At 29.7% G+C, this 72,089-nt stretch overlaps 5 protein-coding genes and 1 long non-coding RNA gene across 8 annotated transcripts in view; 3 read left to right on the top strand and 3 right to left on the bottom strand.

Moving 5' to 3' along the window:
* The window catches only part of LOC111034922 (calcitonin gene-related peptide type 1 receptor-like), a 62,586-nt gene extending 49,182 nt beyond the window's left edge, over positions 1-13,404 (bottom strand). The window contains exon 1 of the mRNA XM_022316365.1: positions 13,307-13,404. The gene's annotated coding sequence lies outside the window, so the exon portion shown is untranslated. The remainder of the gene's footprint in view (positions 1-13,306) is intronic.
* Positions 13,405-20,326: 6,922 nt separating this feature from the next.
* On the top strand, positions 20,327-21,042 carry LOC111034921 (nuclear cap-binding protein subunit 2-like). Its single transcript, XM_022316364.1, has one exon. The coding sequence runs from the start codon at positions 20,380-20,382 to the stop codon at positions 20,905-20,907; it is 528 nt and encodes a 175-aa protein (XP_022172056.1). The 5' UTR covers positions 20,327-20,379; the 3' UTR covers positions 20,908-21,042.
* Positions 21,043-27,866: 6,824 nt separating this feature from the next.
* On the top strand, positions 27,867-32,931 carry LOC111034919 (exosome complex component RRP4). 3 transcript variants are annotated; one of them, XM_022316362.1, is made up of 7 exons: positions 27,867-27,929; positions 28,074-28,240; positions 28,607-28,844; positions 28,940-29,074; positions 29,139-29,312; positions 29,374-29,502; positions 30,904-31,163. In XM_022316362.1, exons 2-7 carry the CDS (start codon positions 28,119-28,121, stop codon positions 30,982-30,984), a joined length of 879 nt encoding a protein of 292 aa, XP_022172054.1. In that variant the 5' UTR covers positions 27,867-27,929; positions 28,074-28,118; the 3' UTR covers positions 30,985-31,163. The 3 variants fall into 3 exon arrangements, with proteins under 3 accessions (XP_022172054.1, XP_022172053.1, XP_022172052.1); XM_022316361.1 differs by adding an exon at positions 32,834-32,931 and having other exon boundaries at positions 27,922-28,240; positions 30,904-31,028; XM_022316360.1 differs by having other exon boundaries at positions 27,922-28,240.
* On the bottom strand, positions 32,270-47,979 carry LOC111034920 (GTP-binding protein Di-Ras2). The gene is made up of 3 exons (XM_022316363.1): positions 46,973-47,979; positions 41,087-41,453; positions 32,270-33,065 (listed from the first exon to the last, which is right to left on the bottom strand). Exons 2-3 carry the CDS (start codon positions 41,390-41,392, stop codon positions 32,778-32,780), a joined length of 594 nt encoding a protein of 197 aa, XP_022172055.1. The 5' UTR covers positions 41,393-41,453; positions 46,973-47,979; the 3' UTR covers positions 32,270-32,777.
* Positions 47,980-56,522: 8,543 nt separating this feature from the next.
* Positions 56,523-60,459, bottom strand: LOC111034926 (doublesex- and mab-3-related transcription factor A2-like). The gene is made up of 5 exons (XM_022316369.1): positions 60,179-60,459; positions 59,386-59,524; positions 59,080-59,325; positions 57,677-57,839; positions 56,523-56,739 (listed from the first exon to the last, which is right to left on the bottom strand). Exons 1-5 carry the CDS (start codon positions 60,335-60,337, stop codon positions 56,613-56,615), a joined length of 834 nt encoding a protein of 277 aa, XP_022172061.1. The 5' UTR covers positions 60,338-60,459; the 3' UTR covers positions 56,523-56,612.
* A 5,780-nt stretch (positions 60,460-66,239) lies between these two features.
* LOC111034925 lies at positions 66,240-67,572 on the top strand. The gene is made up of 2 exons (XR_002604597.1): positions 66,240-66,485; positions 67,392-67,572. It is a non-coding gene; the product is annotated as an uncharacterized LOC111034925 (long non-coding RNA).
* The last annotated feature ends 4,517 nt before the right edge of the window (positions 67,573-72,089 follow it).

Genomic DNA, 72,089 nt, shown 5'->3' with positions numbered 1-72,089 from the left:
GATTTATATACAATTTATTTCACCCTCAAAATAATCAAATATTGAAATGTCACAATAAAAAAAAAATTACATTTTTGAATGATTTTATTTTAAAATGTTCACATTGTTTGCTTACGACTATAAAAATTATTTTGTGGAAAATATCAAATAAAAATACAATTTAATGATTTATTAATAAATATACTTAAATCAAAATTAAATTATCTAATATTACTTTTGAATACTTATTATAATGGTATATGAGTTATTTATTCCAAAAATTGTTTTGTGTGATACCACTGAACTATACTAACTTGTTATATTACTTAGGTAGGCACCTACCTATATAAAAACTTAAAGGTTAAAATGCGATAATCGGCTAAAATGTACAACACAACCATGATCAGATTAAACGTATTTTGACAACAGCTATAACTAAATAGTTATAGGTAAATACTCATATTTGAAAAAAGCAATCTATCAGATAAACATTAACAACCTGCCTACCCTATTAGTTCTCAATTGATATATTGCTTCCTTTATTTAATATGTATAAAAGCCATTTCGAATTCTTAATATGATTTTTGGATTTAAATGAGCAGTATTTTTTACTTAACATTTTACACCCATTAACCAGCTAAATGATCAGATAATTTTTACCTGTCTATTTTATGCCAATGCAAGTTACATAAAAATTAATTTTCTTTTCCCCGTGGTTATTTTTAGAAAACAATATATTTCCTGTCGGTCATACACTACCACGGCAGGTCATTTTTTTACTGACTTTTTGTTTATTAATTAATGTGGTATCGATTTAATTTAATATATTTAAAGACTTCGTCATAATTAAATCACCTATAGTTTACGATACTTTTTATATTTTAAACATTTTTATTTTATTTTACACCAATTAAAATAGTTTCAATACGATATTTATGTACAAACATGGTTTAGTAATATTTAACTTAGTTAGATAAGTAAACAAGTTTAAACACATGCCTACCTTAAAGTTCTCATATACATCACAAAACGCATTTTTCGTTGAATTTCGACGTTATTTTATGTCTAGATAGAAACACAATCATTTTCCATAAATAAAAAAAACTGAACGTCCACTACACCTTATAAGTTAAATTATACTTTTTTTCTATACAACAGTTTGATACAAGTAAAAGTTTTTGTTTTTGTTTTTTATTATTCATAAAGTAAATTTTTCAATATTACATATACCAAAATTATGTACTTTTTATCCATTATATATTTATATATTATTAATAATTCAAAAAACTGAAAAACTTATCGTACAAAGTATTCCATTGATATAAGTACCTACTTTTCTTATATCTTTTCATCATTTTGCAACAACTTTTGCAGTATAATTGTTGACCTTAATTTGTCTCATTCAGTATTATTGTAGTGTTTTATTAACTTCCCAGCATGTTCCGCAGTACCATTAACAACTTTTAAACTATTCATTATTTTTCAACCGTTATTTAATAATCAAATTAACTTTTCACGAATAAGATGGTCATTTTCAAGACAACTTTTATGATTGATATTATATATTGTGCATAGACACTCCGTTTTCCTAGACACAAAATGTTCGATCATATTCTTTCTTATACACACGGCTCTGTCAAAACAATTACGTAATGAACAATATTAACAGTTTATGTTATGATATATTTACAATACAGTTTGAAGATTATAATATATATCTTAAAATTAAATAATTAAATAAATCTAAAAAAATTCATATTATTTAATATTTATATAACCCCATTGTTTTCACTTGAACACTAACTTTAAAAGTACGAGAATATATAGTACTTCATAATGGCTTAATAACTAATCGCCCTACTTGATTATTAAACTAATTTGCAAATTATAGTATTTACTTAGATAAAAATTAAACTGAACAATTAATTAAAAAATCGGTCAAAAACTAACCTTAAATTACTGTAAAAGTGAACGACTTTAATATAATTTTTTTAATTTACATTCATATCTTTTATATAATACCTTACTAATCTACAATATTTACTCACAGTTATAAAATTATGAAAATAACGCTTTCAACAGCCAATTGTGTTTATCAGTATATTCTGTCAACAATCGTTTGTTGACAACCACCGATTTATCCCTATCGAGTAATCAAAAGTTTTTTTCATATAAAATGACCCGTGAACGATGTTTAATGAGATTTTTCTATAGAAATATCATAAATCCGAGAATAGTGTTATAGGATGGGTCGGTGAATTTATTAATGATATGAACCGATTTGTCAAAGCTGACATAAAAAAAAACTTCTTCGCCAGCATTAAAGACATTATGAACGAATAATTATTACTTTAAGGTCATAGAGTGATAAATTACTAGTATAGCATTGAAAATACTGTTTTATCATCTATCTCTGTGCCTGAAATATAACGATATTTTACAACACGTGTACTAGTTTGTCTTACAATCAGTGTACGGTAGCACATGCCAACAGTAGTTTATTTACTTTTACAACATTAACGACCAAACCAAATACAAAAGCTTGACATTCCAAATTGTAATTTGTAACAGACGATAGTTACAATAAATTCAAGTTTCAACCAATTTTATATGAAAACAGATAAAAGTCAATCATAAATCAATCAATTTTTTCCTAAATTTCACGAAACAAGCACAAAAACCGACTAGTCTATCTATAAATAGGTATATTATAATATATGTAATTAAAGTCACTTTGGAGGTGAATAATAAATTATAATGATCCATAGGTTTTCAATTTCAAAAATATATAGACAAAATTGTAGTTGTGGTTGTTAATCAAAGAGAAGGAATTGATAAACAAATTGATAAACTATTTGATGAACAAAATATAAAATAATGATAATTTGTATTATACGAGTAACAATTATTAACAAATTGAAATAATGAAAGAGTTCATTATAACTCACTTCTACGATGTACAACCGAGATGACATTTTTATTAAAATTGGATAGCGAAATAAGAAGATAATAATAATATACATTCGTTCTGTAAAAACCAAATAGTTAATAGTAAGTTGAGAAAGACAAATTATTCAAGTGGACGTTCAATAGTGATAAACTAACTTGGTGCGTGTATTGAAAACAATGACAAATGTAACCGTTTTACCATCGAAAACTGAATATTTTATTGAGCTGTAGATCTAAATTTGTATTAATGATACTAAGATAGCATGATTTATTAAAAACCCAATTTAAAATTATATAATTTCCTATTGACATATAGGTCAACTCTGTAAGTTGACTACCTACTTAACATTCTAAAGTAAAATTATCAGCTAAATTAAAAAAAAAAATACACTTCCTAGATATTATTTTGACAGTTATGTATTATTAGAATTTAGACATAGTTTAAATGGAGACGTGTGAAACCTTTTTAAACTCACTATAACGACAACTTAAAAATCTTGGGATAAAATTTCCCTTTTATATATTTAAAACATTACTTTGAAATGTCTTATATACCTGTAACATTATACCCGATAACGGTATTATAATAGGTACCTAGGCTATATCGGCTATCGCTTATCAGTAATTTATAATATTAAATAAGCATTATAATTTGTAAATTTTAAAAGCAATAGTTTTATATCTATTAAATTCTAAAGAATTTCAAAAATTCATAAAGCTTAAAGTTAGGCCCTTTACTATAAAAACCAAAAATATCACGGTTATCCCATGATATTATGTTAGGTCGTACGATATCTGCGAAAGTTTTCAAATATGATATATCCAATATATTATTGAAGAAAAAAATTTCTGAAAAGTTCATTGGCGAAAATATTAACATTGAATGACCGCAACATTTTAAACTTAAAATTCGTCAAAAATGTGTATACCGAGTACCTACATTTAAAAATTATATATTATTTATTATAATCAAACTACCTACTTATTATGATACCATATTATTGATATTATTATCCTATTGTATAAGCATTGGCAAATACAATCATATATAATATATCGTATACAATGTATATACATGGTGATTCATCAAGCATACTCGCCCCCATTTTTTCCTTTAATAATGAATTTTTAAATGTACTCAAAGACCATATTTTAAAATTCTTGAATTTTTAGTACTTCTTAAGGAGTGTCTTGTGTTGATATAAACTTCTGTTTTTCAAATTAGAACACCCCTCTTTTACTGTAAATTAATTAGTAGATAAGTTTTTTGAAAACTTTGATATATCACATTCAAAATTCAAATGAGTAGTTTCTTAGTTATTAAAATGTTTATATTAAGGATAATAGTCCTTAAAACTGACTTTACATAAATATACAATGGGCATAAAATTAGATCTAGTATTTATTATACTTGAGCTATTTTTACAAATTATTAATATCGGTAGATTAATATTAATGACAACAATTTTTAAATCACGATAGCCATATTTTATAAACACATTACTTTAGACATTTTATCATTATTAGAACTCAAAGTTAAAGAACTCAAAAACTACACGTACGAATTTTGATTTTGATACGTAAAAAATTTGAAGAAAATTGCTAACTGTATAATTTATAGTTGAGTTGTTGAAAAACAGAAGTTTGTATCTCCACAGGACACTCTTTAAGCAGTACCAAAAATCTCAAGAATTTGAAAATATGGCCTCAAAGTAAATTAAAAATTTAAAAAATCAAATTTTGAATAACTGCATTATTGAATAAAAAAAGGGGATGAGCATGCTTCGTAAATCAACTGTACATATAAATCTATAAATATTAGACTGTCTAGCAACACTTTTAATCATACTTGGGTAATCCTTCTATTCTATACAGTCTTAAATTTGAGTAAAATGGGAAGGTTTTGCAAGGAAAATTGTTGTTGGTTAAATAAATCATAATAATTTCAAGAGTTAATTTAGTTTAGATGGTTGTATTGTTATTATGAAAGCTCATCTGATCCAATTTGTATGTTACCTGCAGATAACCCGAGATCCACTCATAGTGGCCCGTAGGTAACATAGAAAATAGTGCCGTATAGCTTGAATAATTTAGGCCCACAGTACAGTCTATAAAAACCATGGGTACCTATATTCATCTAAAGTTTAAGAAGAAGTTTAAAGATCCTAGCTATATATTATATATTACATGAATTATTGTGAAGAAATCAATAAAATGATTGTTTTTTCTTTTGTAAAATTATAGTGAAATGAAAAAATAAAATGGTGTATAAATGATTTTTCTCTCTTATCAATCTCATTATATCTCTACCACTTCCCTTGGTTAGTCAAATCATATCTTAGATTAATCTAGCCGTAAAAAAAATGTTGTAGACAACTAAACTAAACCATATTGGCTCACAAAATTGTCTTTATTTAAGTACTTAATTTAGGTGATGTGATTTATTTATTATAGGGACCTTCTTTATTGACTTTGTGCATGAGGGCCTGGAGTGATGGACGGACACACCGCAAATTTTACGGCACTGAATTTTATTAGATTAATAAAATAATTATGTTAACAGTTAACTCAAATGTAAGCAAAAAATAATAATCTTTTCAATTCAAAATTACAAGTATTTTTATCTGTTATAAATTTTTTAAGTTTATAATACATGTGGTTCTTAACTTTAATTTTTAATAATATCATTCAGTATATTATTATATTAGGTATGTTACTTCTACGATATAAACAAAAACTATGATAGTTATAAGTTATTAAAAATTAAATTAATATTATTAATAACTAAACATATATCTATTTAAGAAAATTGTTTTGTTGATTTACTTGCAAAGTATATGAACTAGTTTGTGTAGGTATTAAATATTATGTTATAAACAGGGCTTGACAGGTAGAAGCAGTGTAAAGTAGTAGATCATTTCAAACTGTATTATTAGTTATTACATATTATTTCATTATTATAAAACTGTGTAAAATCATGCAATTCTTAGATGTTAATTTATAATAATTATTCGGACCTTATATTAAGATCATTGGCAAAAATATATTTTAGACTTTTAGAGCCTTAGGTTTATATTTTTATGTTTACTTATAGTATCTAATAATTATCATTATAATAGGCTCATTTCCATTGAGTAAAAATTCAATTTTAATACTTTCAAAAAATTTTATTTTATATTTAAGAGAAAGGTTCAAAGAATTAGAAAATCTCTAGAAATACAAAGAAAGAAAAATTCAATTAATACCTATAAACTTTACAACTTTATTAAAAATAAAAATAATATTTTACTATTGCTAAAAAACAATAAAATACATTTACTAATATTATATATTATATTAAATAGATAACCTAAGAACCTATAGTATAGGTAATAATATAATATTACAATAACTAAACAATAAATTAATATATTAAAATTGTTAAAGCCCATTAACGCTTCATTAAGTTTCAAGTTTAGCAAATATTTTATTACAAATTCTATTATATTTGTATTTCTACATACAAATTTTCATTTAAAATGTAATTAATTTCTTAGAAAATTATATATTAAAATAAATTACAAGTGGTATACGTTTCAGTTTAACACATCACATAGTAATTCTATAAAATAAATCAAAGGTTAAATTAAATAACTCAGAAAAAGTAATTGTGATAAGAAGAACTACTGCTTTTGCAGGAAAAATTATAATTATTTTATCTAGTGAAAAAACGAATTTGTAGTGAGATTCATAATCATTATTATAAATATTTCATAGTCATCTGAAGTTGTGAAACACTCATATTTTAGACTGTTGGTAATATTTTATACTGATTATTTATCATGTTTGTGGAAAACTAATAGATAAACCGTAGTGAGGTTCACTCTTAAAATAAAAGCAATAGTATCACTCAACACATACAACTTTGCTAAGACAACTATACTACTCAAAAATAACATATAGGTTATTTACATAAATTGTGTCATGCTCGAATAACCTATTTTGCATACGAAGTATACCCAACTTCACAATATAAAATCACGTACCAGAATTATGACATTTATTATAAAATGTAATTTGCGTCTCACATCTAAAAAAAAATGAGAAAGCTATTCTGCTGTATAGTAGGTGTCGAATGTCTTCGTCATTGAGTAAGGTACTGTAATTTGAAGTGTTAAATTTGAATTAAATGGTAAATAATAGTACCTATACGAAAAACGATTCTGAGCGAAGACGTGCCGTCATATTTTCCTAAGGAATATTTAATTGTATACTTATATTATAATTGGTAATTTATTTTTGTATTATTAATATGATAGACTGAAATAAAAAGCTTACAATGAATCTAAATACATTAAACATGTCATTGTACATAGTAAAAAATAATATACGTCTCTGATGGCGAAAACTTTCAAACCATTACGAACCATAGTTTGTATAACATCAAAGTAACTAAAATTATTCATTATAAATCTCTGAAAAATATTTTCACTGTGTCACTTCAATAGTTTTTACTATGCTGTGTTATACATGCAAAAGTTTTATAAAGAAATATTATACTCTAGTCTTGATAAAAGGTACCAAATAATTATTTAGGGCATTTAGTATTTTGCGTTAGTGCACTATATCAAAAATGTTGTATGTTATGTTTACAGAATGGTAGTATGCAAAAAAAAATTACAATGGACATAAGATAAAAGATAATTTATTGGCTAAATACTTGACTGAATGATATGCTGATCAACAATTTTATGACATACAAATTACAATGAGGTTAAACAAAGTACACCCTTCCATTTAGTTTCATTCAGTACAGACTTTTGGTAAACTGTCACAATATTAGCTAGAGTGGTGAAAACAATTTACAGGAATCGACCATACAAACGATTTTTTACTGTATAATTTTATCAATAGACATTTTAAACGATTTAGGGTTGAAAAATAAAAATGTCAACATGGTAATGCTATAATAACTCCGAGATACTTAGTTGAATTTTTTTTTTAATCCGTAATTTTTCCACATAACATAAAGTTGTTCAGATGTTACAGATAACATACTGATATGACCATTTATAATGCATTTTTTGTTCTTAAACAATATATGTGTCTAAGTTTGACTCAAAGGAAGGCTTGTATAGTTGCAAAATTAAAATTATGAATAATTTAAAAATATTTTTGTGTATATTTTTTGTTGGATTTATATTTTATAAATGATTTAATAAGCTAATATTGCATTTTACGTGTTTTTTTCAGAATACATTTTGATATAAAATATTTTACAATATTATATAATATAGCAGGTATATAGGTACACCAGTTTAAGGAATATGCTAAGACATAAACTAACTAAAAATTATAAATTTGAATTGATTGAAATTAAAATCTATGAAATTAATTTATTTTTGTTTTTCATATTATCTATGTATTAATATTACGTAAGTAAATTCAGATTTTACAATGTACATAATATTATCATCTGCATGTACCTACCATCTTTTTTTATACGGTTATATGACTCCCGTTGAATATTTCAATAAATGAATGTATATTTTTATGCACATAATCTCATTCTATCTACCTAGGTACATATTATTTATATTTCAAGAAAACGGGCCTGGCTACACATGTTCATGTGGGGGCTCATAAATGCAAGTTGTAACATATGTATGTGTGACAGTGTAGTACTACGTCTCCTTCCATGTATATGTTGTTTTTCCCCGCGTTTTATAGCAACCATAGCAGTACAATACTACGCTTCTGATCAACGATTGACCAAAGTTTTAACAAGGTTTTAAATTTTAACAATTCTCTACAACATTTTTGAATTTGAAATGGTATGTTTGAAGATTTATAAAGTTTGTGGGTCGAATCTCAAATTATATTAATAAGTACTAACAATATTTACTGTTTTTCAACAAAAGCTGTTGATTACTTTAAGAAAATAATAGTGCAATAGAATAAAGATATAAGTAAAAACACCGTAATATTATAAGGTATATTACTTAACAGAGTATGAAGCATTGTCGCACAACTAATTTTAAAATATGTTTCTCAAAAAATAAATATCTGTTGCAAAATACAATTACATAATATGTAACTATGTTGCTCAACAATAAGTTCTGTAGATATGCAATCATATTTTATAAAAACTTAGAAACGATTAAATAATTAGAGAAACAATTAATGGGAATTGTCGAACTGATAGACCTAGTGTTAACTTCAGAAAAACAATACTTGGTACTCAAAAGAGAATTCCATACTCAAACAGAAGATTTATTGAAAGAATCATTAATTAATGAAATGATTCAAATAGATAAAAATGTTTAAATGGCAACAATGCTTATCCAAACAATTATCTCTAAGCTTCGGCTTTGTGTTTGACTATTGAAAGAAAATGAAGAATTCAAATTAAAAATGTGGTTTGGATTCGAAGTTCTAATCTCTATAAAAATATAATTTAATAATTTAAAAAAAAATTCAAAATATTTAGTATTTTCTAGGATTATTTCTCCTTATAATTTTCCATCAAATATTTTGCCGTACCAAATGTGATTCAAAAGATCTGAGTTTCAGTTATTTAGTCACCCCTTGTATTGCTCGTTTATACCCTCAACTGAATGTGATTTATCAAAATGACTGGAAAAAGAGTGACATTTTAAGAGCTTTTCCGATAAATCATGATGGGTTAAAGGTGAATCAACCTTACAACAAATAAAAATAGAAAAAATTATGGGACGAATAACAACTTGTAAATGGCAGAATAATTTAAATTTCATCGGGACAAAAGAATTTCTCTTATAATGTCAATTAGTTTGTTGGATCTCATTACATTATTTAATCTAAATGAAAAACGTCAAAAAAATAAAATTGTTTTCTGACAGTTCTCTTTTTTTGGTAGGATCATAACATTATTAAATGACAAATAAAAAAACTCCAAAATCCGTGTTATACATTTGTAGTTAATAGGTAATATGTTGATAAAAAGCAAATAAAATAAAAAGATATAACAATTATTTTTATGATCATTGATTTTAGTTAGAACTTATAAGTAAAATATACAAAATATACAGTCATATACAGGATATTAAAATATGACGAACCTAACTAAGCACTATTGTACTAATAATACATTTATTAAATATAATTTATGTAAATCCAAATATCAAAATAATTATTTTAAATCTAAATTTAGAATGAAGTACAATTTTTAGCGCAGATATAAACATCACAAGCCTTTACTAAATTTACATTTCAGAATAATTTTGTATAGAATGCCACCTGATATAGTCAAAGGCATTTATTAGACATTTATAATTTGGTTCTGTAATTAAGAAAGGGTCAAGGTGTTTTTAATGTTTGAATTAAAATTTCTTATTATCATAATAATTTTCTTAATACAAAAAGTACCAACAAAAAACAAAACTATTACTTAAATTAAAATAATTTTTCGTATGTTAGAGTATTAGATAGACATAAAAACAACAGATTGAATTAAATGTAAATTTGTATTCTTTATAAATTTCGAAAATAAACTTCCAATATTTTAGCTTCTATTTTTAAGTTTATGTAAACACTTTTGCTTTGATTTTTATAATAAGATTAATTTAAACAATTTCACTAATTTGGCTCATAAATTGAAAATATTTATATTTTCAAATAATACCACTGTTTAGTGTCTAATTAGTAAACAAATATAAAATACAAATACTGAGTAATGTCTAATTAGTAAATAAATAATTAATAAATAATAGTAATTTTGAAGCACTTATGTGTATTATTTCATTAAAGATAAATTAGTATAATACATAACGTACCTATAGTATATAACGCACCTATACAGATGTTTAATTTCAATGTAAAACGATAATTATTATTACTAAACATAATATTAATTTTAAGTTTTTTATCTCGTTAAATACCAAACATATTACATATTATACCAAATGATTATAACATGTGATGAAATTAAAAATAATATATTATTTTAGATGGAATATCAAGATTTATATCAAAACAATATTTTTTGTTTTTATTTAAACGAAATCATACTATGCTATAAGAATCGATAAATTACATTATTTATCATCACTTTCAGATTAATATATGTGTAAAACAATGCTACAACTCTAATTATTTCCAAAAATCTCTTTGTATTCTGTCCACATCTATTCTCCCAGTCGTATCGTATCGTTTTCAATAAACTCAGTTAATGCAATTTATAAAATACACTATATAGATAGTTATATGACTTGACATTATACGCTAACAAAAACCAAAAATTATTAAATAAATAAATATGACTCACGTATTTTAAGCAATATGACGATAGTACCATAAGTACTATAGCTATTTCCCCCGTTCATTGGAGTATATTTTTTAATTTAATTTACATCTATATATATTATACAAGCCTTTATTGTCAAATGAAATAATATCATTATATTTATCTTCTATTTCAACATTTTTTTCAAAAACTATTTTCTCTTTTTCTTTAAGTTCTTTAAACTATAGACTACCTTCTAAACAATAGATTCTCGGTTCACCTTATGGCAGTGAATTCAATTCTAGCCGACGTGAACCTGTACTATATACTACTGTATAGTTTTATATTACATTCTCTATAAGAATACTCAGCAAATCACCTTAATTTCATTAAACAAAAATCGTATTTCCTACACTTTTACATTGTTTTTTTTTTTATATTAATGGAAGACATATTTCATCACAAACCATACTTTTTTGATGCTTTAACAAAAAATAATATTGTCTTTTCATCAAACTAAATAAACTATTATCAATTTATGTATTTTCTGGGAGCAACATTTTTAATTCACAAACTTACTTAAGGTTGTTATTGTTAACAATATAAACCACACATTTTAAATATTCAGTTTATCGAGTATTAATAAGATGTAAATTGTACATTTTACATACTTTAACTTTTAAATATTTATCGTATTACAGTATGTTTAGACTATAGCCTATAGGTATATAAATATATAATAAATACCAAGATAAAAACCCAAAAATATATGTTGGGATAGATTGCATATTTCTTATGCACATCTCTTTGAAAATAAAAACTTCCATTATATCTATAGCTACGATTATTGATAATATTACTATTTTGGCCATACGCATAATCTTGTATATAAATATTAAATATATTTTAAACAGCTGCAGAAATGATTATAAGATCAACTTTATATTTTAAAGATCATATCTAACATACTAACCGAGTATATTATATGCAGTTACACAAATCAGAATAATTCAAATATAATTACAAATGTTTGTTAATAATTATTATACTTTGAATAACCAATGTTCAATGTCAAATTCTGGGAAAATATAAAAGATTATAGGAACTTATACCTATATAATATTCTTCGTGTAAAATACAATACAAATTATAAATTAATAATTACTTCATATTTTACACTTAAATGCAAACAATACCCACAGATAACTAATGTTCTCTAATGCTAACTAAGAAAAATATTAAATAATTTTACAACACGGTGGTAACACACATTAATATAAATCCCATTGAGAATATATTAAAAATTAACTGCATAGGTTTTTGATAAATTTGATAACGGTTAATTGTTTTGTCTATATTATAATTATTAGGTAATAGGTACCAATAACCTATACCTACTATTTTATCATGAATATAAAAATAAATAAGTTGTAAAATTAAAAATTATTACTATTAATTCACAAAATAGTTATGACAAACAATGGATAACTTTTTAACGCTGTGAAAAAAATTTACCCTCGTCACGGATCGTGTACTTGGTTGTTCGCTACAGTATAATATTAGATTTACAGTTAAAATATTCAAATTTAAGTGTCACCCTGACCATTTTTTAAATCTAAATACTTCATTAAAAAACGTAATTCAAATGTATACTCGTGCTCGCGTGTGCTTATGTACATTGTAATTCCATTTGTACAGCAATAAAAAGTATAAGCAAACCAAAAAACAATGTATTCCCACATAATAATAAAAATAATAATCATGATGAAATCCTATTAATTTCTAAATATTTTAATACTCAATACGTTATATTTTATTAGGGGAACAGAATATAACACGTATAAACTCAATAGTAGCTATATTATAAGCTGCGGTCCTATACGTCATAAAAACATTTGGTGTATCTACGTCGTCACTAACCCCAATAAAAAAACAATAACTCCCGAGTGTGAAGTCCGTACGACTCTACTGCAAGTCCAACGCCACATAATACTGTCGAAAAATCAAGCTAGGCACAAGGAATTGTAAAGATATCTTATGACACGATAACGACTGGTCAGAGCAGCAATAATTACAGTTTGCTTATCTACTGCAGTGATCGGAAAAAATATCGATATAAATAAAATCCCATCATACCTTGTCGATGAATATGGCCCCGGCGCGGCGGCGGTTTGTAAAGTTTTGGATCACAGCGAAGATGACGACGACGACGACGACGACGACAACGACGTACGGTCGGTACGCATATACCGGACATAAACACGCGCGTTGCGGTGGAGCGGGGATTTGTGTATGTGGTGCGTGCGACGATGAGGGCCCGCGACCGAACGACGGACACGACAGCGCTGTTGAAAAACCGCGGACGTCGAGCTTTTCCGATTGGTGGCGGCGGTGGTGATGCAAAAATAACGCGTTCCACATGTAGATACTGTGCACTGTAAATCCGAAAGCGACCAATAAATTGCACCGTGTGTTGTACTAGTATATTTCTGCACATCGTGTTTAGGTTTTTTTTTTCCAAAATAGGTTATAAGATTTATTTTAAGCAAAATAAATAAAGGTTCATACGCCAACCGCAAGAACCAACATCCCTCAAATTAGAACCCGGCATTGACGAATGGAACAAACACGCCGATACTATCATTACCTATTCCGTCAATAGTAAAGCAATCAAGTGGCACGTATTTCATATTATGTTTATCTTCGACTGCAAATTTGTCACTTCCTATCTTTTGCCGCCGAAGATGACGGATGACCGAAAAAAATGACTTGCCGCTAAAGAGAGAGAGATTATACGTGAAATCACAAATCTCTTTGATACACGCAGTATACCACTCTTTGGACTAAGGTAACCAAGACAAGGTCATCATATCATCAGTGCAATACCCGAAATTTTCAGAAGTCAGGTCCTGTGTGCAGTGAGTGATAACAGACTGCCCCACTCTTGTACTCCATTCAGTTCATGCGTGTAATTAATTTACATTTTTATATGCGTATATTTGTATTATAGTATAGGCACTTTTGTCCTCAATTTATCATATCACACCGAGACTTAAAGTTCGACCAACAAATATATAGGATAATAGGTTGGAAAGGTTTTAATATTTTAGGTGTACGGCTTACTTTTTCAGTACCCGAACACATGACATCGAGTGCTCTCCGGACACCTGAAGCAAGGTTTGTAAGCTTCTGCGTTCAACTTTTCTCTGTTCACAGACTTTATTTCTTGATTCTCGCGTTATTACAAGGAACAGCCATCTGCAAATAAAATGTTCAAGAAGATTCAGAGATATATATCATCCGACATCCATCCTCATTCGCCAAGCATACTTAGCCCCTTTTATGCTTTTATAAAGCATTTACGTATTCGAATTTTCAAATTATTAGATTTTTCTTATCATTATTTATAATATACATTTATGATATTTTTTGAAATAATGTTAATCTGATGATTTTATTTGAAAATTATGATGCAACTAAATCAATTTTAATAAGTAGTTTCTAAGCTATTAAATTATATACACTAATTAGTGATTATAAGCGTCTAAGCATAATAGTCTAATGGTTTTACATGAAATATAAAACAGACGTAATACTTAGTACCTAGGTATTTATTAGTAAGAATTTTAAAATTTGAATTAGTTTTCAAAATATCTTAATAAATTATCAAGGTTTTTAAATAACTTTAAAGTAAAACAGCTATTATAACCAGTTAAGTGGAAGCCTAAGATCAATTAATAATACGTGCGTCTGTCATGTATATACAATCATCAACGAGACAACGACGCGCTACCGTACCATAGTCGTTCTATACACTAGAAGGTATACCATATAATATACACACAAGATATTCAAAATTTGGGAGACAATATATGTATTATTCATATTATAATAAAATGTATATTATTATGTACATACAATATACCTCACATTATACTAATACTATACGTCTATATAGTAGATACCTAACCGATGAAAACATGTTTTATTTACACTACTACCTACGTGAAAAAAACTATACTGGAAAAAAAGATAAGAATTGAACGAAATACATGTATTTATTTTTCTGCCGGATTCACGCCACAAATTATATTCAACAAAAAAAAATGATACATACTCTGGGGTGTGTATTGAACAATTGGCAATGTTATGTGAGGATAAATAATATTAAATCTTTGGAAAATTGGTTGCATCCGAGTTTTATTTTAAAGTCTCATAGTAACACAAGATGTCGCATCACTTGGACTCGTTTAGTTTGGCGCAAACAACGTTTCATGGCGTATATTTTGACGCAACTTCATATTTTCGTTGGTGGATTACTCACCGAAAAACATTTGGAACTCAACTATCATGTAGTACCTTTTTATCATAAGACCACGCACAAGAAAGATGCTGCCAGTTACAGCAATTCTTCTGGTCCTACCCGTCGTTCACTGTGAACGACTTACGTTTATTTACAAACTTCTTAATAAGTTTATTACAAAGCAAAATGGGGGTCCCTAACAACCCTGATAATGATTGGCCTTTGGCGTAAATACTACATGCAATTAATCTTATCTAATGTAGTACCTAAATTAATCCGGGACTGAACTAGTAAAGGTACTATAAATGTAATTATTATATTCGTATAGTGTCTGAGATTCACTCAGATGCGCCCCAAATGGCATGTCGTCGACGCAATATTGGCTCGAGGCGATTTATAAAGGAAACCAAAATAGTAGCTGTAAGATAATCAAATGTCGTAATACATGTTTTACTTTCTTGTTTTATGCCTTATAAATTTGTAAAAAAAGAAATAATCTATAAATATACTCAATAAAAAGACCGTCGACCTAACCTTATTAAAAATAACATTGCTTATCAGCTTTTATTGCTATATATATATACGTACTAATGTAGTTGTATCTACATTCAATGATCTAATAAATATGTTTCTAGTTAAAGGCGGAAATAATCAAAACGTTTTCAGCATTTACTGAATGTGATTAGTAAACCCTAACCATCTAAACCTATTTTTTACTAATGATCAGGCTTTTACTGAAAAATAAATAAACGTAATATTAAATAGGTTGAATGAGAAAAAAACCAGGAAGTAGTTCAATCTGATGTATATAACTAGTAACATTAAAGTATACCTTGTCATTAAGTTTAAGACGTTGGTAACGGATGTGTTAGATTAAATACTAATTTAATTGAATGATAAATCATTGCATTGCACATTGGTACGAAAAATTATTCTAAAAAATATAATATGATCCTTCACATTACCAGTTTTACAATATAACAATAATTTTCAATTGTTTAATTTATGTTTTTTGATTGAAATTATTGAGTATTTTACGGAGCTTTTTTTTATTTTTAGCGATATTTTTGGTTTTGGTACTCTCCTCAGAGATGATTTTGAATTAAAAGTAATTATAAACAACTTCTTAACTACTAGTTTATATTATTAAGTTACATATAAAATTTTAATTGTAAAGTATAATAACATAACATAAAATATAAAATATAAATCGTCATAATCACATATTCATAAAAAAAACATTGAAACCTTAAAAACATCATACCATAATATAAAGTATCATAATCACATATTAGTTTTATTTTTTTTGTGTTTATATTTATTGGCTAATGTTTTAACATAACCCTTAATCATGATTTCATTACTATTAAACTTATTTATTTTATTTTCTATAAATAGTATTCTTTCTCTTGTTGGTCTTTTGGGTACTCTACGTTTTTCTAGACTACTTCTTATCAATATTGAAGTATTAGTTTGCATATTTCTTAAAACTTGTAAAAATGTGTATATGTTTGGATGAGAAGAGTCAACAATTTGTTAAATTTCAAATGAAAAGATTCGCAAGCATTGATGATTCTTTGTGAGCCTAAACTTTTTTTTGCCCATAACTCCAGAAAAAATAATGAAATTTCATCATGCATGTATCTAATAAATAAATAGCAAACTCTGAAGTTGTGTACTCGTCTGGTTGAATAGTAGAATTTCAAACGAAAAAAATCTCCAACTTCGTGTGGTTTTAAGAAAGATAATCCCAAATGTCAATACTAAGTACTTGCCTATTTCATTATTTTGGACATAGTCTGAAGCCAAGCCTAGTTTTTGTATTTTTCTCCACCGAGACTGGCCCAGATGAAATCGACAACCTCTTATTAATGGTTTTTGGCTATATTCTATTAACGTCATTGTATATCGCCTTTTCAAAATTCACGTGAATATAGTTTTTGGGGAAAATGAGGGATTTGTTTTGGTTATTTCCTGATTAATTACTTTAAATGCTTCAAAGTAACTCAGTATTTGCTTCTCTTACAGTAAATAAAAGTACAAGTGGAATATACAAACAGTTATGTAATAATCTATGAATTGTGAATAACTGACAAAAAAATTTAGTACAATATTATCTACATAATACACTTTTTTTTACTAAAAAAGCTTAAGTTAGATTGACACGAAAACATAACTATGCCAGTGTCCGAGTTATTAAATAGTATAGATTATTCGTTGTTTGCAGTTTTAATTTCTATTAACTTTAAAATAGAATAAACATCATTAATAATTTTTGGTAGTATAAATATTATTGATATTATTAGTAATAATACTGATGGTAACTGGATCTACGTGCATAATGCATATTATTTTTTATATACGTAACATTAGTTAATGTTATAGTATGGACATGTTTTCTTCTTTTAATTGTCTATGAAATGATTTACTAGGTCGTTCTGATACGTCTGTAATTGCTTTCTGTTTTTATATTGCTCAACTTTTAGCGATTCAGAATTTTTACTTCTAGTTTTTCGTGAATGTGTATCTGCACCTGGAGGAACGTCTGGGTGGCCGTGATCGTACAATGGCTCTTCAGTCATCTGCCGGTGGCAAAACTTAACGCCTGAATAGAGTTGCAGGGAATCGCGAAGGCATGGTGGCTTGGCTGCTTTTGGCAAGAATTCCTTCCCAGAGGACGTAATTATGATATGACAGTGTGGTGCGCGGAGGCGAGTCTTATTATCGAAACCGAAAGGTCGTCGTTCTGTTGGCTTGCATGGTGATTCGGCGACTGTCGTCTCAATATATTACGTCTGTACTTGTGTTCAGTTGAAAAGTTGAAGTCGAAGTGTTTTGTCCGAGCATAGCGAACCGATATTTATGCCGAATGGCTAACTTGGATACGTGCAGTTGTGGTTACCATAGTGCGTCGCTGCTTACTAATTCTTTAAAATCACACCAACTGCATAATATGCTTCTGTATAACATATTGTTGTGGCGTTATTCCTTGTTAGTTGTTACACTGTATTTTTGTGTTAAATGGCTTAACTAAATTTCAATGACTCTGAGAAGGGCCTTTTTAATATTAGTGCCAATATTCTATTTTCAAAAATAGGTAAATGCTAAAAACTTTTATTGTGCCTACCTATTAAAACTACATATTAGAATCTGAGCGTGCCAAATGAATGAATTGTGTTTACAGTGATGTGTGTTTTTTTTCTGTCTGTCATCAACATTTGGGATAGCATTATAAATATACTTTTGATTACGCCTTTTTTGTGGCCGAATACCTATTGACTGAGTTTTGCACTCGAGAGCGGCATAATCCAAAATTGGATTTATGTAACTTTTAAAGCCTTTTTTTCTAGCACCTTCAATGGTCCTACATCTAAACTTGGTAAAGTTGGAAGTAGTTGCATTTTCATACCTTAAAATAGTATTTACAAACTCAACAAGAGACAAAATTCCTTGCCAATTTCAAGTTTCAAAAACTTAGGAAATAATTAAGAATTAATGTAGAATATTATTAATTCATAAATTCATAAACAGTCTTACTCGATTCTCAGAATTTACATAGTTGTCCATTTTATCAAATTAAATTATAATGTAAGTAGGTACTTAAATATAATTATAAAAATGACTAAAAGTTAGTAAACTTAATTCACACTAAATAAAATAATAGCAATTATTAATAGTATAATTGACCAAGTCATTTGTCAGTTGTTAAGTCCAGGAATATATAAGTCTAAAAGTAATATTACTATTCATCAATTCATCAATAAAATGTCCCTTTAAATTATAAAACACCTATGTAATAAAAATATCACTGACAGTAGCAATTAATTTTAAAACTATATTAATACAGATAATACCGTTACAGATAATTGTATATTGACTTGTGATTCAAAAAATACAAAAAAACAAAAATGTTCATACTAGACAAATCCATAGTAGGTATACTGATCTTATATATAATACTATTTGGGACCTATAATTATTAAATTTGCAATAAATAATAATTATATTATTATTGTAAAATATTGTTTAAAATTATGAGGGAAATGTAGTTTTAATATTATCATATTATATCTATATCACTTATCAGAGCCTAATAGCACCACAGACTTCTATATAATACTCATAGATTTATAAAACAACTAGATTGCCTACTGGCTACTACAGGATAATATTGAAGTCGGCACTCGGCAGCCATATGTAAAAAATTACATGATTGATACTTCACATTTATTCGTAATATATATACCATATTATAAATATGTAGAGGTATCTTATTTATTGAGTTATTTTGTAAACATTACCTACCCTGTTGACGTATTATGACCGCACGACTTCAACAGTTCAACCTGTAGAAATGTAGTACCTATGCGGCTATGCGGTCCGCTATCTAGTTGTTGTATGTGCCTATGGATAAATCCAAGGTGTATTGTTAGAATACACCTAGGATATATAAAATACATATTGATTCATAGTTCATACTTTACAATACGAATTAAAATATACTAGATAAACAACGATCTATATGTACAACTATTTTTCTTGGACCCAAACTGACTTGCCAGAAAAATTGTTGCAAACTACACCTAGGGTTTATTATATTAGTGGCAACTTTTACAAAATAATTTAATTTCAAATTTGTTAATATCTCGAATTAAATTAATTACTATTAAAGTTTATAACCAGCAATTAAAATAGATGTCAATTTTAAATTTTAATTCGTGGTTTACAAATTACAATGATTGGTTATCAATGGTTATCATATCGGAGTACCTTATCTAGTATCTGTGAGTAACACGTCTTATCAATTATATTTATTGATATCAGATATACTATCAGTATTAATATTGCGTCCAATCAGGGGGCAGCCGGTCAAGACGTGAAAACATAAATTGAAGTTTTGCGTCGGATGTTAAAATTTCAAAATTCAAAACACCCACTGCGAAAAACAAACGCAATGACTGATGTAAGCTCGTACAGAGACCAACACTTTAAAGGCTCTCGAGGGGAGCTGGACAAGCTATTGCGGTTATCGACGACCATGTATATTGGAAACTTGGCGTTTTATACAACGGAGGGACAGATATACGAGCTGTTCTCAAAGTGTGGTGATATTAATCGCATCGTCATGGGTCTGGATAAGTTCAAAAAAACGCCCTGTGGCTTTTGTTTCATTGAGTACTATACAAGGGAAGATGCAGAGAATTGTATGCGTTTTGTCAATGGCACCCGACTGGACGACCGCATCATAAGAACAGACTGGGATGCCGGATTCCTGGAAGGTAGACAATACGGCCGTGGAAAAACAGGCGGCCAAGTGCGGGATGAGTATAGGACTGATTATGACATTGGCAGAGGTGGATATGGCAAAAACGCTCAACCCAAGGCGGACATGATAATATTCGGCAGAAATAAAGATGCCCTTCCAATGGAATAATGCTCAATTTAAACACAATCTCCTACCAAATGATCATTTTTTAAATATATATATAATTTTTTTTTTGTCCTATCATGTGTAAATTTCCTACCTACCACTTGATTTTGTAAATAAATAAATATTTTATATGTTGTAGAAGTGTATTAAATTCAAACTCAAATTATCAAAATATTATGATCATGTTATAAACATTGGGATGTGACATTTTTAAATTAATGATAACCAATCAAATCATTTACATTGCTGTGAATAAATTAACATGAATGAAGAAAAGTATACCATAATATCAGACCTTTGTATTCGCCCACCATTTGGAAACTGCTGTTCAAAGTAAATATGCTGAATCCTAATCATTTTGAATACTAGAATTGTTTATAGTTTGCTTGATTTATATTTTGGATACTAGAACTGTTTATAGTTTGCTTGATTTATATTTTGAATAATTTGTAGCAATTGTTTTATAATAAGTAATAATAAACAACGGTCTTGTTCAAATCTGTACCCTTAAATTCAATATTTAATACATAAAACTTTTAGTGAATACCCAAGTATAAGTTTAAAATTTTTTTAGTCCGAAATAAAGTGTCGGTTGTAAAAAAATGCTAATCATCAACTAATATTAATACATTATCATTTTTAAAGCCAATAAAAATGTTAAGCCAAGTAAAAGAAACAATTATAAATTTAAAATTATAAGTGAACCAAGCTTAATTATAGCTTTAATAAACTATTAAAGTAATTCAATTGATTACAATATTGATTATACATACAAAATATGTACTTAGTATTTTTCTTATAAAATTAATAAGTAGTTTAAAAATCTATATAGTGTCACTGCTCCCTTCTCACAACTAATTTACAATAACCTGGCTAATTCCTTGAAAAAATGCTAGTGAAAATTAAGTCAAATAATTGGCAAAATCACTTAATGAAGCTTCCTCCCAAAGATGGTAGTTTCTGAAGGAAAACAAAACAAATTCTTCTTTATAAATCACCAAATCTCCCTATTAAGAAATCAGATGGTAGCTTTGCCATCTCTGACATCGAAAAAGCAGAACTCTTTAAGACGCATCTTTCTCAAACTTTTCAACCACACTCTGAGATAATTGACAACGAAAATATGAACTCGGTAGAAACATTCCTGAATGCTTCCCTTCCTCTAACCTTCCCTGTCAGGTCATTTACACTAAACAATGTAAAATATGACATACTAAAATACTCACTAAGCAATTCACAGGGCTATGATCGCATTACTGCGGATGTAGCCAGATCCCTTTCAACTAGAGTTATCATTCACATCACTCACATATTTAATGCTTCACTTAGACTTTCTTATTTTCCTCTACTTTGGAAATTCTCCACTATAATCCTGTTCCCTAAACCAAATAAACCAACGGACATTCCATTGTCACATCAACCAATTCTTCCATTTTTCTCTAAAACCTTGAACGATTAATTCTGAAACATATTCTACCTATCATTACTCAAAAGCATATTCTTCCAAATTCTCAATTCGGCTTTCGGGCGTCTCACTCAACCATACACCAAGTCCACAGAGTTGTAGATGCCATTTCGTATTCCCTGGAAAAATAACTTTTTTGTAATTGTGTTTTCCTAAACATTACGAAGCCTTCAATAGGGTGTGGCACGATGACCTTTTATATAAACTTAAGAAATTCCTTTCACTCACTTACTATCTACTCATTAAATCCTATCTAACGGATCAATATTTTCCAGTAAGCTATGGATCCGCTCTTTCTGATTTAGCTTCTATAAATGCTGGTGTGCCTCAAGGCGGCATCTTATCTCCAATTCTCTATAATATCTTTGCTTCTGATCAACCTACTACCCTCAACACATCAGTAGCTGACTATGATGATGACAAAGCACTAATATACATTAACAACAATCCAATCCTAGCGTCAATAAATCTACAAACTCACCTTAATGCTATGGAAAATTGGTTTACAAAATGGCAGTTTGAAGTTAACCAGAATAAATTCGTTCACGCAACCTCTGCTCTCAGACATACTTCTTGTTCTGGTGGTGGTTTTCTATACGGAATTCCAATTCCCTATTCTCCAAAAATCTTATACCTTGGCCTTACTTTAGATCAAAGATTAACGTGGGCTCATCATATCAGAACCAAAAGATTATCATTGAATCATTGTCTTCGCTTACTTAAACCCTTATTATCCAATAATAATCACACCTCTAATAGAACAAAACTGCTTGTATACAAAACACTATTGAAACCACTATGGACCGACGGCCTTCAGCTTTGGGGCAATGCGAAAAAGACAAATATCTTGAAAATCCAAACCTTTCAAAATATTGCTCTTAGAAAACTAATGAATGCGCCACCCTACGTATCAAATTATACACAACACACCGACTAAAAACTAAACTCAATAAACGATGAAGATAAAAAATGTTATAAAAGATTCCATTACCATCTAAATAATCACCCAAATCAATTAATAAAAACTTGGCCACTCCCTCAATACCTGGAAAACCTCCTGGACGTCTGAAGCGTATGTGGTGTCAAGACCTCTTAAATTTAATTTAATTTAAAAAAAATATATATATATACATAAATAAATAAATAAATAATTATCAAGCCAGCAGAAAGTGCTATCAATGGGTGGCTTCTTTCAACAAAATTGCATTATATGTTAATAACCTATATTACATTTTCTTATTGTGCCTAGTATGAATACAGATTGTTAATTACTTTTGAAAAAAAAAAATATATATAGTGTCACTAATACTAGTGGCTAATTTTTATTGAAATAAAGATACTACCTATAGTCTTGAGTGAAAATCCACCGATGGAAGTTTTATGAAATATTTTTGTAAAGCTAATGAAGTTGAAAACATGAAAAATGTATTGGACAATTTTAATTATATTTATTATTATGAGTGGCATTTATGCACATGCAAGTTGCAATGTATTAATATTTTTAAATTTTTAAAAATTAATCCATTTAGAGATGAATTTGTGGTGTTAAAGTATGAACACCTTCAACAAAGACAATATTAAGCTTATTAGACTCACATTTTGACCGGACCATTTGACTATTTGAGTTCATTGACAAAATGAGTTGATAAGCCGAAGGCCCCCTAAAAGATTAAAAATATATTCTTATTTACTAAAAAAATATGTTATGTAATTAAAATTTAAATGTATAATAACAAAAATAACGTATGGGCATTTGAATGAAAAAATGTTGTTAAATTAAAAATCATATATGTTTTATATGACCTATCATAATAAATGTTGATTCATTCAAATTTAAAGCATTTAACTATGTGTATATAAACTATCTAAAAAATACCTCTTTGGATACAAATTAAAAACACTTATAAAGTTATAACAGTTTTTAACAATTTAAACCATATAATTTCTTGTATTACCTACATTTACAATTATGTAAACATTCCTCAGGGTTTTACTAATTTTATACTTGACTTCAGTGAATTTTTTTTTATTTAATATGCAACGGGGTACATTTTTAATCATAATTATTTTGCTTAGGAATTACATTTTTTGAATTAATTTAGTATTTGGTGAATATAGATATAATTGGTATCAAAATGAATGTATGTTTGAGATCAAACACATACTTACATAGTATGCATGAGCATGACACACTTATTATGGCTGAATAAAATAATATTTGTACCTATTTAGTTTTTTATGCGAATGGTATTTGTTTGGTATTTTCAAGGCTGTACCTATTGTTTTGCACTTTTGCAGTGTTTTGATGACTCTTTATTGACAAGAATATTTGAAGATAATGTCCTCTAATAATTGGATTCTGTACGAAAGGCTTGTGCAGAGCTGGGTACACTCTAAAGGTCCTATAATGTCCTTATATCGTATACTATAATTTCAAGATTCTGTATATTCTACTTTTAATATTTTTTTTTTGTGTCTGAACCCTACAATTTCCCTAACATAATCAAGCCATATTTAAAACCTATACCTATTCATCCATCTTAACATTTAGCCAATCTTTGCTTTCTTGTTGTTTTCTTTGCCTTTCTTCTAAAATCTAATAGTAAATTATTTTAAAAATTATCGTTTTTTGATTGAAATTGTTAAGAATTTTTTGAAGCATTTTTTTTATTCTTAGCTATATTTTTGGTGTTTTGTGCTCTCCTCATAGGTGATAGAATTATTAGTGATTAAAAACAACTTCTCAACAACCAGTTTATACTTATTTAAAGAAATGTTGTTAATAATTTCAATATTTCATAAAAGCCCCGCCGGTCCGCACCTGATTAAGTGCACAATCACACTGTCCGATTTCAATTTTCAACCGCAGCAGTAGAAATCGTCCGGTTCTATCGAAATAAATTGATTGTATTCAACCGACCATTGAGTATTGTTTAAGTGTCCGCGAGAAGTATCTTAACTATCCCTTACTTTTGACTAACAAATATCTTATATTTTTCTTAAAAACTGTTTATGAATACCAAAGTATAAGATTTATTTAAGATATTATTTTTCTCAAGAAAAACTTAGGAAAATCTTTAAGTGAGATTTATAAATACAAATTTCAAGTATTTCTTAAAATAAATCTCAAATTTTTCTTAGGGTCGTTTATGAATTTGGCTATCCTATATTCCTAAAATAAACTTTGCGGCCGTCCGATTCAAAAATAAACCGAATTGCGTTGCGGTCATAGAGACTGCCCGGACAACCAGAATCCGGATGTATATTATCAAAATACATGCATTTGTGTCGAAGTCGGTTACACTGACGTACGGCAACCGAACAGGTCTCATAAAAATAATTTTTTTTTTTAGTAAATAAAATGCTAAGCCCGGTCCGGCTAGTGACTATTGTTCATAAAAACATGATCCATCTCAGCCCGATTCGAACTTTGTAGAATTGGGCCTGCCCAGAACCCATTCGGTCCCATGCAGAGCTTTTGGGGACGATCGCCCGAAGAACTGGCGCGGGCGTGTCGCTGCGTAGTGACAGCTCCGAATATCTGAGAAGAGAGTTTTGTTAGATCAACCCGGTAATTCGTTTTGCTGGTGGAGATGGTCCGGCATTACGATTTCCGGAAAGATGTCCGCGGTTAAACGGCGACTCGGTACTCCTGATGAGCTCTGGTGGCGTGTATATCTGCACCTGGAGGAACGTCGCGGTCGCCGTGATCGTTCAACGGCTCAGCAGTCATCTGCTGGCGGAGAGACTTAACGCCCGAGGAAATCGCCTGGGAATCGCGAGAGCACGGTGACTCGGCTGCTGGTGGCAAGGATTCTTGCTGGGCGAACGTCATTGCAATGTGACCGTGTATGGAGGCGACGGACGAGTCTTATTGTCGAAACCGAAACGGTTCTGTGGGCAACTGCATGTAGACTTGAATGGTGGTCGGCAGCTGTCGTTTCAATGTCTTCGTTTCTTCTGTATATATGTGTGTTTAGTCGAAGTGCCTTGTCCGATATACCTATCATTATAGTAGGTATGAAAGTATGATGATGGACCGTTTATCTATAGTTACGGGGCATGGGGCTATAGGCCCATTTACTGGTGGTAGAAGGTTGGAATGGGTTTTTGTCCGAGTGTGGCTCGGCGATGTTCATGCCGAATGGCCATCTTGGATACGTATTGGGGTTGGCGCATTGCGCCGCTGTTTGGTTATTGAAAACCACAACAACTGCATAATATGTTTCTGTATGACTTGTTGTATGACTCCTAAACTTGTTAATATTTACACTGTATTTTTGTGTTAAATGGATTGACTGGATTTCGATGACTCTGAGAAGGGTTTTTTGAAGTTAGTATCGATACATTCTACGTTTCAAGGTGTCAACATTTAATTTACTTACGACAAAACAATATAATTGCAAATTTTCACGATTTTGACAACATTTATCAAAATTTGGACTTTAAACGCTTATAAAAATAACTGTGTTAATATGCATTTTCGATATTTTTAAATGTACTTATATTATTATACGGACAACTTTTAAATAATATTGTCTTACATTTTCATTAATAAGTTACACGAACAAAAATAAATGTAATAATATTTATGGAATAACATTTTTTTAACATACTTTTTTAAGAATTGGAAGTTCAAAAATCAAACCCGATAATCGACATAGAACATAATTATTTTCTGTATGTCATTTATTAAGCTCACAATTTACAACAGCTAATCAGAATACGATATAAGGTACACTACAAGATAAATGACGAAAAATTTGTACGTTTCAAAATAATATATCTAATCATTCATTATACATAGCACAAATGTTAGAAACATAAAATTAAATGTATTATATTCAATGAATTAAATTGTTTAAAAGTTATGATACCTGAATATACGTTTGGGGGGGTGTTATTACCATACAGTAATATTACACTATAGTTATTACACACGTCTTCTTCTATTCTACTTTCCGTAATAAAGTAAGTATAATTACAGTCAATGGAGGGGAATAGGACTATTGTATTCTCCTTAAATAATACAACTCTTATATAGGTACCTAATATAGTAAGGTGTACTAGTAATGTGATTAAATTATAAAATATCCTTAGAAACATTTTTGGGTAGTGTTCTAAAGGTACCTACTTTTATAATATTATTTCCAAAAAGTATTTGAGTAATGCTGTATTCTGAATACTTGTGTAATGTGTACTATACTTATTAAAAGTAAAACGACGTACTTTATTTTAATATAAAAGAAAAATCACTACAATAGTACAAAATAATATTTATTGTTATGTTGTAAATCATATATTCCTCTATAATATTAAAAATGTCCATCCTAGAGAGAGGGCCTTAATAGTTAATAGTCAATAATAACCTGCGACTAGACAATTTTAATTATATCATGAGACAGCTAAGCAACTTCTGCGGTTTTTTTTTCTTCCATTCTTTTCCGGGCAGTTATAATTTCTTGTCAACAGTTGCGTGTTTTTTTTTTTTTACCAGAAGCACGAGTTTTATCCTTATCACCGCCATCGCTTGACACCATGCAGCATGGATAAATACTAGGTAAATATTGTAGGCAATAGGCATTATAGAGTACAGACAGAGTTATTGTAAGCTACAGCCTACGAGTTACAATAATATCGTATTACGTATTTGAAGTTTTGTGGACGACAGACATCGTAAAAAAGTATGATTTCTGTTTGATAGGTATTTTATTTTACGTCGGATGTGTAAATAGACACAGCCATCATCATGAATATTTCCATAAGCTTGGCGTCAAAGAAGACCCGGCATGCCGTTCTGAAACCTACATCCAATCCGCCGATTATTTTTACTCCTGGTGAAAAAATCAGAGATCAAACAGGATTCATGAGGTAAACATTTGTAAAATGTACCAATAATATACCAATACGCTACACTTACTTTCCTGGTAAATTAGGTATTTTTATTTAAAGAAATATGGAACATGCTTCTAGTATTATTGTCTATGGGTATGGCACAGTTAATATTACATGTCCATATTGCAATATTAAATGAAAATAATAGAATTCCAAAGTTTGGTTTTATTTGTGTATAATAAAATACTAGGTATCTAGTACATAGTAAGTTACTCTTATTAAGGAAAGTAATAGTTAACCATAAATAACTAATTTTGCTTACCACCAAAATTATTTGCTTATTCTACCTCTGATCTATTATCTTATAGATATTTTAAATTGTATAAACTATTACCAATATAGAGGTCATGGGACTTATGTATCAGCGGGATCATTGAAGGCAACTGTAGCAGGAGTAGAACAAAATATTAATAAACTAGTCACAGTTAGTCCATTACGGTGTCGTTATAATGGAGAGATTGGTGATGTAGTGATTGCTCGTGTAACAGAATTGGTGCATAAACGTTGGAAAGTAGATATAAATGCTAGACTGGATGCTGTGCTACTGCTAACATCTATTCAACTACCAGGAGGAGAACTAGTGAGTTAAAGTTATATTTAAAAAAAATATATTACAAAGTAATATCACTTTTTATATAGAAATGTGTTACTATGTTACTATACTATGTTTTATAGAGAAGAAGAGGTATGGAAGATGAACAATCAATGAGAAGTTACTTGAGCGAAGGTGACTTAATTAGCGCTGAAGTTCATTCTGTATTTGCTGATGGTTCTTTATCATTACACATGCGAAGTTTGAAGTATGGCAAGGTAAAAAATTGTATTATTGCTTTTTTTCTGAAACATTTATGTAATCTAAATTTTGTTTTCACAGTTAGGACAAGGAGTATTAGTAAAAGTACAATCTAATCTAATAAAACGTAGTAAAAATCATTTTCATAACTTGTCAGCTGGAGTTAGTGTCATACTTGGTAACAATGGTTACATTTGGATTGAACCAACAAACGATAATAAAGATCCTGTTGGATTTGAAGTTGATCTTCAACAAGTATATTTTTTATTATTAATTTAATTTAATTTGAAAATTATTATTATTATTATTTGTATAGGTAGTTGATATTGGCGATAGACAAACAATTTCAAGAGTGCGTAATGTAGTTTTAGCATTATCTTATTATAAAATGCTTATATATGATACAAGTATACAGTATGCATTAGAAGAATCAAATAAGTATACTGTAAGTATAAAAGTTAAATGTGAATAGTAAAGTGTTATTGTTAATATCTAATTTATCTAATACCATGTTTTTAATAATATTTTCTTAATCCGGACACATTTTCTTCCCAAAATTGAATTAATGAAAAATATATTGCATAAAATATGTATTTTATTAAAAAATAAAGTATAATAAAATTAAAATATTAAATTAATTATTCTTTTAAGTCTTACAACACTATTACACTTTATTATATAATTAATAAACTATGGCTGTCTTAAAAATATTACTACGATAAAATTTAATTGTTTATTTTTAAATGTATTACTTTAAGACATATATTTAATTAGAATTTAAACATCTCAATAATTAAATAATTTAAAAACCATAATGGAAGCTTAGAATCTATAATACACTCGAGAGAAAATATCCATAAGTAAAATATAAATTACTTAGACTATCGTAAAATCAATATTTAGAGAGTAACTGAATGTCGATTTTTGTTTTCAAAAGTTTTCAATGTATAGCACAATATCTATAAATGAAAATGTAATTTATTTAAAAAGAAATCTAAATAACACATTTAGTTTTGATTTAAAATAATTTGTTCGTTGACTTACCTATTTTATTGTGTTTTATTTTTAATAAAATATTTTATCAATAATAACCATACAAAATTAAATCAAAGAAACATTTATTCATATAATTATAATAATTTTAATATAATTTTATAATTTATTAAAGATTCTCAATATCACAATTTTTACTTATCTAATTTCTGTTCTTAAAATATAAGCGTAAACCTAAAATCCGATTCCAATTACTAAATCAAATTAACATTACATCATAATTCTATTCTTTTGTCATTAATATTACTTGCTTGTATCAATTGAATTTTAACAGCTATTATAATCAATTACCATGTTGTAATGGGAAAAATATAATAATTGTATTTTACACTGTATTTCATGATTTTTTTTTCTTTAATTATGGTTATTATATGAAATGATTTTTTTAGAATTATAAGAATAAGAAGTTTAGGACCAAATTTACCAAATATGGATAATAAGCTTAGGAAAAAAAGTTGATAAGAGCAATTTTAGAATTTTACACTAACAGTTACATTTTAATTTGCATTACTTAGATCTTTCAATTTCCCCTACAACAATGGCATAAGTCTTAAAATTCTGATTTAAGTACACATTAAACATCAAAAACAATATAATTACAAGAAAATCTTATCAAATATCGAATTTTACTACTTCCATTCCAATTAAAGAAGAATATTATATAATTATGTTTATACATTTATCTTAGTAAAATATGTATTAAACATTATTTTATTTTATTTCACATAGTATTTCTAAAAAATCTGAACTTTATCTACAGTAGTAATGAATGTAAGCTCTCTTTGTTTTTTAGGTATCAGATTTATTAACCGCAGAAGCTTGTTACGATATCGCAAATCTTACACGCCATCGTTTACAAGCTATGGGTGAATAACAAAGGAAAAAGCATGAAGACTAATGTTATACCAGCATTTTGAAGTATTTATTTTGATACTTAAACATTTTATATGACTATAATAAATAGGAAGTTTTATTCTCTGATATGTTTTCTAAAAAAAATTAATTGTGAATTAAGTTCAATAAAAATTAAAAAAAGTTAAAAAGTTGACAATATTGAGTGTAATAACTAAACTTATTAAATTCCTCGATGTACTGTCTTTTTTTTAGTGAATTTATGTTTAAATTGTGTTAATTTTTGGATTTGCCTTATATGATTTCATGTGTGAGCGTTCCGACATTCAATATTACATATTTACTGAACATTTAACAACAATTCAAAGCTCTTATATCAATGTCTAAATAATAATCAATAATATTGTGTTTAATGGACAATACAAACTGAAAAAAAATTTTATTTTTATTTTTCTTTTATAAATTCTTATTGAGCATTAGGCTAACATTACAATAAAACTTTTTTTTTATATTCTATAAAATACCAAAAAAGTTTGCAATCCCTAATTAGTAATTATAAATAAATATCAAATAATTATGTTCCCATCTGTAGGTTGAATATTTCAGCTAATTATTAGCCTATTAAATTAATAATTTAATGATAATATGTAAAAATTAAAAAATGATTCAATTATACAAATGTTAATTATTTCATTAAAATTAATGAAATCTACAAACTATAGTATTATATAAGTGAAAATATAAAAACAATAAAATTGTGAGCGTAAAATTAACAATGATAAAGAAAATTATTTTCAGGAACTAAATGTTTTTATTAGAATGATTTCCAAAAATCACTTCCAATTTTAAAATTGATCGACAATACACTTATACAACTAGAATAACAAATGAATCATATAAAGCTGTAAACAATAATAACATGTTAAAATATTTATCTAAAAAAACAAAGGTTACCAAATGTCATGTATTTAAAAATATAATTATAATATTGTTGACTAGGTAACTACATTGTTTATTAAAATATTATGTACAAGGTGCAACATACAATATATAATTCTCATCTTCATAAAGAAAAGCAATATTACTTGTCTAGAAATATTAAAAAATAAAAATTGTTAATGTTTTTATGGTACTTTATGAGCATTATATACAGGAAAATTTGGTACACTACAACTGTATATAACACCCATTATAATAATTAAAATTTAATTATGATAAAAAAGAAGTATAGTTTATATTCTGTACGCTGAACATTACTCATAAATGATGTACATTATAAATTACAAAATCTAGGGTTGTTATTCTTGTTTCTCTCAAATAATCACTGCACAAATCAAACACGTATGAAGTACTGCATACATAATTACTCAAACAAATGTTAATTCTATTGTACTGTGAAAACTGATTCCACAAAAGTATTCACCATTATTCATATTCCCTGTCTGACTGATATAGTAATTATTATAGATAATATATACAAAGTAAATCCTATGCACTATATCTTTGCTAGTTATATATGTCTATGACATATACAACTGAAATTCATTTTTATATTTGCACCTCCAAAAAAGTCCACGGTATAGTTGTGTTGTAACATCGCTCTAAAGTTCTAATCTAAATAAATTGGTGTTGTCAGCGCTTATCAGTCTCACTAATAAAAAATTTTAATTTGATTTTTACTGTGACATTTTATAATAATTCTCAATGAATTGTGACTTAACAAAAGGAAAATTATTTTATGAAACTTAAACAACACGAATGTAAAACTATATCCCCATGTCCGATGAGCGTGTCTTGGTAGTACATAATATACTACTACATAAGCGCGCATTTCTCCCGTATCTTACGGCCACGCATGGACTTTTTTTCAGGCTGCAGCGATATGTTCCTATTCTTCTCCAGATTGAGAAGCTCCTGAAACAGCTCCTTAACGTTGTGGTTGGTCTTGGCTGACGTTTCCATGAAATGACAGCCCCACCGTCGAGCCTCAGCATCACCTTCTTCAGCTGAAACTTCTCGAGTGTCATTCTCATCACATTTGTTGCCTACCAACATGATTGGTATTGACGGAAGCTCCGACGCACCTTTGGTCTCTTTTATGACCTGTAAATAATTTATTATTTTAGTCACAAATAATTGTTCACACTTGTTTTGATATTTTTTTAATAAATTTACTATAATTTGTTAGTAGAGATAGGATGGTAGTCATTTTTACATTTTTTTCTTTAAGCAGTGTTAAACTATACTTACAAACAATTTGTTCTATAATTCATAGTTTCAAAATATATTATTTTTAGATTTTAATAGCAGTGATAAATATATTGATTTTACAATGATGTGTAGTTTTATTTTTTCTGCCTGTCGTTACCTTTTGGGTAGTAGAAATACTTTGACTTTCTACTTCAGCATCTTTTCTTGTATTAAAGTGAATCTATAGTTGGTACTCTGGTGGGTCTAATAAGTAATAATCTTAGGTACTTGTAATGTTCAAATGTTTTCTATACATGATAACATTCTCAAAATATATTTTGATTCTTTTTGCGCTATTTATAGATTTAAATAAAAAAACAATTAAAAAAATTGTTAATGAGTCAAAAAGCTTGAAAATGTAATACCTACAAGATTCCTCATACGTAAGTCGTTATAAAAGCAGTTATCAAATAGGCATTAAATAATTGTGAGCAAACACTTTTTTATAAACATCCAAAATTAAAATGCTGATAAAATTCATCAGATCATGAAAATTTGAAAATTATTTTGTGGTTGAAAATCTTAAAAACATATTTAATTTATGGAGCTGAGGATTGAAAATGTCAAACAAGATTTCTCAGGAGAAGTTCTTACTACAAAAAAAATATAGGTACCTACCCATACAAACATAGTTATTTGTTAAAAATATATAAACAAAAATAACAATTTTGTTTTAATTTAAAAACATTATTTGTGGGTACTTGAAACTTTTAAAGTACCTAGATATTTTAATATATTTTATACACAAGCTGACATTTTCTAATGTTCAATTTCAATGTTTTCAAGAGAAAAAATAATTCAACCGTCTATAGGTTAAAAGATAACAAAATAAATTACATAAATGGTAAATATAACAATAATACCTGCCATAAAATATATGTAGGTACTTAGGCTGACGGACCAGAATCGATTAAAAATATTTTTTCTATCCTTATGTTGAGAAAATATTATATAAACTATTATAATAGATACTACAAGTTTAGTGTCTACATGTTTTTAATCATAGGTACTAGGTACGTATAGATTTAATAAATTTCTAGAATCAAATAATTATAATACTATATTATTTGACATTTGTGTATGTTAAAAAAAACTTTTTGCGATACAGCCATATAGAATATAGATATATAGGTACCTACCTAATAAAGTAATAATTTATTTTCAATGTAAACTGTCCTGAATGAATAATATGTGAATATATTACCCGAAGACTTTCGGCAAATAAACATAAACCACACAGTGAAGTTTTCCTACCCACATGATAATATTATGTACCTATACATACATTATCCTACCCATCTACCTGACTACCGCGAATAACGAATTGTACAAACAATGTTTGCCGGCAGTGTTGTTTTCCTGCGGGGACGAAAAAAAAGCAACTGAAAACCTTTCAGCCCTCCTCCTCCCCCACTTAATGCAATCGATAAACATGCACCAGTTTTTACTTCCTAGTTCCTACCCATATTATCATATTTTTATAGACGTTTGCAGAGTTCTGTAAAAAATATTGGAGTACAATTATTGGACTTGGGCGCACATTGTACCGAGTCGATCTGTCTAGATTTCAGCCCACACAATAATATTAAAGTCTGGAGCGTAGTCACATGCACATATTATATTTACTCGACGAGGGCCAAACGACAGCACAACGTTTATGTGCAGTGTATAATTATATAAATGTATCTGCGTGTTGTAGTTACCCAGACGACAACGACGGTCTGACTTTTAAATTAGGTGGTGTAACAATATGAAACCGTAGCGTGGTGAATATTGATTCTCAAAATATCTATTTCGGCCATGATACCAAATATAGTAGGAGGTACGTACGGACTACGACTATACAGTAGTACAGTAGCACATATACGATATGGCAATTGCCTACCTTAACATGGCTGTTATTGAATCGCCAAACACACATCATTTTTAAAAGTAGCTATGGAGGACATCCGTTAGAAAAATATAAACTATTATGCAGTAGGTGCCTGATGATTTGTGCTTTGATGTTGTTGTTTTTTTTTGGGGGGGGGGGAGGTCTGCCTTCACGTTCTGTATTTCTAATAAGTAGGTACCTGATATAATAATGTAAACCAGAACCAGAATATGCTTAATGTAGGTCGTTTTTTATTTCCCACTTGTCAACGAAACAACGTTGAAAACTTAAAATAAAGAAATGCTCTTGGACTTAAAAATATATAAACCTTAACCGTTTTTCCGAAAACTTAACTCAGCAGTCTGTAAAGTGCACAGGACCGTTCATTTCGGATACAACGATTTCAAATTTTAAGACATCCATCCAGTTGCAAAACAGAATTCATGCATTCAATGCTTTTTGAATATTATAAACTCTATGATTATGTTTTTCGCTTAAAATAAATTAAATAATACATTTATTAGGGTTGATGGGGGGTAAACACCCAAACCCCCTGGCTACGCCACTGGGTATTAGTGACTCACTTTTGAGGAACCTTTTAAAATTATTTTTTAAATAATATATTCATTTTTCGAATTACCTAAGAGTACTGGTCTTTCAGGTTTTTGGATGTTACCTATGTTCATCTTGTATGGCGTTTACCTTTGATAAAAAGTCTCTCAACACTAACTTACATTACCGGAACGAGAAAAAAACTATTTAATATATTCCTGAAAGTGTTGACTCTGAAACATTGACTTCTAGTACTGTAGATATAAGCCTTCCTATAACTATTTATAAACGTATTTTTATTATTTTCAGAATAATAATGTAAATGTAGTAGGTATTGTAATGCAATAAAAAAAAACCAAAAATCCAAAAAAACATATTTATCAGAATATAGGTTTCGGTACCTATCGGTTCCTAATATAAACTATTTAGGGTTTCGGTCTCAATATTTTCAAAATGTTTCTATCCAAAACGGGTTTTTTCAGTCCCTGTAATACGGTTTAACATTTTGGTGGTTACCAAACAATTAATAATCATTAAAACCTTCTTATGGAAAAACAAGAATTTACTCACAAAACCAGTTTTTGACATACCTAATTGTTTTTCTTTTTTAGTCGTAATTCACAACCTCACCGTAGATTGATATTTGAAATATCCACAAAATGTTTATAGTTGCATTTTCAATATATGGCATACTTTTAAAAATATTTCAAACGTATTTATAAGCTTGGGAAATGTATAATTTTTTTTTTTTCAATAATTGTCGATAAAAAATTTTTGGAGATCAAAAAACTTAACAATTTAACACAGGTTCATAATAAGTTGTAATTATAGCTATTTAAAAATATTAAATACAAATAGACAAGATATTTTTTTCGTCTATTAAGTATAGACTGATAAGCTGTCTCTGCTCAGAATCATTTTTCGTATGCAGTGATCTATCATCGAATTGTAATTTAACATGTCATACATACATAACAGTGACTTGCCCAATGACGAGGTACACTCAACACCTACTGTAACTACAGCAGACCATTCCCCACCCCACACTCGTTTTATTTCAAAAGTACTGAGAACTTTCAATTTTTGACTTCCCTTTCATTTTACTAGATAAAGTGTTCTCAGAGATAAAAAAACATTAAAAAAAAAAATTACTGCAAAATCAATAGGTACATTCTTTTCTCTGGCGAGAATCTAAAATAATAATTCATATACCATATACGTCGCCGACCGCCATCATAAATTTTATTTATGATAGGTACAATATCTCATATTTCATGTGTAGGAATAATAGTAAATAGTAATCAATCATTTTGTTTGGTTCATCACTTCTCTAGTAGGTACCTATATTAAACAGGATGAATGTACTATGTACATACAATGCAAATTGAAAGAATACGTCATGAATCCGAGATGCATGATCATAATTTAACGCCTATAGGAAAAATAAAATATCTGTTTCACTTCAAAAAAAACTCGACAGTATTGTACTAAAATAAATAAATAAAAATGAATATTTTTTTAAATATCAATGACACCGTAAACAAAGTATTGAATTAATTTACTTCATTGTGATTTTTTTTTTATAATTACCTATTTTACATTGATAATTGTTTTTAAATTTTATAAGTGTGTAATAAATAATTATCATTATTATTATGTAAGTTCATTACATTTTAATAGTTTTGGATGTCAAACTTTTTGAGCCACTCATAATCAAATAAAATATTGGTAGTATAGGTATACGCTCATATTATTTTAGTATTTAATAATAATTAAATAATTATAAAATTACAATATTATACAATATTCCTCCTATTAACTATTTCATTTATTTTATTTAAAAGACGGTACCGTGCCAATGTTTCGTTTTACCAAATCGCTAACGGAGTTTTAATTTTTATCCTAAGGGCGTGGCAAATAACCTAGCGACACGACAATCTTATAAACGTACACAATCAAAATATATGATCAGAAACTAAGGAACCAACAGGCAACAAATACATTATACATAACCTATAACTTATAAGTAATGTTAAAATTTAAATTAATCTTTTCATAATATATTGAAATTTTAAATACCAATAATAGTCACGCAATGTTTTTATAATATAAGTAATAGTTATTAATTAAAAGTTATAACTTATAAATTGAATTATATTTGAAATATATTTGGATAAAATTGGCACTTTTAAGAGGTAAAAATTGAAAATTCTCAATTTTTTTCCTAATAATTAGAAAACAGTTGGACAAAATCGATATTATTTTTTGATTCAACTCAACCACAAATTACTGAAGATACGTGCAATTTCCACCAAATGCTTATGTATTAGCAATTTTCGTAGATGAAAAATATTCAATATTTTTTATGCATTTTGAGCAATTTTCGATTTTTTTAGTTTTTTCTTCTTTAAGTGTCGATAAAACTTTTTTAGTGGAGAAAAAATGTAATACAATGTTCCTCATAGTACATGGTTAGCAGATTATACATATAAATATACATGCCAATTTAAAAATATTAAAGATATACAAAGGCACAATTTTTTTTTTTGAAAAATAAATGTCATTGATAATAACGAAATTCGGGTGAATTGAGACACCTCCCTCCCCCTCGAAAATATATTTGATCACCTAACACCTATAATGGGCTTACCTTATATTTCCGACTTTCCAAGATTGGTATAACGTTATACTATATGGTGCAGTATTCAATTCATCCAGTATGGCGCATATTGGCGTAATACGACAATAACGAGCCAACGATTATGTCTGACCTACATCGTGTGTTCGTGTATACGATTATTATAATACATAACATATACTGTATAATCGTATGCAAACACAGAGAGTCTGGTAAAGGTACCTAAGTAGTTCCATACACAAACAAAAACCACACATCTGCATAGTGCATATAATATTATGGTAGTACCTACCTACATTGAATATGGTACAATTTTGAATTAATATTAATATCTATACCTATTTTAGTAGTGTATGAATTAGGATCTTCTAAACATAGAACCCTTGACAATTTTTATCAACACGACTAAAGTCTACTATATAGTGTATAGTAAAAAGGTAAATCACTTTAACCTGCATCAAAGAAGGAAGGAGCTTGTGGATACACTCGGGCGGCGACTTAGTGGGTATTTGTAACTATATTATTATAGTTAAGTGCCAATATGTACCCAGTGGCGTCCGACGACGGAGGAAAAACTGATTGATCGCCCGTGATCGGTAAACCGAATGTGGAACGACTCGATGGACGCGAAAAAAAACATCAGTGAGATAATCGTGTTTTCTTAAGGCCGAAACCGACAGTTTTAATAGTTCTTTGTGTTTTTACACAGCTACTCTGATTTATCAAACCGTAGTTTTATGTACCAGATAACAATAATTGTAATATCATGCGCTATGCGTCTATATGCACACTAAACAGTATGCTAAACGCTAACCTAACCAAACAAAACCATATTGAGTTGAAATCTTCAAGTTTTTTGTCAACTTAAAAAGGCTATACATATTCAAAACAAAGTCCAACCGAAGAAATCAGATTGCGTCGTCGTTATCAACTCATTGAAATAGATACTCGTGTTTAATAACACAATTTGAAAATCACAAGTGGCGTGGTCAAACTAATTTAGTCCGCAGAGTGTGCATATAATTAACGTAATGTTGTTTAATACATTTTATGCCTAGGAAAAAATTGTATGCACTATTAATCATGGCAACATGTATGTATATATTCATTGATCAATTCTCTCTCACCTGCCACTTAAAAAAAAATAAATCTTAAACTTGATGATGAGGAATCTAAAATTGTTTCCTATATTAGCTTAGAAGAACGCAGGACAGCATACGTGAGTGTAGATTCCTACAAGTTACTAGTACACAAACTATAGGAGATGGTGTGGCCTATTATTGGTGTTACCTGCATGACTAGACGACTGTCGGCTATAAGTAATGCATTTTTATTCATATAATATGTACAATATTCTGAATTGATTTTAGAAATTTTAACTTCACATTGTATAAACTTGTAGACAAATTAATTTGAAATAGTTAAATACAACCGACTAGAGACAAATTTTGAGAGTTTTAAAGCTTTCAAATCAATTAATTGCTATCGATTAAAAAACAATATTGATAGGTATTATTAAATAAAATGTTTAAAATGTTAATTCGATTCTTAGCTCACTTTCTCCTTCCAAATTGCGTGTGTGTTGACTTCAAGATATTTTCAAAAAAATGTGGACTGCACGAACACGTTTTAGTCCTGAATTGTCCACGCCATCCCCACTAGTACCTCTAGTCTCTACTAATAAACCTACTATCGATAAAATATTGTGCACATCGTGACACACATTTTGGCAAAATTCGTTTTGCTGAAGACGGCCGGTGTCCACAACCAAAGTTCAAGAGAACCCGCAGAAATGCAGAATAAAATTCCGCTCTGGTAAGGTTAAAATCCAATTGTCAAATTAGTATATTATTGGATTTTGGTATTCTATACAAATATATGTATTCTAATACAGCACACTACGCATCATTGTTAACACTTTTTTTATTTTAGAAATATTTTAAAAATAAAATTATGTTTGCTAATATGTCACATATACCTAATGCGCATGTATCCTTTGAGCCTCAGGTCTGCTATTCCAATAGAATGCATATAATAACAAACCTAACACTCAATCCACGGAAGTCGTTTTTACAAAGAGCTCTGACCATCTCTAAGTCAATGAAGATTATCCCAGATGAGTGGGAAGACAAAGTGATGAGAAAAAGACCAGGGCGGCGCCCACATATATAACGTGCGCACTCCAGTACCAGTCATTGACCTCCGACCTCCCTGGGAAAACTAAAATCAAACTAACCGCATACGCATGTTACATGAAAGATGTAACGAACTCGTGAATAAATTGAAAATTAGAGAGGACGCCCGGCGTGGGATTGCGGAGCAGGTGTGCAGTCGACGCAACACTTAATTTTGGACTGCCAGCTAAGGAGATACGAAGGGGATTTGGAGGATTTCGCCAAAGTAATCACTGAGGCCGTTGGGTGGCTGAATTCTTTAGATGTTGAAATTGAATTATGCAAATGTGATATTTAATGTGTTGTTAAATAAAATTTTTATTTGTGTTATCTGTAATAATAATTGAATATTACGTTCCCTGCTTATACCGCGGTTATTTAATTTAGTGTGATATCGTTCAACGGTATATGCAATACTATACTATACCAATAAATAAATGAAACGTATATGCTATTAAATTACTCGTAGAGGTAACGAAATCCCCGATGGGGGAGGGGGGGCGATGACCCTGTTAGTCACTCGCCTGCGGCCACCCTTGCAGCCAACGCACGTATACCCTGCAGACAACGCCGCACCGATATACCGCATAACCACTGACCACCAACAACCAAACCGGACCGGAACGCGTGTACGCACCTGCCATATGGGTCGGAGTTCCTCGAGAGACTGTCTGGACGTGCACGAGTACACCAGTATGAACGCGTGGCCCTTGGACATGGACAACCGCTGCATGGCGGGGAACTGATGCGACCCCGTCGTGTCGGTGATCTGCAGCGTGCAGATGTTCTTGTTGCAGCTGATCACCTGCCGGTACGTGTCCTCGATGGTCGGTATGTACGACTCGCGGAATGTGCCCTTGACGAACCGGAGCACCAGCGAGCTCTTTCCCACGCCGCCCGCCCCGAAGACCACCACTCGGTAATCGTTGCTCTGTTCCGGCATTGCGACGTCGTGTCGCGACTATTACACGGCTACTGCAGCAGTGATGATACGCGTGCTGCACCTGTACAATAATTATACATCGATTGCATTAGTATTGTTATCATTTATTGTAACACGGTTGTTCAGAATTCGATTTTTGGAATTTTTAAAATATATAAGTTTAAACCATGTTTTCAAACCATCGATATTCTTCGTACGTACCTATACACTACTTTAAGGAGTGTTCCTGTGGAGATACAAACTTCTGTTTTTTTTTCAAATGAGAACCATTCGTTTTAATGGAGATAATCATTAGTATAAACATTTTAATAACCGATGAACCATAATATACTCATTCGAATTTTGAATTTGGTGTCTACGACTAAATGTTCAAAAAAATTATTTACTAAATAATTTACTGTAAAAAAGGTACTCGAGTAGTACAAAAGACCACAAAAATGACAAAATATTATGGTCTTTAACTTTTAAGTAGGTATATTTGAAAATTTCAAAAATCAGAATTTTAATAAATTCATTATATTAAAGGGAAAAAAATTGGTTTGGTGAATCACCTTGTAAACGAATGATTTATCGATACATTATTATTCAGAGGTGTTTGGACGTTTATCAGTATTCAGTTCTGTCGCGGAATAGGGTGATATTACTGCATGTTAGGTATAATATATAAAAAAAACGTCTGCCGAAAAAGGGTGAATTCTAAAATTTGGAAATCAACCGAGGATTTGGTGCCAATAATTTGCACATTTTTAATGTACGATAAATTAATATGACACTTATACCTAAATAATTATATGAAATATTTAAACGGATTATAGGTTTATAATGTTATAGTATCCGTACTATAGTCGCCACTAGCCAACCTTCGTTTGCAATATTCCACGCATATAAGCATTACACCTAAATGTGTCATACCCAAACTTATAAAACAAAATATTTCGTTTACTTTAAGGCAACAAAAAAAGGGTCATAGATATACCATATACGCTCACCATTTGTCCATTTCGATCAATATCTAACCGTATATAATATGGATTAACCATGTTTTCCTTTTTGGCAATTTTATTGTTTTACTTCGCATTATATAACTGTAGACCGCATTCCTTCGAGTGCATCGATATATGAGAATGATAAAAAAAGGTATACTTGTTCAAACTCCAGGTTTTCGATATGTTTTATGCCTCTCGGCTGAACCCAAAAATCGTGCGATTCCCCTGCAGTAACGTCAGTTTCCAATTTTTATTATAGTATAAACTACCAAGTCCAAGATTAATGACGTCACCTTAAGATATAAATATTTATAATATGTACTAAAGGCTTATAATATATGCACTTATGCAAATTTAAACAAAGCACAAACACATAATCAAATTACAACTGTATACATATTTTGTTGCTGATTCTAAATATTAATATTAAATAAATAAACACACAAATATCTAGAACCTTAGAATTTTATCAATCAGATTAAAATTAAATTATAGGTTATATGTGTATTGTCAGGTGTGCATGCCTACAGAGCTTGTATTTTATTATAATATATTATTATGTAGGTACTACTCACTTGGTATTTTATTTTTGTGTTATAATATTTTTAAGATAAATAAAAATAAAAATGTTAGTTGATAGTCATATTTGATTTTCTAAAAATGATATCGCCACTTCTAATTACCTAGATGGCTCAATAATATAAGTACTTACAATTACCTATTATTAATCTATACATGATACAGATTGAAATAATTAATGGTAGTAAAAAGTATCAATTTTACTATTCAAAAAAATACATTTTACATTATTTATAAGACTGGTTCTTTTTAAGTAAATTATAGTTATATATATATATATTATGTTAATTGTTACTTAAAAGTTGTGTGTACTTTTTTTATACGCAACTTGAACTCATTTCCAAAGAATTATTTAGTTCGGTTATAATTTTTAAATTTATTTTTCACGATTAAAATATTTCTTTCCAAAAAGAAATAATAACAAACATTAAAAAATTTTAACAATGAAGTAAATTATCTCGGTGTAAATTATCTCTGATATAAAATATAATTTAATAACAAGCAACTAATAAAAATAAAGAAAACAGTTCAAAGAGGGATTAAAATAAAAAATATTTTTGATGGAAAATCGAACTCAAGAAGATACTATAAAAGAATTATTTTGTTGATAAATAAAATGCAATATTATAAATGTTATTATTGTTCTCATTTAATAATGTCCCATTTTTATGAATCATTAGCTCACTTTTTATTGTATTTATTTATAAATACAAGAATTGGGGCACAATCAGAAAATAATATATTATACAAAGAAATTTTAAATAGATACATAATATGCATCAATATTATGTAACTATAAATAACTTCAAATTTAACAAATCTAAAAAGCTACAGATTCATTAAGATATTTTACATTTTAGAATATATTAAATTCCTCATTAAAAATTAGGTTATTCTATAAATAGTATTATGTGCCTACCTATATGCCTACCTTTTATGCTTGATTAATTAAAATTCTGTATTAAACCACACCTATTATTCAGTTAAAAAATAAAATACAATTTTTTAAAAAATGTTTCTATTTTTACCAGTTTTGTGTAATGAGTAAAATAAATGACCAATTATTAATAAGTAATAAATAATATTAGAGTAAGATAAAAATAAATTATAAAGTTTTATGGTTCTTCAATTTAATTTGTATATTAAATAACAATCAAAAATAATTCTCTTTCTTGATCAATATGTTCAAAATTCTTTCGATTATAGTAACACCATTGTAGTCAAAGTCAGTTGCATGATTTATTTAAAATAAATCTATTGGTCCATTACATTAAATTGTTTTTCTTTTATACGATAAATACATTTATATATTCTGTATCAGTTTCAAATATAAAAATGTAAAAAGTTTATTTATTATCTAGATAACCAACAGATTTAGTGAGGGTGCAATTTAAAAATGAAATCTATACAATTTATATATAACTATACATTATTTTATTCATTTATTAACAGTTAGGCAGTGCTCTTAGAATATAAAATAGACACTTAAATTCATTTTTGTTTCAAGTAACAATGTAGGCAGTAGATATAATAAGAAAAATAATTAGAATGTAAATAAAATACAAAATTATAAAGAATTTTAAATAAAAATGATAAAACAAGAAAGATTGGAACACCATTAGCAATGTATATTTATTGTCTTAGACTAATTTATCATATTATTGTTTGTAAATTGAGAAATATGAAAGGACTTCGGTGAACGGAAAACTATTTTACACCTACAATAATTAAATATTATTTCTGTTAAAATGTAAATAAATTACAAACGTTTAATAAATTCAAATTAATAAAATACATTTTTAATTTGATACCAATTCCCAGTGTTCAGAGTAAATTTCAATTATAAGTTATAGCGATTAAACCAATTTTTGAATATCAATATATCACCTACAATGGTACAAAGAGAAATTTAAATGTAATATAATTATTTAATGTAAAACAAACAGCACAATATTAGATACTTTAAACTTGAATATAGCCTAAACATATTTTTAAAAACTACTGACCTGAATGTACATTAAAGTGTTTCTTTAAAGATGACAATACATTGTCGAGTTAATATTAATTATTCAACGTACGCTTAAATGAATAAAATAAAATAATAAAGTAATTGAGTTCGAAATGAAGGGCTGAAAATCGTTTAGGTTAAAGTGACTAAGTTGCTTTATTGACAGATGACAGAGCCACACATACAAAACAATGGGAAAATCAGAAAATATTCCACTATAAAGTCTAAAAACGTCGTTTTTTTCTTTTTGTTTGAAAAGAATGTATTGAAACTTCACAGTTTGTAGTTTTCCAGTAACCCACCCACTCGTAAACCTATTCATTCTGTTATCCAGGTAAACTTTCATCAAAATCCGTCAACCTTTTAAATAGGTTACCGACGGTACATAAAATAAACAAACAAAATGTGGGTCACCAAATTAAAAACCTCGTTGATGGCTTATAAAATTGTATATGCCTGATAGGGCATACTCTTTTCTATTTTTCTTATTGTCTGAACATAAAAATCAGCACTTATAAATCATTAAACAATTATATTATACATAGGTACAGTGTGCAAGCACATTATGATAATAATATGAATTTCAAATCGTCAAATCGTCAAAATTATAGTATTTCTAAGACGACATACAGATGCGTAGGCATACAATATAACAAAGGGTATATCATTCCCATATTACCTATAACGGTATCCACAGCTCCCGTGAATATACCTGCCCCACCAGACGACGTAGCCGGAAAATAATAAAATATGCACTGGCACCACGTCATGCACCGCCATTAATCATTCGGAACCGTCTAAAAGCTATTCATTATTTGGTCGTTAACTGCAAACACCAGAAGCGCATAAGCATCTCATATTAAATCTGCAAAAGCAGTTAACCCCAATACCCCCCCCCCCCCACAAGTGTTATTGTGAGAACACTGTAGAACACTCCGTACGGTCGCTCCAACTGCACACCGTATACAGGTTGTGATATAATAATAATATATTATAATGTCACCGTATGTACACACGATTATATGATACATATTGTATTGTACCTGCTGTGCATAGTAGTGGTCGATCGACGAAATTCGTCACTTTCGTGTTCGCTGGCCGTAAATCACACGATACCTACCCATTCAAAGTGAGCACAGCGAACGTGCACATGGTCATTACCATACGTGACGTATCGCGGAGTAATAACACACACTAATCCATATAGGTAGTGTATAATCATGCCGGGTAGTTCGTATACACAGAACCAATTTTGAGAGCCACGCACAGAGCTGTGCGCGATATATGTATATAACGATTATTATTATAATATAATACTCGCACATGTGTATCGATCGTTTTGCACGGCACACATAGTATATAATGTGTGCATGATGAAACTGTGGAAAAGAGGCAAAATGCATATTATGCGGTCGACGGAGAAGCTACCTAATTTTTAATCACTATTTGCGTATAGATAGAGTAATTAAAATAGGTATAATGCGTACACGCTGCAGGTCGTTGCTTTTTATAACTTCATAACAACATATCCCACGACCTCGTCGAAAAACGCGTATTTCGGGTCTAACGGTTCCTACATATTATAATGTCATGTAGGTACCTATTTTATGGTGGGCGTGAATGCGTGATGATCAGCCAAAGGTCTCGTACGGCGGCGTATCTGTAGGAATCATATTGTTTTCATTTTATGGGCCGATTAGGCCTGCAGGTAAGTGTCGAGGTGCGGGGGTTATAATTATTGAACAAACGTACAGTAAGCACGACGAACGTTTTGATTGAACCCGAAATTTTAAATCTAGGCCTCGGCCCCGGGTAACCCCTCCCCCCCCCACCAACACTGTATACGCCGCAGGCTTACTCGTAGAACTGTTTCGAGCGGTTCTCCTTCTACTCTCTAGGCACTACCTATACGTGAAAATAAAGCGTCGACCACGACTCCTCTCTTCACCGCTAACGTGAAGCTTCCCAACGCGTAATAGAATACAACGTCGTGATATTATTACTGACCTGCGATCAAGTCTCGGCTGTGCGGCCCCACTCGCGTATCCTCTTAAGACGACGATCTGACGCGAACCTTGGGTGGGCGTAGCGCGGCCGTATTATCACAATCACAACTGTTCGTGTACGCTGTCGCTGTCGCTGTCGTCGTCGCTCTCGCCGCGGTACTCGCCGTATCTGCGGTGGCCAAGTCCGCCGTAGCAGCAGCTGCCGCGGTGGCCGCGGAGTTGGTCGTCTCGGTCGTCGTCTCGGTCGCCGCGGCCAACGCCGCCACGTCCATAACCCCGGGCGCAGTAGTTATGATCGGCGCGCGGCGAGACAACGGACGGACGGACACGCGACGAGTACGGTGCACGCGCCGGTGACGGACGTGACTGCGCGACGAGGACGGGCGCGCGGACTGGGCGCGCGCGGATCGAACGCCGGTGGCCGCGTACGATATTACGGCGACGATATTATAGTAATATTATTACGTTTTCCCCGTCGCACCGCCGTTGAATGGGAATCGCGTGCGCTCGTATAAATAACAACAATTATGCGATCCGTATGTATCGCTATAGGTGTAACTGTACGTACGAGTATCGGATGATTCGCTGGCCTCCTCCGGTATAGGCGTGTACGGGTACACTTGTACTCCGTATAACGTGAGACGTGTCGTATTAATATAATATATTAGCGGAACGATATACGACGTGTCTTGGACGTGTCCGACCGGACGCTCGGACGCGCGCGTACTATTTAAAATAAAACGTCGAAATAAATAAACAGTAATGATATAACTGCAACGGCGGTAGTAATAATAGTAATAAAAATAATAATAATAATAATAATAATAATAATAATAATAGTAGTAATAATTTCGCGCGCACGACGATAGGATCACGGCGCGTTGCCGATGGCGGTGGCGGCGGTCGTCGTCGTCCTAGTTCGGGGGTTGCCGACGAATTTTATTTCATTATTATTATTTTAGATTTTTTCCTCTCTTTTCGCGTTTAACGTTTGCGTCGCCCGTGTGTGTGCGTCGCGCATCGGTTGATCAATACAAAGACGCCGTAGTCGGAGGCGTCAGTGGACGCGGGGGTGCGCGCCTATGTGGGTGGGCGGGGATTGGAATGAAACGGGGTGCGGGGGTTGAACGGGTACGCCGGAACACCCGACTCCGCCGCCCGGTCGACCCGGTCAACGGCGTATACATAATATAATGTAATATGTATATAATATGTACACAGGGTGATTCGCCGAACACGCTCGTGCCCCCGTTATGCCCTTATTTTGACTCGGACATGATGCAGTTAATATCGATATGTGTTTTTGGATTTTCGCATGGCCGCATAGATATATTATGCTTGAAGACCGCACGTTGTCGGGAGCTTAGGTTCTTCGTGGTGATTGAACTTAAAAGCGATTATAGTCTCCAGCCTTGGCAGTATTAAGTTTGTGTTCAATAAATGAGCACCCCATCCCCGTTTCATTAATTGAAATTCTCGAATTCTCGAGCAGATATGATATGATATTTATATGATTGAAAAAAAAAAACTAAAAATCGAATAGAAATAGAGCAGTAGGTTATAGGTACATATTGCATTATCGCGTCTACTTGACTAAATATATTATGTATAACTGATTGCAGAAATAATATATATTATTTTTAGGGCGTCTAGCCCTATAGCCCTGAGGTATTTCAATCCACGTGCGTCCAAAGGATAAGACAAACAATTACGGTTAGCTGCAGTGAAAATAACAGGCACTTCTCGCGGTCTGGAAATAAAAGCACGGTAACCGGAACAAGGCTCCGAATTCCCACACGCATATAGGTGTTATAATCAAAGACTAAAGAGTAAATCGAGTAATCGAGTGGAGGTGATCGCGAACTACCCTGTATACACGCGACGGCGGTGGGCCGCGTGACGTCACGGCAGTGGCAGCAGTGGTGGCAGTGGCGGCAGCAGCAGCAGCAGCAGCAGCAGTGTCAATGATATTATGCGCATGCGCCCGCGACTCCAGTGGCGGTTGTATTATTACGATACACGCATAATATAGTAGCCGTGCCGCCGCCGCGAAACAGACGATCCTCCAGTGCCATTAATGGAGACGACAACCCTCCCGTTTCACCCTCCTCCGCCGCCGCCGTTCGAAAATCGCATCATCTGCGGCGGCGCGTCGCGTAAATATCGTAAACTATATAATAATATAATATATGGGTAATATTATTTTTCGGCGGAAACGAAAAGGCCCTTTGAACGAACGCGCCTCCGCGCCAGTACTTACTACTATATTATATACCTGCCCTCTGCCATTGATGAGTTTTTTATTTCACGAGAGCGTAGGTTTCACGCTAACCGTACATAATATTATGCAAAAAAAAGTAGGTAGGTATATAAAATGTATTTTGTATTATCGTCGTCGTCGTTGTCGCCGTCCCCGAGACTACTATAATGTATAATACGGTACCGGCTGCGAGTGTGCTCCGGCCGACGTATTATTATTCATCCATTAATTTTACTGTTGTTCATAATCGCATAATAAATTATTTTTAAATATTTAACCAATAAGAATACAAATATACATGTTGATATCGTAAAATGTTTTATATTTACCCATTCGCAGACATAATAATATATTGCATTATTGACAATTGACAAGATAATCATTATCATGTGAGACATAAATATATGTATTTTTTATATAACTATAGGTATCTAACACACAATCTAGTACGCTAGTGACTACAGTTGTTATCGTTCGTTCGTTGGTGTACATTAAATATTCATATTATTTACCTACTCGTTTTATTTTTTATATGATAAAATTTTAAAATTTAATGTACAACTTTTTGTAAAGACATATTTTTGCATAAATAACAACATAAGTATTAACAAATAATATTTTTGATTGCGTGCAAATCAGTACCCTAATAATAATATTATTATGTAGGTGTAGTACCTATGTAGTATGTACTAAGTAGGTGTACAATATTATATTATTATTAGAATATGACATGCATTCGTCCGACCTCGCCGTCACGAATGCACCGAGTTTGACTATGCATTACGCCGTGTGACGAAAAAAAAATCGTAATCGATTTAATATTATATTATATAAGTCACATATTTTGTCCGAAGCCACCGCACTTCAACGAAATAATTAATTATTTTTACGATTTTTTTGGGTGCTACTAAACTAGTTTACATATTTGTCATAAGTCATAAAAAAAATATTATTAAATACCTATACTTTATGTACTTATTGCTAACTCAATAACATCGTTTCGTCGTTCCACAAAATCAACAAACATAATATTATATTACTATCAATTGTATTGATACAAAAATACTATGATCGGACTCATTTATAGCATTACGATCAAACCCGAATTCATGTTTCTCGATATTATTAAAAACAACTAGAAAGTAGTTATTATTTCCCCAGTGTGATTTAAATTTAAATTACGTTATAAAAACTTTACTTTTATTTTTTTATTACAGTGACTAATCAATATTTATTGTATAATACAGTTCTAAATAAAAGTTGAATCATTATATATTTTCATTTAAAATAAATACTTAACATTATTTTTAGATATGACACAGAAAACTAGTCACGTGTACAAATATATACAGAGTGGTTCGCCAAGCATGCTTCCCCTTTTTATTTCTTCAATAATTCCTAATATGATTTTTGAAAATTTTAAATATACTTTAAGACTATATTTTGAAATTCTTGAGATTATTTGTACTACTTAAAGAGTGTCTTGTTTAGATACAAACTTCTGTATTTACTTCTTGTTTCTCAACACCCTTATTCAACTATAAATTATACAGTAGATCATTTTTCTGAAATTTTCAAAAAAATTATTCACTAAATAATGTAAAGTAAAAAAGGAAACTCTCAACAAAATACTAGTTAATAGTACAGTAAAATTCAAGGATTTCTATAAATGGTCTTTGAAAAACTTAAAAATTCCAAAAACCAGAAGTTGGATAAATTCATTATTAAATGAAAACATGGTGGTGTGCGTTCTTGGTGGATTACCCTGTATATGAATTTTATATTATATACAGAACGATTTACCAAGCATGTTCACCCCATTTTTTCTTTTAATAATTTATTCAAATTCTTACTTTTAAAACTTTTAAGTTTACGTCTAAAGAACAATATTTTCGAACACTTAAATACTTTTTTCACCATTTAAGGGTACATTTTTTATTTATAATGAGTACCTACTATTTTTACTGTAAATTATAAAGCAGGCTATTTTTTTTTTTTGAAAATGTTGATGTATCTAAATAAAAATGTTAACGATTAGTTTTTGACATGTGTATGGAATTATGGTAATGGTGTATACTGTAAACTATAGCCTATAGGTGCAGATAAAATTCCTCAAATAGTTTTACAAATCAATAAAATGAATGTGATATTAAAAATTTTACTTATTATTATTATTTTTTTTTTATTGGTCTTGAAATTAATAATTTCCGCTTTTACATCCATGGCCATTAGCGTTACAAGAAAAAAAAAGAATTAAATTAGTTATATACTATGAAACAATTGGCTCTTATAAATAGGTATGTACATAGTAATATTAGTGTAGTTATCTTATAATAATTTGTAAATTTGTGATTTTTTGAAGAAGTCTATTGTGTTGGTTTCCTTTTACTTATTATACACTCGGAAATTTTCACAAAATATAAATTTATGATAGAATAATATTCATTAAAATTATAATTCATCACATTAGGATCTGTGTCCTTATTATTCAAATGCATTAACATAATGAACTTATTACAATGTGTACAATGTAAAATCACTCAAAAAATATTCATTAGAATTTCTATTTGGATTAAATAAACATTTTCAAAAGACACGTCTATTTAAACATTTTCAAGAAAAATGGTGATTATTATTTGAAGAAAAAAAGTTGGTATCGCCGCTAGACACTCCTTAAATATTATCAAATAATGTATTCATAATTTATTTTTTATTTTTATTATTTTAATAATTTATTATTGAATAAATTATTAACAACTCTTTATGATTAAATATATATTATTAACTGAAAATAAGGGGTGATCAAAAGATACAAAAGTTCCTCTTAACTTAAATTTAATTATTCATTATAAACAGACCAGATTATAGACACCGACGTGTTTGTAAACTATTATTCTGTGAGACAATAGTATCGACTTTATTTATATTTAATTGACGTTGTATGTATATTTTAGCTGTCAAAAAATTAATATGATTAATCATTCATTAACATTTTTTTTAAATGTTGTTTAGAACTAATGATTACAAATAGCAACACGTCTTATTTAAATGCTCATGCAATTATTTTTTAAACATTCAATGTACCAATAAATAAATCCTTTTTTTCCTGTCTGCATTACACTCTAACTTCGAGGGAGGTTTCTGGTAGTAAAATAGATCTAGTTGAAATACTAAAATATAATATTTTGAATTCATTTTGTCAACCCCATATAGAAAGAATATTTCATTCTTAATATTTATGCTTTTATAAGAAATATATTTTAAGTACCACCAGATTCTTCATAAAAATATATATACAAAATTAATTCTATTTTCCTCGCCCTGTTGTAAGAAAATGTATTTATACCCCCGCCATTACTTGGTTTTCGTTTAAAAATATTTCAATTTTTTTTTTTGATCTTGAATATAATTTAGGTAATAATGACTATAGAACTCAGATGTTTATTACTGCATATTTTTTTGCACAACCCGAATTACATCAAATCATAATTCTTTAGAATAATATAAGCTATAAATTGGATTTATGAAGTCTAGATTTCAAATCTACAAACTTATTTTGCATATATTTGCATGACATTTTTAGTATACATTTGTATTTTTGCATATAATGATTATTTCTATATTCAGTAGCAAATGTAGAGATATTCACAAGATAAGTATCTACTATATTTTTAATGTTATAAGTACGCTCCCTGTGCAATAATCATAATCACGGTTTTTCAATTTGTAAAAACTTTTTCAGATTATCAAAAGTAATTTAAAATTTAAATAAAACTAAATCATTACTAAATTATAATAATTAATTTAATCCTGATATTTAAAATACTTATAAATTTCAATGAACGTATCTATGTGTAAAATTCAAAAAAACAATTTTTTGTTTAAAAAGTTGTTTTCGTTACTTTTCTTCATTACTTGTGTTCTTATCTAGGTTCTACGTTTTTAATAATAAATAATAATGATAATAATTTTTTTTCAATAATTCTTAGAAAATATATACAATACATTTCAATAATTTATATTATTAATTACAAATAAATTTTTCTAACTTTATAATTACTTGAAAAATGATTAAATAAAAACGTAACACATTCATTATTATTAATATGCCAATATATAATATTATAGACTATTAAATTTAGTTGCTTTTTTGATCATTGTTGAATGATTATTTTTCGTTATCTACTGGTATAAAAATAAATAGAATGAACTGAAAATACAAATTTAAAATATGTAAATAATTTCAAGTATATTATATTTAAATTTTTTGAAATTACAAAAGCTGAAAAATTAGTAACGCTAAGTCGCTAACACGACAAAATAAATAATAATTTACACTAAAATTCTGTGAATTGAATATTTACCAGCTAATTTAGTTTCAAGTAAATAAACTACATTTTCGTAAACTTACAATATTATACAATGAAATATCGTATATACCAAACTCTTATGATGTTACGCTTTCACAGCGCCTCTGGTTTAATAAACACTGAGTTATTATGACGTCTTATATATGCAAAACACTTTTATTCAAAACTGTGCCGCATATACACACAAAAACATGTAAATGTGAGATTCCGTTACATTAATGCCAACGCATTTTGTACATTATTTGGGCGGCAGATGAGGCATCGGCTAAACGGTAAACACATTTAAAAACACATTTCCTTTTATCCGAACATTTGCTTTCATTATAAATAAACAACTACAAATATTATTATTTCCATGCGGTGGTTTTTTTTTTTTTTGTTGTTGTCTTATATCAGACAAGTCGCATTTGTTCTAAACGTGTGTCAAACGAGTGTCAGTGGCCGTCAATCAGACCCGAGGCGCGGCGGCAACAGCTAATGGACCACCCGGTCTGTGTGATTTTTCCGGCGATTCCTCCGGAGGGATGAAATAATAAGTGCGGTTTTCTCTGGTTCGACGTCGCCTCGGCGGTTTTGACAAGGATAGAGTGATAAAAAGGGGAAAAAAAACAGTAATAATAAAAGGAAAAGGAAAAATGTAAACGTAGAAGAATTTCGATCCCCATGGGTATATCAATTACACGAGCGCGCGGTGTCGCGGAATTAAAAATCATTTGTCCCTGGCCGGACGAGGAAATCCGCTTTCGTCCGCGGGTCCGCGAGGAGATGGTGGAACGGGAGGCCGGTTATTCGATCAAACGTCCCGTGAAATTGAATGTAAACACACGCGACTATTAAGTTACCCACTACGTTAACGCGATATCCAAACACACACGCGCGCGCGAGTATATTATATTATATTATATTAAATACACACATGAAATCTTATACGATCGTACAAACACACGAGTGTATGTATATATACGAATTCAACGTCGCCGCCGGTGCATCTGATTGATAGTACTACCGCGGCGGCAGTGTTTGTTTTTGAATTTGCAGTCGACCCCGAGGGTCCGACGAAGACTAGCTGTAGATAGGTACCCATGTATACACATATATATATAGGACGTCGACGGTGGCAATAATATATAGACGTGATAGTACTTGTTGAGATTTTTGTTCTCGACGGCTTCGTTTTTGTTAGGTCTCTCCCCCCCCCCGTGCACTACCCGCCCAAGTCGCCTCTCTCGCGCCCATCCGTGTATGCGATGATGTCTGTGCCAGATGATATGGTTTGTGCACCGACACCGGGCAATTACAGTCGCTACTCCGACGAACGTCATATTATTATACGTATATTTTGACGACGCCTGAGCATGCATAAGGCCGACATAAAATATTTAATACGACCGCAATAAGACGTCGTCGAGTAGTCTGCTACATTATGTGGGAAGCGATTATCCGCGGAAATTCGAGGTTGTACAACGTCAAGACACACAGCCACACACGTTTTTACCCCGCGATTTACGACATCGTTTCGATTTTGGTTCACATATATTGTAATATCGCAAATAATGATGTGCAATCAGAGCTGGATTTAGCGGCGATGCAGAGGCCCTGGCCTCAAGAATGAGTTTGTTTTGGGCGCCTCTATGCAGGCTGATGTCCTAGACTTTCTAACTTTGTAAAAAATATTTAAGAAATTACCTGCATACGTTTACGTTAAACTGTCGAGGTCACAGTTTTAAGACTCTACTTGTGACTCGATTTAAAGGAACACGTGAGCCATCCTCAGGTACCTACCTCCATGAAATGTTTTCTCTTTTCATTCCATCTTCATGCTTTTATCAAATACTAAAAAAATATACATAATTGATGCATCAAATGAATTCAAAATAGCATTTTTTAAGGGATCTCCGATATCAAAGCTGCACCTCGGCATACCGAGATTTAAACGCAACAATGTGACTGGGGCTAAGATGGATAGATAGAATGATACGGTATTTTTTATTTTCATTATCATACCAGTTTTCAATTTTCATTTCGTCGTGTCACGTTGTGTACACGAACCACAGATGTTAAAAACATGAAAATAATGCTAACTGTTTTGATTGGCATAATGGTATTTGGTGGTAACTATCGTGATTTGTATACAATAATCCACTGATGTAATCCAAGTTGTCGGTGTTTAACATAATAAACGATGGACATTATTAACAAAGAGTGAGTATCATTTAACTGTCTTCAGTTGTCATTTTAATCGTGTAGATACATGACTACTCCAGCAAAACATTATATTGCTTGAATAATGTGATTGGATACGAGTTTGAGTACTATTCAAGTTACGGTACATATTTTGCCTACATAATGTGCTTTACGACCATAATAATTTAAATGAGATAGTAATTTATCGTGTGAATAGAACTGTTGATTCTACGGCTAAAATATCGTAATCCGTTTCAATAAAAATTCGATGCGTATTTACAACGTGTTTATGCCGTCGCATGAATGAATGACGTATTAAAATCATTCACAAATCACAATAATGTGCTAAGACTCGTCAAAGTGGACACACACGCACACATACTATACTCAAATATAACATCTTGAGAAACGTTTCTAACCGTTTTGAAGATAGTCCAGAAATTCTTTTGTTTCCTGCCAAATGCACTATTGTTAGTTATAACACATACGTTTATAGAGTTGTCATCATTTATCCGTGTTTCATTAATTTGACTTTGTCACGAATAGTGTAGGAGTGAACATTATGATTTGTGTTCAGAGTTCAATGGACTTAAAGAATAAAATGTATTTAATCGTCATTCAATCAGAAGTATATTATAGTAATATAAATTAATATTCAAGTACCTATAAGTATTTTATAATATTACATAACATACTGTATTTATTTATTAGATTAATATTCAATACAACTTACAATAATTAATATACAAGTTACAAACTTATTCAAATATCTATTTATTTATACATTTTTGATGAATATATTAACGGTAATGATGATTTCAAATATTTCATATCTGTTGAGCTGCAGCTGATGCACATTCGGCGCAGTTGGCTATATGACATGATTCAGCTGATTCTAGCAAAAACGGCGGCAAATAAAAAGGCGGTCCACATGAAACTCCAGTAGATTGGGTCCTAAAAATATTAAGTCTCTCATTAAATATATCTATTTAGCCTATGTTTATGTTACCTATAAAATATATTATTTAAAATATTATCTCTATTGTATATAAAAAAAACCTTAAATACAAAATAATACAGTTACGGCGTTGAAGTATAAAAATCATTTTAGATTTTAAAAAAAAACCTAGGGGGTTGGTGAAATGTAGGAAGGTTGGTAATTGGAGAAAAAAATGGCGATGCTTCCTTCTAGTTTAAAATACAACATTAAATAGAATGAAATAATATCATTGACCTGAATAATATTTGAACCCATTAATCATAATATTTACTGTGTATGTTAATATTTTTTAAATGTATTTGTTAAGAACATTTATCAATTAATAATTATACAATATTAATCTGATTCAATATTAACTTTAAATTTTAATCAACTCGATGTGTATAATATCAATTATTCTCCGAACTATTTATCTAAAATATAACTATTTTTAATTTTTAATCCTCAGCATTTTGAACTATTGCCTATAACGTTTTTACAGTATATATTTTTCCTACAACATAGGTACAAGTGAAAAATCAGGAATTTTGATTCACTCTATACAGATATAAGAATTTCAAAATATTCTTCAAGCCTCCAACTGTAATATTTGTTTAGAAATAAATCAGCTTGCCGAAACAAATGTTATAACTAGAATAATAAATATAAAAATGTACTATAACTGTCTGTTGTATTTTGCTTACGTACAGTTCATTATTACCCGTAGCCAAAAATTAAAAATGTACACTCCCAATAAAGGATACATATATTTTTTTTTCTCTTTTCGGTAGTTTTATACAATAGACAATTCACAAAAAGCATTTTTAGTAAATTATGAGATATTAATAATTATGAAAATACCCCGAATAGAAAAACCAAATTACCAACTTTTTCTATGATATCAGAACTTACCTAAAGTGATGAAACAACGTAGTAGTCGGTTCGGGTACATGATAAGTCAATCTAGTGGCCAGCTGCCTCCGAGCGTTTTGATGAGCCACTGGTGGTTCACGGTGTAAACCCCAAGGCATAAATGCGGAACCAATAGCAGTAGGCTGAGGTGTATCAATCTTATCTAAAAAGGAAAGTGTATATATATAAAAAGAACTTGAGAAACACGCTCTGTTATATAGTAGGAGCCGAATGCATCTCTTTATTGTTGTTGTGTCCTAAATGTACTGAATGTGTTAAACTTTAATGTTCAATCATGAATCATTGTATGCACGAAAAATGATCTGGGGTAAGGAAACGGTTGGATCGGCCATTTCTAAAGATAGTGTATCTTATATTATATTTATATTATTATTACTTATTAATATTTTCATAATTTTGTAAATTGATCAAATTTTTTTCAAAAACATTGTATGTATTATAACTCATACGTCAATGTCAATACTGACGAACCATTGAATGTTGTGAAGTGTTTCAAATTTCTACGGTTAATATATTTTTTAATTTCAACAAAGCAACTTTATTTGTCTTTTTTTGTCTTAATATGGAATAAGGAAACCAACAAATATGAGCGCAGAACCAATAAATTTAAATAGATATTATCTAGATATATCAACCAAATAGACTAGAAATAACGAAGAGAAAAAGGATTGGATGGTCACCGGGTAGGATATGTCTGGTACACAGAAGGGAAAATGATAAATAAAATAATTTTTTGAGTACCGGATAAGAAGAGACAATTGGGACGAACGAGACAATGATGGCGTGACCGTGTACATTCAGGAGTCAGGACCTGAGTTTAACGGAATTAGAGAATCCAGAAAAGTTGGTAAAAGACAGAGGATTATAAAAATAAATAATTTGTAAATTTTCGTGTCTTAATCTTACATAAAATTTTCAAGCGGTTCGAGTGCTGGACGAAAAATAAATTAATATTGATCGAAAAAGATACAAAAAATAACCGATAATTTAAGATGTTTATAGATATGTTATAGATTGAAAAGATTCATCATTTTTTGAAATCGACCTTATATATAGAAAATGCATTAATAAAAATTAAGTGAAAAAAGGTTTCTACACAATTATTAATTTATGAACCACATAATAAAAACAAAATCGTTTAACTAGTGTTACTTAGTTATTTCCGTACCCACGGTGTCTTGTATTAGTTTTGCCAATTATTAAGAAAAGTACTAAATAGATTTTCCTTCTTTTAACAACCCAAAATAGCTACCAACTAGATAAAATTTTCTACTAGGAAGACATGGATCATTCTCATCCCTTAATATTGTAGATTTTTCGCTCAAGTCAAAATGCTAAATATATCATGTCATTATTTAAAATATTAAGTCTGACGCATTTACCTGCACTAGTCTTCCGAGACTTCGGGGTAGCTGCCAAAGACTTGCATAAAGGTACACAATGCTCTATAGCTTTCAATAAATCGTGTTCACATCGACGAAGTACCAACTCCAGGACTGAACGTTTTTTCTCTGGAAATAATCGACAAAGCAAATCGAGAGAACCCGGTGGTACAACTCCCTTAGCTGCATCTGATGACTGTAAAGTCGACGTCGAGTTTTCTTCAGATCGAGCAGTTTCTTCTTTTGCTAAAAAATGTACTCAACAGTTTATAACACCCTCGCTATCGGAAATTTAATTTATCTCACCGGCAGGAGACTTGGATGTGGGAACAGTCATACCAAATATAGGACCTTGCGGTAAGCATCCATATTTAGTTCCGGAAGTAACCGAAGCCAATCCCAATGCTATAGCATCCTCAGCTGCCTGTTGCCTTTTTAATGCAACCTTTAAATTAGTAATTTACATCAATTTATTTAAATTAATTTTTTTGCCCAAAACTAAACACATTATAGTTTTTAAAGTTGCTAATACGCTATTAATAAACCCTTTCCTTGTGTACAATTTTATTTTATTTTATTTTAAAATATATTTGAGCTGATTTTAAATTTATAATAATCAATGGTATTTAAAATAGATAAATATCATCCAAACATAGCCTTTAAAAAATAATAAAATAAAAAAATTGCTAGTATTTTATTTAATTATTAAACTATTTATTTATCAATTTTAAAAATGTATAAAAACGTTTATTCATATTATAAAATATATAATATTATATTGAATAGGTTAATGACTACGTTTATAATGTTTCTCTTGATTAAATCTTTGAAAATGTATATTAATTTTATCGAATACCAAATTTTCTTGGTAACGATATTGGCTATAGATGCCGATACAAGCCGATCTGTAATGGATAGAATCGACAATGTTCAAATTATGCTTTTAAGGAGTTGTAAAATTTAATTCACACCCAGAGACTTTATGAATACAAAAATTAATTCTTAAACATCATATTAAATATACGACTGAATTAAATGTTACAGAAATCAATGTTCATTACATTTAGAGAATAAATAATAAAAAACGTTGCTGACTTACTTGAGCAGCCATGACCCGTTGCCTTTCAGCTATAAGATTGCACTTCGGGCACACGCACTCTTTGTATGAGCACCGTTTTTTGTGACCCTTCAACCATGATATAACGCCGTGGTTCCTACATCGCGCGCATTTTGGTCGTCTTCCCTCGGAGCTGTCCATATTGCTGTCAGCAGAATGATGATCGTCGATGACCTCGGTGCGGCAGCAGAGTGATGCGAGATTTTATGGGGCGGAGCCAGTTTGTCATTGGTCAGCCTCAAGCCTAAGATCGTCAATGTCATCGCACAGCCTCGCCTATATATGTATATACATGCGTGTGTGTGTACTATAAATGTAGTGTGTATATACTATTATCCTATATAGTATTTATATACATATAGGTAATACTGTAATAGTAAAAATAAGCAAAGCCATAGGTATCAACCAAACACAATATCATACACTCATTTCGTGTACGAATTAACTTGTACTACGTTAAGTTATAAAATTTTCACATTTTGTGCGGTGTAGGTACCTACGTTTTTTTTTTTTTTTTTTGGACACAAATTATATAAATAATCTATTATCATAAGACAGGTCTATTACTCTATTATCATAATATATTATAATACAAAATTAAACAGAAAAGTGAACCTTCACCACGATTTTGTGATCATCAAGATTATAACTTTAAATTAATTCATAGTACTACACTTAAAAAGTACTTAAGAAGTTCGGAATAGGCATAAATTAGAAATCGAATATACGCCGAAATATACGTGATATATTGACAAAATAATATTTTTCAGATTGCGCAGTTTAATCTAATTGCTGTGTCTCTGAAAGAATAAGAAAACTAACAACAATCGTGTAAATGTGTAGTAGGATATTAAGTTTATTCGTTATGTAAGTACTCAAAAATCGTTCATTTAGATGCAATAGTTATGGATATAATACAGTTCGACGTTTTTATGCATATTTATTATTTTACCAAAAACAAATCTATATTATTTTTATTAAATTAAGTACCTACCTATCATTTTACCTGTAATTACATATTATCGTATTATTACATACTCTTATGACTCCTTTTACTTAAAAGTGTTCACACAAAAAAATATAACGCTGTATAAAATACAAACACATGCCAAAATCTCAAAATCTCTTTTCCATATTAATTTCGGACAAATATGAGATGTAACAAATCTTGCTTTCTTAAAAAATTTTATTTTTTTTGGCAATATGATACAATAGAAAAATTAAGAAGGTACAAATTTTAAATTTATATTATTTATTGTTATTTGTACCTATATGAACTTTTATTATGTACAACTATAAAAAAGAGTATAAAACAAATAATTATCAACTTTAATAATTACCTTATATTATTCAAAACAATACAAAGCAAAATCCCCTTATCTGAATATGTTTGACTTTTTGGTTTCGTGTGATTTAAACAATTAACTACAATTTTCTGCGACTCAATGATAAAAGATACATTTCATTTTTTAGTAAAATATCAAATTTCAATGGATTTTAGTGGACGATACAGTTAATAATTTTATGAGAGAGGTTAGGTTAGGTTACCGATACAGTATCTATCCAGTACCTAGTCACTACAAATAAAGCCAAGCTATTTCTACAACAATAATTTCAGTACGCAGTGGCGCCGAGTTCAGTAAAAAAAGGTGGTTCAATTCTAACCTAAGCCCACCCACACACCAAATTCATCATTTTAAAACTGAAGAAAATATTAAAACACCTAACCACACAAAGTGGCTCGTTCGGCAGCGAACAACACATATTTTGTTAAACAAATGTATTTCTTATTTTATTATTAGTACCTATCTTTTTTTATAATAGACACTGTTCGGTGTAGACAAATATTTGTGAAAAGTTCTCATTTTAAAAAGGTGCGGATGTCAGCATAAAGGGTACCATTGGTTATAGACTATAATACTAATAATATAAATTGTTAGAAATTAATATTTTTTTGTAAATATATAACTGGTTATTACTGGTTACTCGTGCAGATGAGGTTAAAATATACATCAAATCGACGCATTTACGTGGCCTCGATTAAATAAACTATATCTTAAAACCAAAAATATGTTTGTAGCTTTTTTTTTACTATTTAGCTACAGGTAGCATGATAACTCGACACTTCAACTATACAATGAAAAATATGTTTTTAGCTTATCCCTTATACTCAAAAATTGCTCGATTATTTTTTACGAAAATCTAAGGGATTATTTTTAAAGATATCAGTAAAATTTAGAGAGTAGTTTTATCTACTTTAAAAATATAAATCCAAACCACAACTTGTGGTTGCTTGTCTGTGTTGAATTATTCCACAGAGCAAGGTATACCGACGCCCATTGCGATTTGCCGATGAGCTGAGGTACACTAAAACCAGTAAAACCGATATATATATAGTATAATGGGCTTATACAGTTAGTAGGTACTATAAGTATTAGTTTAAATGTTAATACATAAATATGGAAACATTTTGAGATTTTTGATTCACATATTCAATGTTTCAGTTAAAATGTTTTGCAGATAAGTATTACAAAATATTATGTAATAGACAAAAAACCTGATCTACTTAGATCTAATTTAGACAAAATGTTGTGATTCGTAGTATTTTAGTGTTCGATAAAATATATCACTATGTGCTGGCATATAGCCAAATAGGTACCGTCAATTCTCGACAGATAATAAATAATAATCGGTAGAGAAGAATAAATTGATAGGTCAGACGTAACCGAACTTGTATAGTTGTATGTACCTATACTGAGTGATATCAGCAGTTTATAATGACAAAACAGTGGCGTAGACAGGGGGGAGGCTGAGGCCCCCCCCCCCGAAATGTTAATAAAATTTAAAAATTATTTTAATGGTCTATGGTATTCGATCAAAAACTAAACCACCGCTGTGTAAAAAATTGATCAGCCCCCCCCCCTCCCGAAAAAAATCCTAGCTACGCCACTGTGACAAAATCAGCATGCGCAAATAATGGCCATGCTATGGAAGAACAATTTTCATTTTTGGGATACTTTGTCGGTATACGCAGGTTCAATGGCCGTCATAATATAGTTATTAATAATAAGTAATAACTTCTGTAAAAACATCAAAATAATTTTGAAAACCATTATTCAATTTCAATTAATAGTGATCTAAAATATGTCATAAAAAACAAATTACAGTTGCAATTTGTCGTATCCGAGATGCTGAAAAATCATTTCTGTAGCTCCGAATTACAAATATTTGAATAACTCCTGTAGGAATATCAAACAAATTCTAAAAACTTATCAAATTAATTCAAACAATAGCAAGCAAGCAAAATATGTTCGTGGTTAGACATGGCAATCTCAAATTCCAAAAAGTGATGTCAGTGGAATAATGTTTTTTTTTAGAAAAATATTAAAATGTATTAATATTCATAATCATAAAAAAAATTCATATCATATAACTACAAATTACAATATAAAAATTAGGTAAAGTATGGCTATACCCTTAGCAGGGGACAAAAAGAGCCCCTCTGAAAGTAAATAAATTTCCCACTAAAATTATTTTACTTTAATGCTGATTTTTTTTTATTATTTGTCTATATATTCTATACCTAGAATAACTTTTTTCGTAGTAATTATTAACATCGTACAAAGCCAATGAGGTGTAAAGAGAACAGGCGTAAAGCGATGAACGGCTTTTAGTATTAACTCACCTCAAGTTAACAGTGCTGGCCAAATTAAATATTGAATATCGTATAGCCATTCGCGAAGAGTGTAACGAGTGCAAGATGTGTGGGTTTTAGCAAGTGTTGCTGTTGAAAACTAGCTCAATACGGTTTTGAGCGGAATTGTACTAAGCCTTTATAATTTCTATGAGGATATTTTATATTAGTAATTCGGTATATTATGTATGTATGTCGAACTAATTTTTGACAAAAACACCGCCTTTATTAATAATATTTATTATAATAATATTATATTAATGAATAATATAATATTTTCCAATCGAATGACCCCGGGAATTGAAGCTGTACCATGAAAAAAAAAAAAATTATAATATTTTAAGCATACATAATTAATTATCAGTAAATCGTAAATGTCGTCAACACTGACGTGCCTTAGCATTATGTGAGTATGAGATGGTATAAGGTGGCTTACAATTTTTCTGAATATTTTGGAAATGTAATTGTGTATATAGGAATTAATAATACACCTTACGTACCCAACGGTTACAAATTAAAAGTATATTAATTATTTGCCTATTTTTGAATTAGAAAATGTTAACTTGAAGCTATGCAATTTTTATTAATAAGTAATAACTTCTATGTATTTATAGTCAATGGTAATATTGACATCAATGGAAGGTGCAAGAAAGTCTTTTCGATTTATTATACTCGGTCGATGTTTAGATATATAGAGCCTTGATATTAATGATCTCTATTTAGATCTATAGCCTATAGGTATTATGTATATGGACCCATGTCCCGATAACTTGTTGATATAATATATATTATAAATCAACAGCTACAATAAACTATAAAGGCAACGGTATCTACGGCCGACTTTACGAACTCTGGTCGTAGAATCTACGAAGAACCACGATATTCAGCAACCGCGTTTACTACATTTACTAGATGGTGTTGCCGTATACGAATTTTGTGCTTTATTTGATTTTTAGTCTTAGAATTTGTGATCATCATCAGGTTTACGGCGATGTTTTCTTTTTTCATATAACCAGACGGCCATCGACTATTCAGAGGACGAATAAATTGATCGTGAAATTTATTATATTAAATTGAATCGAGAAATATTATGAATTTTTAAACATTATAACTTTCAAATTTGTATGACTTTGACAATATTTCTAAATATGCTTACTGCCTTGGTTTATAACTAACAATAAAATGTAATTAATCACGTATATCTGCAACCGTTAAAGTGCATCAAAATTAATTTAATTTCATCAATTGAATGAAATAATCAATACATGTTAGTCTATCGTGAATAAAAAAAAACCATCTATTTACACCCAATACTCACTTAATTCTTGTTATTTCAATGCGCATTGAAACAAATCCATACAATTATAGTGGTCTACGAAGAGTAGCAACTAATTATTTTAATCAGTTTAAATAGTAAGTACTAAGTGTGCTGCGTTAAATGATTACTAGTTAATGATATTCGTAATATACTATAGTATTAATAAATAAATAATAATTGGACAGTAAAAATTATTCTAATAAGAAAATAATTACAATATGTTGAAATCTATTGTACTTTAATTTTTTTTTTTTTTCAATTAAGCGTACTAATATTTTCAACATATCAAATGTGTTTATAAAGTTATAAATTTACAATAAATACAATACACATAAATAAACTAAGAAGAATGTTCTTATGTCATTAGTCGTCTGATTGCTCTTCTAGGAAAAAGTGGTTTGTGGTTGGGATGGTTTTAGATGTTTTTCACCGATTTTATAATGGAGAGCTTCTTCGATTTTATTCTGGTTATTTTTGAAATGTTTGTATTGGTTAATTATCCATGTTAACTGTGGATAGGTGGCCAGGAAGATATCAAGATCGATTAAACAAACTATGTTTATAATAATTGTTATTTAAACAATGGCGGGAATTATTATCCGTTTTCAAGGAGTTAAATATAGGCAACTTAATAGTAATCTCAGTGGAAAATTGATAAGACCGCTCACCACTCTCCAGATTTTACTGCATTGTACTATTGAATATTCTTATAACTATAAAAGTAATTAGTTGTTGTAATAGTAAGTTGTACTTTAAAATAAATGAACTTATGAGCAATATACTTTTAGTTTGCGCCATTATCGTAGGTAAATTGTTGAAAAATACATCCAATCATGATATAGGTATTACTATAATATTTTGAACTTTCGGTACTTTTCGGTTTATATTGTTTTAAATATAATATGATGTGAATCAATTGATACTGTTTTCGTTTCGCTCCTCCTGACCACGGCGACTCGGATAGAAATCGTTGTACGACTCACAACTGGCAAGTTGCTGTCATGCGACAACAAAAATGGTGTATGAACAAATAGGACCCGGGTCATGGAGATCACAACCATATGTATGGTAACAACATGGATCTAGTTGTCTCGGGATCTATTTGTCATCCTTTGATCAAAATGTCTCACTAGTAACCAGTAACCATGTTAGTTAAATAAAAATGTTATTATCATTATCAAAGTTAATAAATTTATAATTTGAGTTTTAACTTTTAAGTATTAAGTAATAAATTAAATTGATCAAATTTGAGTTTTGACGAAAATTGCACACAATAGGTAGGTATATATTATGTAATTTATTTATATTATGGCATTATGTATTCATACATTTCGTTGTTTGCATGCAGAAGCTACTGGCCTGGTTTGACATAGGCAATAAGGAGTGAGAAAGACCTTTATTGTATTAAACTAAATTTTAAGAAGTTTGGAAACTTAAATCTTAGTTTGCAATTGTCCTGGTTTGATGATGTTCTATAAAAATACTATATAATTCACATAATATATGAATTTATTACTTTATATACATTCATAATTTTACAAATAATTAGCCTTAGGTCCAAGAAAAGAATTAATCAGTAGTAGATGTTCTTGTATTAAACTAGCCTTTGTTTTTTATTTTCACAATAATTTTCTTTTCTCAGTCTGTTTTTAATTAATATTAGATCTGAATATTTGATGATAGTTACTGTATGATGAAAACATTTTGCTTAACATTATGAAACAACACATTTTCAATTTAGTATATAATATAGTATATTTAGGATTTTAAGTAGATTCATATTGTTTGTGAAACATCAGCGATCCAAAAGAAGTTAGTTTTGAATGAAGTTGAAGTCAATTTCAACAGTAAAATGAAATAATAGTTTATTTTCAATGATATAATTTATTTTACTTATTTTTTATGGCTTTTAACACAAATCCTTTTATCTGTCAAACTAAAACAATACAATAATATTATTTGTACAGTAGTCGTAATAGTGTATATACGACTGAGTGACGTGAAGTTGCTCTTATCTCAAAGGCTCAGGTACATCTGATTATGCTGTGTTAGTGTGTTCATAGCCTCTGTTTATACAATGTCGGCTCCTTTGATATGGACAGCTGGTGGGAAGTTGCTGTTTTCGCAAACAATGTAACCACTTGGCTCGGCCACTTGTAATGCTAATTTTATTATAATTGCAGAATTTTTGAAGGATGACTGGCTTGCGATTTTGAAACTTGCACCTTGCTGTTAAATGTTACCTATGAATCTATTGATTTATAGACATGTTTTTACCAATTTGTATAATTCAGCTTATACATTTGTCACCCTCAAGTAATATGAATATTATATAATATTACTTTGATACCATAGGTAAATATATCATAAAAGTACCATGAAAAACGAATGGAAAATTAAGGATAAAACGGGAATTTATACGCAACATTGATTTTCGACAAAATCGATTTTGGTTTTTGCTGTAACTCTAAAAGAAATTACGGTAGACCCATAAAATTTTGACTAAATATTTAAATAAGCATTTTATACATACCACAACATTTTCAAAATATTTTGACTTATTTTGAGCTACTTACGAATATTTTCAGTTTCCACTTTTTTAGGTTTTTTTTCTATAAATATCAATAACATTTTATTTGTTGGGTAAAAATACTCGAAAATTTAATAGAAGGGTCCTAATATATTGTTTCAAAGGCAGATAAAAAATACTAAAAACACATATGCACAATTTTTTTATAAGCCTTTAATTCGAATTTTGACAAAATGGATCAAAATCTCGAAAATTATCAATCATTGTAATTAAAAAATTATAAAATGTTCAGTTTTTATAACTAAGGATTGAACATTTAAAACAAAGATTCTCATAAATAGTTCATACCGTAACCAAAAAATTTAAAAAATATAAAATCACAATTATTGTTTATAGACATTTTAAATTCAAAAATGGACGAAACTACATATTAGAACCAAGAATAACGATTTTAGTTATTTTATTGTAATTTAAAAGTTATAGCTTATTTATATATAAATTCTAGCTTATCCCTTGCACCTCGTTGCCCTTAAAAATTTGTGTTTGTTTAAATCTTTTTGGATGTAACTCACAGCAGTAAGTGCAATTCAGCCACCCTGGTAGGCAACCCGACTACGTCGGATCACGGACATTGTGAGATAATACATTAAGACATTATTATTAAGTAATACATTTGTCGTAAAACGTAACTTTTAATGCCATAGATATATACATTGATAAAAATTATAATACTAATCAACAAACATGCCCGATTAACCAATAGCAACCAATATATAATACACTATTATCTTTATATATATAAAATTCTCATGTCACAGTGTTTGTCTCGATACTCCTCCGAAACCAATATAATATAATACACTATTATTATTTTTTTTTTTATATATATATAACCAATAGCATTTATAAACAAATAAATAAAAATAATAATAATAATAATAATAAAAATCCCTGTTTGAGCACTTCTATTATTTTTTTCTGGACAACCCTTATCACTTAGGGGTATGTAAAACAGATGTTAGCCGATTCTCATACCTACTGAATATGCATAAAAAATTTCATAAAAATCGGTCAAGCCTTTTTCGGAGGAGTATCGAGACAAACTATGTGGCACGAGAATTTTATATATATAAAAGATATTATAATATAGTATTTTCATAATATATGTACACCCTACGTTACTAGTTGCACTCGCTCGGACAATTCAAATCGAAAACATCTCTCGACTTCTTATTTAAAATCACCTTGGATTGGTCTCGGACTTCAAATATCCAAAACTTCAAAACTAAGTTTGACCGCCACATTATGACTTCCTTTACAGCAGCAGTCCTCACTAGGATTTTAGAAAGGGTCAAATGTAATTTTTGAAAATTACTCGCGGGCCGCATTCATTTTTAATGATAATAATTAAAAATATAAAAATTATATGTACCTAGTTAAAACAAAGAAATTGAAAAAAAAAAACTATGTCCGGTAAAACAGAAATATATTGCTGATTTGGTCATCGTTGAAATACGTATGCTTAAAAAAAAAATGTCAGTTAGCCTAAGTAAATTTATATAAATATATTATAATATTTTACAGATATACCTACTAAATTATGTAGAATCTTAAAGCAAAATTTAATAATTTTGTGTTTTTGTATACCTCTATATTACCTTTAGGATTTTTGATAAAATAGTAGGCACCAATTAGTTACCACTCGCCATTCAACATTGTAGGTATTTATTTTATTTATTTAGTAGGTACCTATTTAGTATTTTGTGTTAAAAAATGTCTATCCCCTTAAGATAAATTCCTAACTACGCCACTGGCCCATATTATAGTCTAAAGGGTGCAATTCTATTGTCTAAAGGCAATTTATGTGTATTTGGTCTATTATTTAATCCATTATGGTTTACCACCGTTTATTGGTCTAAAACATATGAAAAATTCATCGACTTTAACCTACTTTTAATTCAGTGTTGGGGAGTAACTTAAGTTAAGTTACAAGTTACTGTAACGAAATTACTTTATAAGTAATTTGATGGTAATTCGATTACATTTTATTGTAAGTAATTTATATGTAATTTAAGTTACTTTTTTGTAATAATCATCATTAAAATACTCGTTACTTTTTTTCGGTTTAATACATTTTTAGAACGTATTGATAATATTGTGTGTAAATATCAAAATATATCATATAATTTATAAGTAAAATTGTTCAAACTGTAATATTTTTGTTATAGCAATTGACTATTTGTCATTTGACTATAATAATAAAGTGTTAATTTTAGAATGGAATTTTTATCTTACTCATCGTGTTATATCGTGCGCATACAGAATTTTTGGAACTATCAATAAATATACCTATCTAATATATAAAAATTTCGTGTCACAAAGTTTGTTGCCAAACTCCTCCGAAACGGCTGGACCGATTTTCATGAAAGTTGTTGTGTACACTAAGTAGGTCTCAGAGAGTGATGTAAACTATTTTTCACACCCCTATCTTTATTTTAAAGGGTGGCTCATACAGGGATTTTTTTTAACCTACGACAATTTTTTTTTTTATAGAGTTGCCGTTGATATTTTTATTTTATTTTTTATATTTAATCACTGTTTCATTTTGTTTACAAATAGTTGCTATGGGTTATAGGAGAAATCTATATAGGTATATAAAAATCGATGTACAATTAGTCCTAATCTGTGGTTTCTATAGTTATTTTGGTATAACTTTGATACTTTAGAGTTAAATAATACACTAACGTACATACAGCACGGTGTCCGCGATCTACCGCAGGTAGATTGCCTACCCGATAATGTACTGCAGCGAATCAGAATTTTTATTCCTGGCAACGGAAAAGTTAAGATTAATTTTGAAACCATACACCGAATATTAAATAACGAATTGAACAAAGTTTGAGTCACATAGAGTTGGTTTATTTAACGGGTAACAAAGTACACGAGATCAGCTAGTATAATATAATAATATATCATATATAATAATAATACAAGTGTGGCTTGGCTGCTACCGGTCACGCAATACGACTGAGAGTAAGTAACGGCCGCTGCTACTAGTTCCCGGATGGATGACCACCCGGGTTCGTAGTAGTAAAAACCTTGCCACACATACACGTGTTTACTTATCTAACGTAATAACCGTAACATCTTACCATACCAACCTTACCAACCTCAGTTCATAATCACTTACAACAGCTAATGGCCATAGTAGCCGGCTTAGGTTCAATAAAAAAATAAAATAATTATGATAATAGTGTAGCAAAATGAGTATCTATTAATAATTTCATATTGTTGATTATCATTACCTATTTAGTTTATGTATTGTCGTATTTACAACATGATTATAAATCTCCAGTGATCTTTTTGAAAAATAAAGTATCTTCTATTATAATTTGTAATTGAGTTACTTTTTAAACTCAAAAGTCAAAAGTAATGTAACTTAACCAAATAAAAAAAAAAGTAACTTAAAAATAATTTAGTTACAATTTGGGTTAGTAATTAGTAATTTAATTTAATTATCAAAAATAAGTAACTTCCCCAAAGTACTTATTATATCGATTACTAGGTTAGAGGTATATTATAACGTCATACAATTTGACCATCCGACCGAAGACAGTGACAAGGCACGTGTAGTACCTACTACCTATATATTATTATTATTTTATTATATAAGACTATATCGTACAGTACTATACAGTCGTCCACTGCTATTCTTTTATTATTAATTTTAGCGGTAGAATGTACGATATAGTATATTAATAAATAATATTAGTATTAAATAATTAAATCAGTCTATTTAGTCAGCTATTTTGTAATATCCGCTGCCTATGTGACTAGTTGAACTTGAATTAACGTTTTCCCGACGTATTTGTGTTTTTATGCTGGATTTTATATTAATTGAAGTTAACTTGTTTACCCGTGTCTTATTTCAACACTTAATGGTTTTAGTACTAAAATAAATAATAGACACATTCAAACTATTACTACCTATATGTATGGGCTATATCTATGTTATGATGTGTAATGATTTACAAAGGAAGGTATGTTGCAGATGTAAAAATAAATTAACTTAGAATTACAATAATACAAATTATAATGTGTAATTAGGTACCTATATTTTTATGAAATACCTTTATACTAAAAATAGCTATGCTAAGATAGCTGAGATACTTATCATAATAAAGATAATAGTGTAATACCCACGGTTTAAGATATACGGTATATATAAGGTATATCTTAAACCGTGGTAATACCATCACAGATATTTATACTTTGTACAGATATATTTTTTTTTTTTTTTATTTTTACAAGAAATATACAATCTATACAGATAAGCACAATAAGTATATGT

The sequence above is a fragment of the Myzus persicae genome, unplaced genomic scaffold (assembly GCF_001856785.1).
Source record: "Myzus persicae strain clone G006 unplaced genomic scaffold, MPER_G0061.0, whole genome shotgun sequence".
Taxonomy (NCBI): domain Eukaryota; kingdom Metazoa; phylum Arthropoda; class Insecta; order Hemiptera; family Aphididae; genus Myzus; species Myzus persicae.
Note: the sequence above shows the minus strand (reverse complement) of the source record. Positions and strands in the feature narration are given on the sequence as shown.

What these genes read in the sequence shown, in the direction of transcription:
- LOC111034921 (XM_022316364.1), top strand. Translation starts at nt 20,380, where the DNA reads ATGTTAAAATTTCAAAATTCAAAACACCCACTGCGAAAAACAAACGCA.
- LOC111034920 (XM_022316363.1), bottom strand. Translation starts at nt 41,392, where the DNA reads ATGCCGGAACAGAGCAACGATTACCGAGTGGTGGTCTTCGGGGCGGGC. An exon ending in AACTCCGACCCATATGGCAG is followed by an intron (nt 33,066 to 41,086) that starts GTGCGTACACGC and finishes AATTATTTACAG; the next exon opens with GTCATAAAAGAGACCAAAGG.
- LOC111034919 (XM_022316361.1), top strand. Translation starts at nt 28,119, where the DNA reads ATGAATATTTCCATAAGCTTGGCGTCAAAGAAGACCCGGCATGCCGTT. An exon ending in GATCAAACAGGATTCATGAG is followed by an intron (nt 28,241 to 28,606) that starts GTAAACATTTGT and finishes TTACCAATATAG; the next exon opens with AGGTCATGGGACTTATGTAT. An exon ending in AACTACCAGGAGGAGAACTA is followed by an intron (nt 28,845 to 28,939) that starts GTGAGTTAAAGT and finishes TATGTTTTATAG; the next exon opens with AGAAGAAGAGGTATGGAAGA.
- LOC111034926 (XM_022316369.1), bottom strand. Translation starts at nt 60,337, where the DNA reads ATGGACAGCTCCGAGGGAAGACGACCAAAATGCGCGCGATGTAGGAAC. An exon ending in AACGGGTCATGGCTGCTCAA is followed by an intron (nt 59,525 to 60,178) that starts GTAAGTCAGCAA and finishes ACTAATTTAAAG; the next exon opens with GTTGCATTAAAAAGGCAACA. An exon ending in GTCTCGGAAGACTAGTGCAG is followed by an intron (nt 57,840 to 59,079) that starts GTAAATGCGTCA and finishes TTTCCTTTTTAG; the next exon opens with ATAAGATTGATACACCTCAG.